The sequence below is a fragment of the Rattus norvegicus genome, chromosome X (genome assembly GCF_036323735.1).
Source record: "Rattus norvegicus strain BN/NHsdMcwi chromosome X, GRCr8, whole genome shotgun sequence".
Lineage (NCBI taxonomy): Eukaryota > Metazoa > Chordata > Mammalia > Rodentia > Muridae > Rattus > Rattus norvegicus.
The window spans coordinates 42,385,517-42,457,605 of NC_086039.1; the positions used below are offsets into that span (position 1 = coordinate 42,385,517).

The window sequence follows — 72,089 nt, forward strand, 5'->3', positions numbered from 1 at the left end:
ATAATGGGATCCATAAACCAAAACAAACTGCTTTTGTCCCAGTGATGAAGAAACTAATACAACTTCTAAGCACAACTTATGAAGTTTATTAACTGTTTTAAGATCACTTTCCACTTATCTTCATCTCATGCACAATTTTTCTCATTTTTGCCATTGTTCAGCACTATTGTTGCTTATACTGTGCTTCTGCTTCTTTCTTCTTCTTCTTCTTCTTCTTCTTCTTCTTCTTCTTCTTCTTCTTCTTCTTCTTCTTCTTCTTCTTCTTCTTCTTCTTCTTCCTTCTCCTTCTCCTTCTCCTTCTCCTTCTCCTTCTCCTTCTCCTTCTCCTTCTCCTTCTCCTTCTCCTTCTCCTTCTCCTTCTCCTTCTCCTTCTCCTTCTCCTTCTCCTCCTCCTCCTCCTCCTCCTCCTCCTCCTTCCCCTTCCCCTTCCCCTTCCCCTTCTCCTTCTCCTTCCTCTTCCTCTTCCTCTTGTTCTTCTTCCTCCTCCTTTCTCCTCATTTTTTTCTAGAAGTTTTAGCCATTAATATTCACATCACACATTACTGCTACTTACAGACCTAATAATACTAAAGAAGTTCTTTTGGTTTGGCAACATCTGCTTTCTGACTCCAAAATTATTTTCAATATATGTTAATTTTCTTTATCTTCCCATTATATCCCAGAAGAAAGTATTCATTACCGAGATAAAATGATGAGTCATGGTGGGGTTTTGGTGAGATAAGAATGCATGTGATGGGCATTCAGATAATCAGAAATAGTCATCTTTTTTCTCACGCCCCATTTTCTTGTTAAGTAAGTTAGAGTTATTATTACAGTACCTGACCTCATCTAATCTCATTTCATTCCCAGAGAGCAACATTCTTCTGGAGGACAAATAATTCCTGTTGAAGTAATAATACTGACCAAACAGTGAAGACCTGAAGAGGTTTGTTTCTATTATTTACCTAATGTCCACAGTGTTAGCAGTTTGAAAATCACTGTTGTATACACTATTCATGCTGTTCATTGGAATCTCATATCAACCTATGAAGTAGGTAATAGTGTTTAGGGAAACAGGCACTCAGGAATAAGTAGCTTACTTAAAGTCAGCTATTTAATTAGTGGAAGAGTTGGAAACTGCTGTTTTCCTACTTCTCAACACTTTCCAACAGACTGTAATGTTTCCCAAAGAAATGTTTGGAAACAATCCTTTGAAGATTAAACTATATATTATTCACATATATCACCTTGTATACCAAGTCCATATTGAACACAGGGATTCTTGTTCTCACCAGGATAGCGTTATACAAGATTTGTCTGGCATTTAATATAAACCATTTACAACATAAAACAAAAGAGACATCTAAATAGTTCCCAGTCAGAAACAACCAGGATACAGCCCACTTGACCCAAAGCCAATTTCAAGAGCCAATGTTTCCCAAGCCACAGAGAAGCATGCTAGAGTAACCATAATTATTTCATTGTGATAATGCTACCATTGCAGGTCTGCTAAGGTGCACATGAATGCACTTAATTGCTCAGCTGTGTATTTACTTGAGTGTAATCAACCACTTACTGGGAGTTTCTGTCTAACTAGTAGGATATTGGCACAAGAAAAGCTAAATAAATTAGAAAGGGTTCACTATTTTTAAAGCTGCCTTTGGAAACAAATTGTCTTCCATGTCAAGAGCCAAGGGGATTGAAAAAGAACAAGATTGGCAGTCATAACAAAATGCTCACTACTCATGAGCATTGCCCCAGTCTGTGTTAACACAGTGCATGGCCCAAAGCTGCTAACTTCTGGGAATGTGTTTCTGTCACTCTGAAGACATGGAAAATTTATTAAATATACATTATCCATGGAGTAAACAGCGTGAAATGAGTTGTGCTTGATGAGCAAAGAAAAGTAATGCCTACTATTTCAAGCATAAATATTACATGGGGAGGGTATAGCTAGATAAAGCATGAAAACAAACATTACAAAGTTTAGTATTCAGGGTAATTACCTCAATATTGCAGTGTTAATATTTTATCCACAGGGCTTCATATAGTTTGACCAAGTTCATGCCAAGGACTGAAGCAAGGAGAAAAACTAAGTCAATGTGTTAGTAGAGTGACAAGTTCATGTGTCCACTTAAAAAATATGCAAAAGGATAAATGTGACTTTTCCTCTTGACAAGAGACCTTACTGGGGAAAGACTGGAAGGAAATGTCACCCCAGGTAATAGCCACAGTTAAAGGAAAGGCTGGAAATGTGAAATGACTGAGGGATCTTCAAAGATTAAAGGACCCACTGCTGTGGTTTTATTCTTAGAGCTTAAGTGGCTCTTTAGTATTTTCAAGGCTCTATCAAATGCAACCTTTCTTTTCACCTATTGTCCCAGCCTCTAGTTCAACTCTATTATACACTACCTACAAGTCCAGAACTTTAATAGGTTGTTCACCACTGTTTTCATGCAATCTGCTTGCTGTATGAATACTTGTATTTAAAATTATAGCAGTATTTAATATTATGTTTGGTAAGGTAACTTATTAAAAGAAGATAATATTTCATGCCTCATTTCTTTTGAAATTTTTATAGCTTTCCCTTCAAATTCTTCTATTTACTTCCCCACATTCTCTTTGCATCATCAATCATATACACATACACATACACAAATACTTTGCTCTTATCAATACCAGTGCCTCAAATACTATTATGTGAAGAGAAAAGGAAAGAACAAGAAGCATACATAAGTGCACATCTCCTTTGGGTAATGATGTTCCAATATTCTTTGGGAATTCCTTACATTGTACCTTCATAAAGATACCTTAGGACCATTACAATGTCTTCACACAAAAGTATCCATTTTCTATGCACCTTGACAAGTTATGAGTCTATGTGGTAATACTGGAAATATAAGTTTTACTGTTGTAGGTTGAGAGAAACATCAATTGATGCGTATAACAATAATTAGGACTTGATTCAATTCTATGCCCACTTAGCAAAATAATGGTGGTACATTTTCTCCTATGACCTTCCTATTCAGAGATTCTTAGCCTGACAATTGTGCCAATCTTGTGGAGCAGGACCTAAACCAAGTAGAAAGTGGTTCATTTTCCAATGTCTATACTGCAAGTGTACCAATGAGCATGTCTTGCCAGGTTAGACATTGTTATAGCTGACAGGGTTCATATATAGACAAGACTGTTATTTGTTTTTCCTCTGTGGTTATGTATAGAATACTTTCCAACACTATGAAGGTTAGCTAGTACGGAAGAAGCTTCCAGGTCAAAATCAGCTTGATTTCCTCATGTTTTATGACTCTATATGTGCTGTCTTTGGTAGATAAAAATTAACAGAGACCTACAACTTGTCCAGGTGCAGAGAATGAAGGTCTGTGGAATTATCATTCCTAAATGGGATGCATATATCATACCCCCATCTTACAAGACTCAGGAATCATTGCAAAGTGGGTAAAAAGAGTAGAATACAAGAAAAAAAGTGTCTTCTAGACACAAGGGAGTAGCTGTATATATGAACTCATAAAAATTCTAACAGTCAAGCCAGTCCGAATCCCACCATGGAAATGGAAGGTGTGCCCACCTCTAGCCTTGGAGGAATAGGTAGATAATAGCAGCTAGGAGAGGAGTCAATATTCTTTACAATTGTGTCCCTTGATAGGTTAACCATGCTACATGGAAGGCAGCACAAACAAGAATATATGAACACCATAAAAATCATATGAAATTCTTAAAGAACTAATAAAAATTAAGGTTGTAAAATATTACACGCAAAGAAGAATTTTAGATTGTAAAAGAAAAATATTAGTGAAATAATCCCAGTTGAAATCAAAGGTAGTGTTTCATATGGGCAAGGGCCTTTGCTCACTACACATAGGTATAGTACAAGAGTTCTATAAGTTAAATTGCTAAATTTAAAAATAGTGACTCTAAGCTGATAGAAAGAAAATGATAAAAAAGAAAAAAAAACATAAAGAGAGCTACCACTGATGAAGAATAATGAAAAATACTGATTCTGAAGCCAGATTTCTCTCTCTCTCTCTCTCTCTCTCTCTCTCTCTCTCTCTCTCTCTGTGTGTGTGTGTGTGTGTGTGTGTGTGTGTGTGTCTCAGAAGTACGTTGATAATAATATGTTCTCATATATATACATTTTATGAAATGAGTCAATGTATGCCAGGCATTTTTAATGATACAGGGCCCATATCAAGCATTATTGAAAATTCAGGTAATATTATTAGGAAAAAGTTAATAGCTACATTTCCCCCCAGAAGTTTCTAAATTCTTCCTTATTGATACACCCAATTAACAAATGACATTTCAGGAAGTAATAAAATTTCCTATGTTCACATAGCTAGTACTAAGGATTATATTCTGAATGATATGTCAATATTACATTTAAAGGAACTTTAGTACATTGATATTTCCCTGAATGATCTAAAATTTAAATAAACTTTATAGGTTTATAGCATGCTTCAATTTAGATAGTGAGTTCTTGAGAAAAGTGACATGTTTTGATTTTGAATTACTTACACTTCAAAACAAACTATTTTTAAGAAATCAAATGATTAATGAATTTTTTCATAAGATTATGCTATTAAAATTTGAAGGAAGCAACTTCTCATCAGACTTTGTGGAAATAACATTTATTGTATACTACTGGAAAGTAAGTTTTTCCTGGTTATTTCTACTTTGAAACATGACAAGAGAATGTTTACTTTACTTAGAGAGAACCCAGTAAATCACAGTACTTTTACTAAGAACAATGATTTAGGAATAACAGGACATAGTCTTAGCTACTTGGGAAGCTGAAGCAGCAGAACTGAAAGCTGAAGACCAGCCTAGGCAACTTAGTGAGACTCTTCCTAAATATAAAAAATGTAGAATTAGACCTAGAGATATAGCTGAGAGGTAGAAAGCAGGCTTTGGAAGGAGCCTGCCAAGAGGAATGCTAGATGGGATAGGTTAGGTTAAAGTAATATAAAGTAAAGTAATCTGTGAGCATGGGCACCCAGTGAACAGGAACAGGAAATCATGGGTATGTGTGTGAGGGTGGTGGTGGTGGCAATCTCTTACTGGTGAGTTGGCTCAGTGGAAAAAGGTACTTGCTGCTAAGATTGATGACCTGTGTTAGATCCTTAGGACCCAGATGGTAGAAGGAGAGAAGTGATTTCTCCAAGTAGTCTCTGGCCCTTTGCAGATACCATGTCACAGCTATCATAAATATCTATGTACATACATTACAAGGCTGAGAAAATAAGAGATCTAGTTAGGAGATCAGTTGTAAAGGATGTGTGCTGGGCTAGTTTTTGTCATATTAAATATGATAATATCTTAAGTATCAAAATTTACTCCTAATTATGATGTCTTAATTCTAGTTTTTCAAAAATGGTGTTTATTTTTTCACTCTTATTATATTTCACTTCTTACCAATTCTATCTCAAAATTCTTCCATGCCTTCCAACTACTCCATGTCAAATTCATGGCCTCTTTCATTATTATTGTTATACATCTCTATAAACAAACAAATACAACTCGATGATTCTGCTTATATTGCTTATATGTTCCTCCCCTTTTGGGCTGTCTAGTTTGTATTAGATAGTCAATTGGGGCTCCTCTCTGGGGAAGACTAATTTCTCTTCTCTCAGATGTCATTACTTGTATGAAGTGCTTCACCTAGAACTGGGACCCTGTGAGATTTCTCATTTACACCCAACATTGCTTTTATTTGGCTACCTCTTTTTCATGGGGGTTTGTATCTCAGGGTCTAATTGAAATTACTGGATAGCCATGTCTTGATACATTAAACCAGAGATTGTTAACAGAAAAGAGCAAGCTATCTAATGACTTTTCCAGTGTAATTTTATTTGGTAAAAGACTAGCTATAGGAATGGGAGAGATTGTTTTGTCAGCAGTTGCTTTCCTTCAAAGCTTGAGGACTGGAGGTCAGTCCACGGAAACCAGATGAAAGAGGAAAGTGTGGTGAGGTTCTTGCAATTGTAGTACTAAAGAGGGAAAAGATGGCAGATTCCTGGATCTCATTGGCCAGCGTACCTATCCTAATCATAGATCTTTGGGACAGTGAAAGTTCCTGTGTCCTCAAATAAGGTAAATTGCTTCTGAGGAATTTTGTATAAATTGATCTCTTCCTAGCACACACATGTGGACACACACGTATGTATACATGTTAACAAATTAATATGTACTTATATGTACACAGAGACATGTTTCTAGAAGGGTATGCACTAAAAGGTTAGTGGTGGGATAAGCTGTATAATTTTATTACCTTCATTTACTCATGTTATGTTTTATACAATTTATAAGTTTCATTTTTATATTGATGAATTGTCATTTTTAAATTGATGTACCAGGTATAATTCACATGGCAATTTTGTACCTAAATATGCAATTTATTATTTTTTATTGGATATTTTAATTTACATTATAAATGTTATTCCCTTTTACGGTTTCCCCTGCATAAACCACTAACCCATCCCCCAACACCTTCTTCTATGAGGGTGTTCCCCCTCCCTAACAGCAGACCCTTTCCTGCATACCAGTCATGATATTCCCCTACACTGGGGAAGTCCAGCCATGGAAAACCAAGGGTTTCACCTCCCATTGGTGCCCAACACAGCCATCCTCTGCTTACATATGCAGCTGGAGGCATGGGTCTGTCCATGTGTACTCTTTGGGTACTGTTGTAGTCCCTGGGAGCTCTGGTTCATTGGTATTGTTGTAATTATGGGGTTGCAAGTCCCTTCAGCTACTTCAAATCTTTTCTATATCTCCTCCAATGGTGACCCTCTTCTCAGTTCAGTGGTTTGCTGCTAGCATTAAGTTCTGTATTTGTCATGCTCTGGTAGAGCATCTCAGGAGACAGGCTCATGTCAGCATGCACTTCTTGGCATAATCAATACTATCTAGGTTTGGTGGCTGTATTTATATGAGCTGGATCCCCAGGTGGGGCAGGATCTGAATGGCCATTACTTTAGGTTTTGCTCCATATTTGGTCTACATATATCCTCCTATGAATATTTTTGTTCCCCCTTTTAAGAAGGATTGAAGCATCAATACTTTTGTTGTCCTTATTGAACTTCATGTAGTATGTGGATTGTATTGAGGCAATTCCAGCTTTTGGGCTAATATCCACTTATCAGTGAGTGCATATAATGTGTGTTATTTTGTGATTGGGTTACCTCACTCAGGATGATATTTTCTAGTTGCCCATTATATTTCATGAAGTCATTCTTTTTAATAGCTGAGTAGTTCTCCATTGTGTAGATGCAACATATTTCCTACATCAGTTGAAGGGCATCTGCATTTTTCCAGCTTCTGGCTATTATAAATAATGCAGCTATGAACATAGTGGAGCATGTGTCCTGTTTATATGTTGGAGCATCTTTTGGGTATATGCCCAGGTGTGTATAGCTGGGTCCTCAGGTAGTACTATGTCCAATTTTCTGAGGAACCTCCAGACTGATTTCCAGAGTGGTTGTACCAGCTTGAAATCCCCAAAACAATTAATTCCTCTATCTCCACATCCTCTCCAGCATCTCTTCTCAACTGAGTTTTTGATCTTAGCCCTTCTGACTGGGATGAGGTCGAATCTCAGGATTGTTTTGATTTGCATTTCCCTGATGACTAAGGATGTTGAACATTTCTTTAGCTACTTCTCAGCCATTTGATATTTCTCAGCTGAGAATTCCTTGTTTAATTCTGTGCCCCATTTTTAATAGTTATTTGACTCTCTGGAGTCTAACTTCTTGAGTTATTTGTATATATTGGATATTTCTCCTCTATTAGATGTAGGATTGGTAAAGATCTTTTCCCAATCTATTAGTTGCCACTTTGTCCTAATGACAGTGTCCTTTGCCTTACAGAAGCTTTGCAATGGTATGAGGTCTCATGTGTCAATATTTGATCTTAGAGCATTAGCCATTGGTGTTCTTTCTGTTCAGGAAAATTTCCCCAGTGCTCACGTTTTTGAGGCTCTTGCCCAATTTTTTTTTCTATTAGTTTGAGTGTATCTGGTTTTATGTGGAGGTTCTTGATCCACATGGAATTGAGCTGTGAACAGGGTGATAAGAATGGATCAATATGTATTCTTCTATATGCTGACCTCCAGTTGAACAAGCACCATTTGTTGAATATGCTATATTTTTCCACTGGATAGTTTTAGCTCCTTTGTCCAAGATCAAGTGACCATAAGTGTGGTTTCCTTTCTGGGTCTTCAATTCTTCTACATTGATCTACCTGCCTATATCTGTCCTGACACCATGCAGTTTTTATCACTATTGCATAATAATACTGCTTGAGGTCAGGGATGGTGATTCGGCCAGAAGTTGTTTTATTGTTGAGGATACTTTTTGATAGCATGGTTTTTTGTTTTATTCTAGATGAATTTGCAAATTGCAGTTTTCAACTCTATGAAGAATTGAGTTGGAATTTTGATGGGGATTGCATTGAATCTGTAGTTTGCTTTTGGCAAAGTGGTTATTTTTACTATATTAATCCTGCCAACCCACGGGTGTGGGAGGTCTTTTCTTTCATCTTATGAGATCTTATTTAATTTCTTTCTTCAGAAATTTCAAGTTCTTTTCATACATATTTTTCACTTGCTTATTTAAAGTCACACCAAGGTATTTTACATTATTTGGGAATATTGTGAAGGGTGTCATTTCTCTAATTTCTTTCTCAGCCTGTTTATCCTTTGAGTATTGGAAGGCTACTGATTTGTTCGAGTTAGTTTTATAACAAGACATGTTGCCGAAGTGGTTTATAAGGCTTATTAGTTCTCTGGTGGAACTTTTGAGGGCACTTAAGTATACTATTATATCGCAAATAGTGATATTTTGACTTCTTCCTTTCCAATTTGTATCCCTTTGAGCTACATTCATTGTCTGATTGCTCTGGCTGGGACTTGGAGTACTATATTGAGTAAGTAGGGAGAGAGTGGGCAGCCTTGTCTAGTCCCTGATTTTAGTGGGATTGCTTCAAGTTTCTCTACATTTAGTTTGATGTTAGCTACAGATTGGACGTATATTACTTTTTAAAAATTTTTTATTAGATATATTTCTTTTTTCATCTTTAATAAAATGGGTATTTCTTATTTACATTTCAAATGTTATTCCCTTTCCCGGTTTCCGGGCAAACATTCCCCTAATCCCTCCCCCTCCCCTTCCTTATGGGTGTTCCCCTCCCTACACTCCCCCCATTGCCGCCTTCCCCCCAACAATCACGTTCACTGGGGATTCAGTCTTAGCTGGACCAAGGGCTTCCCCTTCCACTGGTGATCTTACTAGGATATTCATTGCTACCTATGAGGTTGGAGCCCAGGGTCAGTCCAAGTATAGTCTTTGTGTAGTGGCTTAGTCCCTGGAAGCTCTGGTTGGTTGGCATTGTTGTTCATATGGGGTCTCAAGCCCCTTCAGCTCTTTCAGTCCTTTCTCTGATTCCTTCAACAGGGGTCCCGTTCTCAGTTCAGTGGTTTGCTGCTGGCATTTGCCTATGTATTTGCCATATACTGGCTGTGTCTCTCAGGAGAGATCTTTACTTACATTTTAAATGGAATTCCCTTTCCCAGTTTCTTGTCCATTAGCACGGATTCCCACCCCCTAAATCATACGGGGGTTCCCACCATCTATGTCACTTACCACCACCCCCTCCTGACATTCCCCTGCACTGGAGGCCCAACCTTGGCAGGACCAAGGTCTTCTCCTTCTACTGGTGCCCCAACAAGGCTATTCTCTGCAACATATGCAGTTGGAGCCCTGGATCAGTCCATGTATAGACTTTCAGTAGTGGTTCAGTCCCTGGAAGTTCTGGTTGCTTATCATTGTTGTTCTTACGGGGTGGCAAGCTCCTTTACCTCTTTCAATCCTTCCTCTAATTCCCCTAAACAGGGTCCTATTCTCATGACCTCTGTATTGGACATGCTCTGGATGTGTCTCTCAGGAGAGATCCAGTGCCTTTCAGCCTGCATATTTTAATATATATATATGTGCCATATGTGGGGAAGGCCCTGAAAGGCTGTTAATTCAGTCACTGCTCTAAACTTTTCTTTCATATCTCCTCAAATGGATTTTTTCCCTTTCAAAAGGAGTGGGAACATCCGCATTTTGGTGAGCTTTGTTCTTGAGCTTCCTGTGGTCTGTGGAATGCATCTTGGGTAATTTGAACTTTTAGGCTAATATCCACTTATCAATGAGTGCATACCTAGTGTATTTTCTGTGATTGGGTTACCTCACTCAGGATGATATTGTCTAGTTCATTCCATTTGCCTATGAATTTCATGAAGTCATTGTTTTTGATAGCTGAGTAGTACTCCATTGTGTAGATGTCTGTAGCAGCAGGGAGAGTGAATGCAGGCATATACTCTAGAAGTTATTAAGGTTATTGAAAAATCTGTGGCTCTGGGTAGAGAGCTTAACAGATGGATATTTTTTGGACTAAAGTCTTGAGTTTTAAGTTGCTTGTTGGTTTTACAATTGATAGGTGTTTAAGTTTGATTTAAGGAGAGTAAAGAGATTACCCAAATCACATGGTGATTTTCATCTATAGTTCGGAACTTAGGGAAAAATTGGTCACTAACTCCAAGTACAGAGTTGTGATAAATGTCTGAAACACCAGGGAGAGTGAATGCAGACATATATTATAGAAGTTATTAAGGTTAAATAAAAAGTTGTGGCTCTGGGTAGAGAGCTTAACAGATTGAGATATTTTCGGCTAACGTCCTGGTTTGATATGCTGCTTATTGTTATTGGAAATGATAGAAAGTATTTGGTTTGTTTTATGAATTACCCTGCTAAAGGCCATATGTTTCGTTGATGCTGGCTAGCGAGGGTTTGTGGTTATTTTTGACATTTACCACAATAGGAAGCTCGGATTCTCTTAACGTGGGCTCCACGGGAATTTTGGGTTAATTTCCTGATATCACAGAGTACAAAAGCCTATTAGGCTCATTGTTTAGCTTACTTCCTTCTTAAAAAATTGTTTAGTCTTCATGATGGGTGTGATTTTGAGTTTTATGGTTATATTATTACTCTGGGAGAGAGTGTAAGATACAAGCTTTTCTGGTTTCAGACTAAGGAACACAGTATTTTGGGAGAAAGATTTTGTCTTTGTGTTTTTAAAAAGTATGATTAGGCTCTGGAAACCTCACAGAGTCATACTGATCAAATTTGATAGAGGTAGACCGCCTGAAAAATTTATTCAGGAGAATCAAACAAAAAGATATCTTGATTCTAAGCTTTTGTCTTGAGTGTGCCTACTTGGAATCCTGGTCTCAAGGACTTTTAGCTGGGTCCAGTCAAGACACATTGGCTACAGCATTTGCTTCATTCTTCCTACCCCCAACCCCCAAGGATATCTCAATGCCCATGTACAGCTTAAAGAAGTTATAGAAGAGTTGTCGTCCCAATTCCCTGGACTTTGGGGGGCTAAAAGTGGTTATTCTAAAGTTGTCATTATGAGGAATTTAGAAATGGTTATAATTTAACAGGGAGGAATTAGCTAGATTGAGTTATACAGTCGTAATCTCATTTGTTAACTAAGCTAAAATCATATCTTTGCTTTGATATAGAATTTATTTGTTAAAAGAATTTAAAAGTAGAAGGTTTAGAGCCAGTCCTTTTATTGATGTCATTACAAACTTCTGAGTAGATTACACATGTGAGTTAAGGAACAAATAGCAAACATATTGTGAGAGTACTTTCAAGATATTATTAAGATATAAAGACAATAGACCAGATTGTCTTATATAGGTAGATGGTTTTCAAAAACATCAGAAATCCACAAAATTTGAGATTTAAAGTTATTTATCTTTTGTTGAGGCATTTCTGCTCCTAACAGTTCCCCTTTGGCAGATTTAACAAAGAATTTGAACATCTCTACCTCCAGGTGAGGCAATACTTTGTGGCTAGGCAGCTACTGGACAAAACTGCCTGTTTCATCTGCAGACTAATAATGTCCAGAAAAGGACGAATTATGCAGAATAGTTGACTGATAAACCCTGTCAAGACAGGGTGATCAGCCCTTCAAAATCTGCATTTCAAGAGTCTGCCAGTTGATTTTGGACCAGAAGGCTGAAGACTTGGGCTCACATGTTGCTAACAGGAGACTACGCTAATGGATATTTGTCTCTACAACCTCTCAGTTCTAGAAGCCATGTTAGGCTTCCTATGTGTATAGATATTTGGTCATTCTCACATTTCTGACGGGGTGGAAGATTGATTATAGTCTCATAGCTTATCAGGCTGTATAACTCTGAAAATACATATTTTATTGGATATACATCAGATAGTATACAAGCTAGCCAAGATATAATATAGATTTTAAGCCTTTCTTAAACTGGAATGGATAACTAAATGTTCTGTTTAACTGAAATAGTGATGGACTGGGTGTTGAGAATATCATATGCTTTATAAATTGTTCAATGGTAATAATTGTACTCAATTTATATATAAGTGAAAAGGCTTTTTAACTGGACTAGATGGGGGAAATGTTGTAGTTTTCCCTGAAGTTATCTGTATTTTGATGCTAATTCCACTGCCCCAAGGACAGCTGCTTAGTCACATACTCAGGAATCAGGTGACTTCACCAGAACCTCCCCATTGAATTTGTAAAGTACAGGTGAAGGGCAGGTACAGGATAGAAGGAGGCCTGTCATTGGAAGAGAAGGAAGGATGGGTGGGAGAGAAGTTTGAAGGAAGAGGAGTAGACTAGAACAGAAAGAGGGGAGACAAAAGAGAGGAGAGGGTGAGAAGCCATGGCAGGTGATGTTAAGATTCTGCTCTGGGTATTTACAGGGTGTTATTAATGTTCCTAAGGGATGGATGGTTCCGGGCTTTGTATGTTTAAGTGGGTAATTATATCTTACCATTTAGGTCAAAAAAAAAAAAAAAACAAAACAAAAAAAGAAGTAGATTTTCTTCTAGAATGGCAACTCCAGCTTGTTTCTTTAGACCATTTGCTTGGAAAGTTGTTTTCTAGACATTTACTGTGAGTTAGTATCTGTGTTTGTCTCTGAGGTATGTTTCCTGCATGCAGCAAAATGCTGGGTCCTCTTTACATATCCAGTCTGTTAGTCTATGTCTTTTTGTTGGGAAATTGAGTCCATTAATGTTGAGAGATATTAAGGTATAATGATTGTTTCTTCCTGTTGTTTTTATGTTTAGAGGTGCAATTATGTTTGTGTGTCTCTCTTCCTTTGGTGTCATTGCAAGGAGATTACTTTCTTGCTTTTTCTACGGGGTAGTTTCCCTCCTTGTGTTGGAGTTTTCCATTTATTATTCTTTCTAGGGCTGGGTTTGTAGAAAGATATTATGTAAATTTGGTTTTCTCATGGAATATCTTTGTTTCTCCATCTCTGTTAATTGAGAGTTTTGCTGGATATAGTAGCCTGGGTGGGCATTTGTGTTCTTTTAGGTCTGTATAACATCTGTCCAAGATCTTCTGGCTTTCATAGTCTCTGGTGAGATGTCTGGTGTAATTCTGATAAGTCTGCCTTTATATGTCACTTGACCTTTTCTTCTTACTGCTTTTAATATTATTTCTTTGTTTTGTGCATTTGGTGTTTTGACTAATATGTGACAGGAGGAATTTCTTTTCTGGTCCAATTTAGTTGGAGTTCTGTAGGCTTCTTCTATGTTTATGGGCATCTCTTTCTTTAGGTTAGGGAAGTTTTTTTTCTATAATTTTGTTGATGATATTTACTGGCCTTTTAAGTTGGGAGTCTTTACTCTCTTCTATATCTATTATCCTTAGGTTTCAACTTCTCATTGTGTCCTGGATTTCCTGGATGTTTTGAGTAGGAGTTTTTTGTCTTTTACATTTTCTTTAACAGTTTTGTCAATGTTTTCTATGGTATCTTCTGTCCCTGAGATTCTCTCTTTTATCTTTTGTATTTTGTTGGTGATGCTTGCATCTTTGTCTCCTGATCTCTTCACTAGGTTTTCTATGTCCTGAGTTGTCTCCCCTTGTGCTTTATTTATTGTTTCTATTTCCATCTTTAAATCCTAGATGGTTTTGTTCAATTCCTTCACCTTTTGGTTGTATGTTTATGTAATTCTTTAATGGATTTTTGTGTTTCCTCTTTAAGGGCTTCTACTTGTTTATTTGTGTTGTTCTGTATTTCTTTAAGGGAATTATTTATGTCCTTTTAAAAGTCCTCCATCATCATCAAAAATGTGATTTTAAATCTAAATCTTTCTTTTCCAGTGTGTTGGATATCCAGTATTTGCTTTGGTGGGAGAACTGGGCTCTGATGATCTCAAGTAGTCTTGGTTTCTTCTGCTTATTTCTTGTTCTTGCCTCTCACCATCAGTTTTTCTCTGGTGTTTGCTTTTCTTGCTGTTTCTAACAATGGCTTGACCCTCCTGTAGGCCTGTGTGTCAACACTCCTGTAGACAAGTTTTGCTGTTTTTTTTTTTTTCAGCTGTTTCTGTGAACTGTGTGCTCTGCTCTCAGGTGTGTAGGCACTCTGGCTCTTACAATCATTCATCCCCATCTTTGTAGTGTTCCCAGAGCTCTGGCTAATGTTTGGTTGTGGGTCTCTGCATCTGATCTCATCCTGCTAGAGAAAGAGGACTCTATCATTGTGATTGGCCTAGGCACCCATCTGTGAGAATATTATTAGGAATCATTTCACTGGGATTTTGTTGACTTTTAAAATTTTTTCACCAGGCATGGTCGATTCTACTCTTTTATTTTTTAAGAGTCGTTTGTGATAGAACAGTTAACATGGGGATGGAGAGATGGCTCAGGGGTTAAGAGTACTGGTTGCTCATCCAGAAGTCCTGAGCTTATTTCCCTGCACCTACATAGCAGTTCATAACTCTATGTAACTCAAGTTCCAGGGGATCTAACACTATCATACAGACATATTTGCAGGGAAAACACTAATACATATAAAATTAAAAACAAATACATTATTTTCAAAAGACCACTTAACATATGATTTATTTTTTAATGTTAAAGGAACTTCTGTCACAGAGTTGTAGGGATAATCTCCTGTGTACTGTGTAGAAGCATCACCTGTTAATAAAAATCTAATGGCCAAAAAAACTGACCCAGAATGAGATGGTAATACTCCCAGTTGGGAAAGAGTAAGGCAGAGGAGGATTTTGATGACCAGAACATGGAGGAAACAGACTTAAGAAGCTGAGGAGAGAAAACCAGTCACAAAGCTGAATTCAGATCAGAATAAACTGGATATTAGGTTGAGTTAGTTAGGAAAACAGCCTAGGTTATAGACTAGGCATTTTATTAATTATAGTAAGCCTCTGAGTTGTTATTCAAGAAATGGGGTGTGGGTGAAAATCCCCATGTTTATAAATTGCACCTAACATATGGGTGCTTAGAATCCAGGCTTAGAGCCTGAGAAGCCACAGGGAAAGACAGTTTAGCATATTACCCTGGCAGCAGGCAGGCTGCTCTGTGAGTGGAGCAGCTAAAGTCCAGCTGGCCCCAAGAGCCATTAAACTTTTAAGGCAGGCAATGCAGGCCTCTTTTGCCCCTCACCTCCTACAATGCAGCATGTCCTGCTGTTAAGGAGAGCAGAAACCTATGAGCAATGTAGTATAGTGAACTAGAACCTCAGTTCATGGCTCCAGAAACAAGCACTTCCCAACTGAGACCCATGGGAAAAATAGAAGCTCAGTCCAGGCCCACTGCATCTCCAGCCCAGTGCCAGTGAGTGGCACCAGCCCAGCAGAACTTGGCAGGACACATGGATGCCTAAAGCTCCAGAGAATGGAAGGGTTGGAGAGATTTGGCCATGGACAGCCAAATGCCAAAACAGTGAAACAGCCTATTAGACTGTGCTGAGGGGGCTTAGCCAGCTGCCAAAGCCAGATGCTAGATAAACTGAAAAAGATACACCCAAGACAATATACAGAAGAAATCTAAACCCAGACAGAAGCCTCTGACCAGGTAAGTGTCTTTGAAATCATGCTAAATGCTAAATGATGAAATTCAATACAGAAAGTCAAAGAGAGAATGTGTCTGATGGAAGGAAAGCTATTTAAAAATGGAAAGAAACACAATAGCAATACATCTGGATCCCACATGATTTGTTTCATTTAGCAGCACACAAAAATCATTTCTTTTAGTAATGATTACAATTTTATAAATCCTTTTAAAGAGAGATCAGAAGAAGGCAGACTTAGGTAAGGAAGGGACTGAAAAAAATCCTTTCTAAGTTACAAACAAAAGAACAAAATTTAGACAATCATTTGAATCATGAAGTATTTTTAGGTGAGTCCAATCTAATGCCTAAATAAACACTACCAATAAACAAGACTCTCCAAAGGCAGTGTTAATCTGTTATAAAACTTAAAATGATTTACCAAATGTTGCTAAGGGTCTTAGGTCGAGATGAGAGAAATCTATAGCCTTATCAAGAATTCACCCATAAGGAAGGGGAGGGGGGAGGGGGATGTTTGCCCTGAAACCGGGAAAGGGAATAACACTCGAAATGTATATAAGAAATACTCAAGTTAATTAAAAAAAAAAAAAGAATTCAGCTGGCAACCTGTAGAGACATGTCACAGCCTCCTGGGTTCCCTGCAGTGTTTCACCCCCTTGTCAGACCCTTCTGGGTCCCTTGCAGGGTTTGACTCCTGCTGAGCCCCGCTGATGCTTGAGGAAGTCTTTGTCCTTAAAACAGGAACAGCCTGGCCAGGTAGTGACACACCTGGGTGATGGTCAATTCATTCCTGCCTTTTGTCCTCCCAGACTTTTGTTTTTGAGATTTAGGCTGATCTTCCTGGATTTCTCCCCAGTAAATTTGGGGCACATATTCGGTCTTTTGTTACCAAAGCCTTAAGCTAAGGAATCCCACTGTGCTTCCCAGAATTTTCCACCTGGTCAACTTGGGATATATATTCGATAAATAAAGCTGCATAATGGACATTCTTTCTTAACAGGAATAACTTGCACGTGTATGTTATTTAATCCCGAAGGTTTACACCCGGTTCTAGGTGCCGTGTTGGTGTGGGCATCAACAAATGGAGGTCCCACTGCAATTGGGAAAGAGGTCTCCTGACAGGATGTCCCAGGAAGCCGGCCGGCGAAGAAGCAGGGATGTACTGGGGTAAGATAGGCTAGAAAAGGCATCAGTTATTTGGGCTAGTGTGAGTAAAACTTGTAATAAAAAAGAGACAAAATAATGGTAAAGTGTTTTTACATATGCGTTCTTGTAGAGTTATGTTTTAGTCTTTGTACCCTGACTAGAGATAGTTTACACCCTAGACATGAGAGAGAATGGGTTTGGGAAAAACAGTCCTCCCGGACACTCCACGGATGCTTTGGAGATAGAGAAACAAAATGAGGTTAAGCTTTTTTTCTGAGCTCTCTTAAGGACAGAAGGAAGGCAAGAGACGTCCTACCTCTCTGCTGGCTACTATTGGAGAAATGATATCTGGTTCCCTTTGGTGGGACACCATTTAGTTTTTTCCCTCTATGTCTATTGTCTGTCCTTAGTGCACCAAGCTGTCCATGTCTGTCAGTTTATGTCTGTGTTTTTTGTTTCTTGTTGTTTAAATGTTTTATGTTTCCTGTTCAAAAAAAATGGTAAAAACTTGATCTGCCAGTCGTTCACACCTTGATTTGGATTAAACTCATTTCAATAAAGGAACAAATAAACAAAAAACAGTTTCAATCGGCCTTTAGAGCCCTGTACCTGTAGCTAGGAACCTAGGTCACAGGAGAGTATCTTAAAGGTGCCAGCAGCACCTCAGCTTCTATAGTAAGGGAGCTGATGGCTATTTCTCTTAGAAAAATACCTGACTGTTTTTTGGACTTAGCAGGTGACAAGGTGCTTCTCTTAAAATTACACCTAGAAAACGTAAAAATGGTGATTAGTCTAAATATTAAAGATATGTGTAGCCGCTTCATTTTTGTTTCTAATTGGTTTTAAATATATAAAATGTATACGTGTCTTGGTTATAGACTACTGGTTTTTAAGTTATTGGATATGGTTAAAAAACTGTAACATTTGTAACAGAAAGTTGTCTTAACACTGGTAATTTGGAAGCAGTCATTCTAGACAACATGTGGCATGATCCAACCCAGGGAAACAGGCCTAAATTGGGATAATATTTTTATGGATTTCTTATCCTAGAAAGTAGGCTTCTAAAAGAATTTAGGGCAATATCTCTTTGTTGAGATATTGGAGACCGTACCATTGTGCATTCATACGTAGGAATTGGCAGTCAAACTTTTTAGCATGAAGGATAGACTCGGTGTTTTGGAGAGACTGGATTTTGGAGACTAGATTGTTTGTTGGAGGTCGAGTTTTGCTTTCCAAAGTTGTGGTTGTGCTCTGGTGTTACAAGAAGAACTTAAAGATTGGGGTTAAGGATTGCCAGCGTTACATTGGCTAACTCATACTTATTTGTAATTAAGAAAAAATCAAACAGATAGAGATTGTTTTGGAACTTGTGAAAGCGTTACAGCCTGTTTGCTTACTCCAACTGCCATTTCAGGATAGATTTAGAGGATTGTTTTTATGCTGTTTCTTTACATCCTGGTGATTGGGAAAGGTTTTCATTTTGCGAGGTTGCTTATAATTTAGAGAAGTCATGAAGTGTTATCTTTGAAAAGTTTTACAAAAGAACAGCTAATAGTCCTACATTATGTAATTTTGTTGCTGCTTCAATTTAAGAAGTTAGCAGTTTGAATCTTTCAGTGTATATGGAAATTTTTACTACAAACCTTTACTCTCACAATGAGCTTTAATATTTTGGGAGTAGCTGTTGCTCCAGAAAAGATTCAATATTTCTTTTTAATATTTGAAACTAATTTTAAGCTTCTAAGGATATGTTAATTGGCTAAGTACCTCACCTTACCCAAGGACTTAAGCCTTTGTTTGATATCCTCATTGGAGATAAAGCTTTTGTTGTGTTAGTTCAGAATTGTAGACTAGAGTCCTGGAAGTATTTTAAAAAGAAACCTGGTGAAACATACCTTATTCCAAACAGCAATTAAATTGGTTATTACAAAATACTGATATTTGGCCTATTACATATACAAATTTTTCAGGCAATATTGATAATTTTACTCTATGCATGCTTTTGTATTTCCTGTAAATTTGTGCATGCAGCCTATAGAAAATGTGCTTATTGTATTTTTAAATGTTGAAAAATCAAGCTTTCAATTAATATACTGATAGCCAATGTGTGGCTTGTGGTTTGCAATTGATTAAAAAATTTTCCTTTTTTTAGATACTGCTAACCCTCATATTTTATAATTACTTATGCTTTATCAGAGGCAAGTTTTCTACATGAAATCAGTGAGCGATGATTTCAATGTGAATGTCTGACAACTCGCTCTCCTTTCAGTGCTCTGGTTCAGACAACTAAACAAAACCATGGACTCATACATAGCTCTTTGGAAATGGTAATGGAGTTGACAGCACACCCTCACTAAAAGAGGGAGACTCCATCTGCTTAATCTCAACTCCCAGCCTTGCCCTGCCATCTCAGGGATTTCTAAGTAAGGCTAAATCTAGACAGTATTTGCAGGATTTGACATTTCTAATTAATGCTTAATGTTTGGCATATAAAGCTCATGAAGGGCTGGAGAGATGGCTCAGTAGTCAAGAGAGCACTAACTCTTCTTCCAGAAAATGTGCTATTCCTTTATAGGCCATTTAAGAACTCAAACTGGATTGTCTGGTCCCCCTAGCAAGGGCAAGGCAACAATAAATTTATTAGTAGGCAGATTATAGGCCTTACATAGGAACAATTAGTCAATCTCATTCTTTATATCACCAGAATAATGCTGAAGACAATAATTTGGTATGCAAGTCAAATTATAAATACAAGTCCTCAGTGTCCTCAATTTCTTCCTTTATCACATAATAAGTGTTAATCCTCGAGGTCTTATACCTTTTAAAACAGGTGTTATAAAACTTTAAAACAGTACAATGAATAAAAAAGGGGGAGTTATATTCCCATATGCTATACAATTATTTAAATAATGCTCTTTTTATTTTCAATTTTAAAATTTGGATGCCAGGGAACTGTCTGAGTGTTTATGTCACCCTACGACTAGGCATACTTCTGCCTAGGTGAAATGGAAGGCTCCACATGTTGGCATGACCCTCTTTATGTATTTTATATGGGGAAGAGGGCATGTTTGTGTTTTCCTACAGGATGTTGCAGGAGTGTGCCAGCTGCCAGAGTGGCTGGTGAGACATGCTGATGCTGGGAGCATGAAGATTGAACTCTCATGGTTCGGGTTCCTGGAGTCATTCCTGTGCCCTTGGATGAAGATGAAGGATTTCCCCCTCACCTTGTGCCAGTGGGAAGATTTTGGCATTGCTGCAATCATTGTTACTGCCACTGTGTGTCCACAGTCTGCGCTCCAACCCTTTGTGCACTGCTACATTCCGGGGGAGAAGACCGGACTCCAGCCGTTACCCCTGCTCCTCCTCATTCCCCTTGCGGCTGTCGCTGCTGTGACTGGTGTTGCCATTTTGCAGTCTGTGGCTTCACAGAAATGCCATCTACCTGAGGCTGCTGAGGACCAGGGAACTTTTCCCTGGTTGTGCAGATCTTAGGCATAGTTCCATTGCCTGCTGGTTGTTTGGGAGAAGGTTGGCTGATCCTGAACTGTCATGGGAAAGACTTTGCCATCTTCACTGCCAGTGTAGCAGCCATTGCTGCTGCAGCCATTCTGTCTGCAGTGTCTGGAATTGCCCTCCCCCAATCTATTGTTAGGCAAGCACAGTGGGTAAACATTCTGGAGTAGTTGCTGACAATTGGGAATTCTAAATTTTAATAGAGGAACAGCTTGACAATGACCCTTGGTGTTATGGCCTTCCTTGTTTTGGCCCTAGGGCGCAGCACTAGTCAGCTTTGTGTTTCTCTTCACATGCGCAAACAGCACTCCCAGTCCTGTGCAGCAACTAAGCAGGTGTTGTTCTCCTTGGTAGGAGACAAACCCTCTGCCCAAATTGGAATCAGCCTTCACGAGAAGCAGTTAGCCAAGGATGGGTAAATCTTTGGGAACCAAGCCTTGCCTAAGACAGGAGATTCTGAGACTGACAGAATTTTCCAGAGACAGGAAAGAAATTTGATATCCCAAAGTGACCTAAGACAGATGCTCCTTAAAAATTAATATAGGGAGGCTTGCTTAATAAAAAAATAAAATAAGGGGACTTGTCACAGCCTCCTGGGTCCCCTGCAGTGTTTCACCCCCTTGTCAGACCCTTTTGAGTGCCTTGCAGGGTATGACTCCTGCTGAGCCCGCTGATGCATGAAGAAGCCTTTTGCTCCTAACACAGAAACAGCCCAGCCAGGTAGTGACACACCTGGGCCATGGTCAATTCATTCCTGCCTTTTGTCTTCCGAGTCTTTTGTTTTTGCGATTTAGGCTGGTCTTCCTGGATTTCTCCCCAGTAAATTTGGGGCACATATTTGGTCTTTTGTTACCAAAGCCTTAAGCCGGGGTTTCCCACTGTGCTTCCCAGAATTTTCCACCTGGTCAACTTGGGATATATATTTGGTAAATAAAGCTACAGAATGGACAATCTTTCTTAACACGAATAATACATGTGTGTATGTTTTTTAATCCCGCAGGCTTATGCATGGCTCTCAGTGCCGTGTCGGTGTGGACATCAACAGAGACACAAGTTTTCAGAAGAGTTAAGAAAGCAAACATTACCTATGACTTACAATTACCATATATAAAACAGATACTTAATAATTGGTCCACATAAACTTTTTATAATTCCAGAATATTACAGAAATTTGATGACATTCAACTTAAAGCCAGGCAATTAATTACAATGGCTAACATCGTAGAAAGATAAGGTTTCAACCATGGAGCAAAAATATAGGACTAAAGGCATGGATATTGTCAAGGATCAATTAATGGGTTAAGGTCCACATTCTAAGTTAAGAGTACAGATTATCCATGATGATAACATCCTAGAACAATACTGTACAATATCCTTAAATGCTTAAGACAACAAGGATGAGATGAGTCATTTAAAAATATAACCATGATTCAAATGAATCTTTCAATGACATTTTTACAAAGATTGGATATAGCCCTAAATATCAGATGCAAGTGCTACAGATATTTTAATGGAAGCTTTAGGTTTGAAAATTCCAATGCAGAATGCAAAAAGGCTATGAGATCTTTAAGGTCCAAGTTTGTACACTTTTGTGAAAGGATCAAAACTATTATGGCTACAGATTTTGATGCTTACTATTCAGTTGTGGTCAGACCAACAATTCCAGAAAATATGAAAACACAAAATGCTCATTGCTTTAGGTATGAATGATCATGTCATCCCTAAGAGCTGTAGACAAACATTTTTGAGGATAAATTCTTCTGTAATAATAATCCATGGAGAAACATAAGGCTCATGAGTGTAAGCCATCCAAAGTTATTTGAGGCATTTGCTTAATGTCAAAAAAGTGACAAAGGGCCTTTATTCACAGCCAAAACAAAAAAAATTGAGACATTTACTTCCTGTCCACCCAGGAAGAATATTGTTTTAGATGTATTTATTTTATTTATATGACTATACTATAGCTGTCTTCCAATATACCAAAAGGCAACAAGTTCTGGAAATGGAACTCAGGACCCCTGGAAAAGAAAATAGTGCTCTTACCTTTTGAGCTATCCCTCAAGACCAACGGAAGACTATATTTAAAAATAACTAGGAAAAAATAAGTTCTGATAGGACAAACAGAATTGTTTAAAACTTAAATAAACTATTTAATAGAGATAGAGCAATTCCTGTGTCTAGAACAAGAGATTTTAAGATACCAAGAAGCAGATATTTTGATAAACTACTATAAATAATAAGAAACCAAAGTTAAAATTACAGTTACATAGAGTTGAGATTGAACCAATATGGATACAGGAGCAGAGGTAAATATAATATCACAAGATTCCTGGAATACAGCTAGGCCACTTCAAAGGGTAACTACATAGCTTCTAGGAACTGGGACACTGTTTCAGGTAAACAAAATCTAAAATGGATTAAATGTATAAAACCAGAATGTCAAATAGAAAAATTAAGGTCATAAGTGGGTAATATAGTCATAAATCTATGGGTAACAAGTCTACTACAACAGTGGAAAGCACTGATTAGAATTATTCATGCTTTAAAGACAGATTACAAAGAGGAAAATTTGCTAATAACAAAACAAAAAATGTGTTCAAAGGCAGTTATAGACTGTCCAAGCTGTCTATATACAGAAGAGGCTGGTCCTTCAATTTTATATGGGAGAGATGGTAATCTTAGATCACAAGCTGCCCTGCCACAAAAGTAGCAAACTGACAAACCCATTTGGATAGAACAATAGCCTATGATAAAAGAAAAATTGCAAGCTTTAGCACAACTAGAACAAGAATAGCTGTAGGTTCAACATATAGAAGAGTCTACCATCCTTTGAGATTCTTATATATTTGTCATTAAAATGAAATCTGGAAAATGGAGGATGCTAAGTTGATTCTGAAAGGAAAAATGAGAGTTCATTAATTAACAGAAATAGATAAAGCAGAATTTGTGAAACCTTTTACTAAAGCTGAAACAGTCTCATTGTGGGACAAAGAGGAAGAGTGGCTAAGATCTTTAAGTAATATTTGGGAGAAATTACCAATAAATACCCCTAAGGGAAATGACTTTAGTTTATATAAAGAACTAATTGTATTCTCCCTCACATTGTAATGTTGACACCAATTTCTGGGGACCCTACATTCTAGAGTGATGGAAATAAAGCAAGAAAGGCAGGTTGTAAATCCAAAAAAAGTAATTACATTTGTCTCAAAGCCGTTATTATTCAGTGAAAACAATCAAACAAACAAAAACAGAATTGTATGCCATTCTAATGGTATTATACTGTTTTCCTGAATCTCTTAATATAGTTACTGAATCCCAATATGCAGAAAGACTTGCTTTTCATATAACAACTGCTGAACTTATTCAGGATGATTCAGCATAAACTTCACCATTTATTCTACTTAAGTAATCAGAAATAGAAATTGTCCATTGTATATAACACATATTAAATCCCATGTCGATATACTAGGCCCTCTGACACATTTAATGATGAAATTGCTCAGCTATCAGTGGGAAATATGCTCAAAGCTTCAGAATTTCATAAAAGACACTATGTTCACAACCAATGTTTAAGAAAAGATTTTTGTATCACTTAACAGCAAGCCAAATAAATTATAAGCATATGTCATAACTCTTCTGTGTATAAACAAACTCTATTACTACCTGCTAGAGTAACCCAAAATGTACCTAATGAAATGAAATTTGGCAAAGGAATGTGTTTCATGTTGTGCAGTTTGGAAAAATAGATGTATATGTTCCATACCTTAGATGTGTATTTAGGATTTCCATGGGCAACTGCTTTAAGTTCTGAAAGCACTGATTCTGTAATTACACAACTGTTAGAAGCCATGGCTATTAGGAGGATACCTGTACAAATTAAGACTGACATTGATACAGGACGTGTCTATAGTAAAGCATTTTTGTATAGTAAAATATAAAGTTGTGGTGAGACATTTGATTATGAGGGAAAAAACTTTTGAATTAGAACAATCTATGCATTTTAAAGATGTCCTAATTTCAGAATGGAAGGCAGGAACTGTGTTGCATTGGGGAAGAGGTTTGGTTTTTCTTTCAACAGAAGAAAAACTATGGATTCCATTCAAATTGATAATGATTAGATTTGATGAGGTGAAATCTAATGAATACCTACCCTGTGTATATAAAGGAAGAAAGCAAGATGAATGGCAAAACAGGCTAAGTATATGCTGCTCCCTTTTCATGGGAACAACTCTGAAACTGTCTGAGATGTAAATGTCTCTAGCCAGGACTTCAGCTAAGTGTAGCCAATAAATCTTGCTGGCTATAATGTCCGTAGAACTTATCATGCCATCTTTTCATATATAAGGGGTGAAGATTTATATTACATTTTGATTACATAGTCCAAACTAATTTATAAAGAAAGACAGATATCTTTCCTGCTCAAAGAACAGAGAATTATCTATTAGCTGAACTGTGCACAGTATATTTCATACATGTGGTGGTGTAGAAATTTATATTACCTTTGAAAAGTATAAATGTTCACAGATAAAAAAAACATCAGGCACCAATGAAGTCAAAGCAGCCCTAACAAGATTCACCCTCAAAGATACTAAGAACAATGCTGAAATGCTGAGTCATATTTATTCTAGAATCCTATCGATCTAATCTTAAACTGCCTCAATAGCTATTTCATCAAATCTTGCTTCCAGAACATCTTAAAAATGGCTGACCCCATATGTTCCAGCCACTCTGACTATTCCAGTCAGGACTTAGGTTAAACTCTGTACATTTATATCACAGAGACTGGATAGCAAATGGTTTGGCTAGCTTTCCTAAGACTGTCCAATATCCCAATTTTCTTAGGTTCCCCCCAAAGAGATGTCATCACCAAACAGTAGGATACAATTTTAGAATGACAACTTTTCCTGAGAGAAGGGGTGGGTGATTTTTGGTCTTACAGTGGTTTATGAATGTTTGTCATCATTGAGAAAGGTGGGTCAGAAGTTATAAATGGCCTTGTCGAGGGAGGAAATAAAGTAAGGGAGCTCATATTCAGAAATCTCTTTGCTTTTTCTTTTCCTTTATCCTTCCTTCTTTATTATCTAATGTTTGGGTGAAAATGTCAGGGAACAGGCACAGGATCAAAGGAATAAGGGGGAAATAGAGAAATGATAGTGAAAACGTTAGGTTATTTAATCTAATTTTAGACTAGAGAGCATTAACATGGCAAATATTTTACATTTGCTATGTACTTTGTATATTGATATATATTGAGGACTATGTGTTGCTATAACATACTATGCATATATGTTTTAAATCTTATATAAGGAATTGCACATGTGCAGCTTATTTATTAAAAGTAGTAAGGGAAAAAGTTCAAGTAAACTATAAAGGCAGGCTTATCAGAATTATACCAAACTTCTCAACAGAGACTATGAAATCTAGAAGATACTGAACAGATGTCATATAGACCCTAAGAGAACACAAATATCAGCCTTCACTACTATGTCCAGCAAAACTCTCAATTACCATAGATGTAGAAACCAAGATATTCTATGACAAAACCAAATTTATACAGTATCTTTCCACAAATCCAGTCCAATAAAGGATAATAGCAGGAAAACTCCAACAAAAGGAGGAAAACTACACCAAAGAAAAAGCAAGAAAGCAATCTAACTTCAACTAAGCCAAAAGAAGATAGCCACACAAACATACTTCCAAATCTAACAACAAAAATAATATGAAATAACAACCATTTATCCCCAATATTTCTCAATATCAATGGACTCAATTACCCAATAAAAAGACATAGACTAACAGACTGGATAAATAAAGAGGACCCAGCATTTTGCTGCATAAAGGAAACACACTTCAGTGACAAAGACAGATACTACCCCAGAGTAAAAGGCTAGAAAACAATGATCCAAGCAAATGGTCCCAAGAAAAATATCAAATAAAATTGACTTTCAACCAAAACTTATCAAAAAAGGTAAAGAAGGACGCTTCATATTCATCAAAGGAAAATCCACAAAGACGAACTCTCAATTCTGAATAATAGAATTGAAGACGCAGAAACGTCACTTGATCTTTGACAAAGGAGCTAAAATCATACAGTGGATAAAGGACAGCATTTAAAACAAAGGATGCTGGTTCAACTGGAGGTCAGCATGTAGAAACATGCAAATTGATTTATTCTTCTTTCCTTGTACAAATCTCAAGTCCAAATGGATCAAGAACCTCCACATAAAACAAGATACACTGAAACTAATAGAAGAGAAAGTGAGTGAGAGCCTCGAAGACATTGGCACAGGGAAAATTTCCTAAACTGAACACTTATGGCTTATGCTCTAAGATCAAGAATTGACAAATGAGCCCTCATAAAATAGTAAAGCTTAAAAAACATTGCAAAGCTTTTGTAAGACAAGGACACTGTCATTAGTACAAAATGGCAACCAACAGATTGGGAAAATATTTTAACCAATCCTACATCTCATAGAGGGCTAATAATCCAAAACATAAAAAGAACTCAAGAAGTTAGAGGTAGAGAAAGGACCGAAAGAGCTGAAGAGGTTTTCAGCCCCATAAGAACAACAACAAGCTCAACCAACTAGACCCTTCAGAGATCCCAGGGACTAAACCATCATCCCAAGAGTACACAGTGATGGATCTATGGCTTCAGCTGCATATGTAGTAGAGGATTGCCTTGTTGGGCATCAGTTGGGTGAAATGCCCTTGGTCCTATCAAGGCTTGATATTTCAGTGTAGGGACATGTCAGGGGTGGGAGGTAGGAGTGAGTAGGTGCGTTGGTGGAGGAGCACCATCATAACGCAGGGGGAGGCAAGTTGTAATCGTGGTTTTCTTGTGGGGAACTGGGAAAGGGGATAACACTTGAAATGTAAATAAAAAATATCCAATAAAAGAAAAAATGCATTGTGAAGTTCCATTTGTTTTGAGAGCTGTTATAAACTATTTAGGATAATTAAGAAATATGAATTCATAGTTATTCAATCAAACTTATGGTAATGCTTTGTAATCATTTAGTTAATCACATAAATTAGCTTATTTAGTCCCCATATATGTTCTCAAAGTTAATCTGATAATAAGTATCTAGAAATAAGCAACATTTAACTCTTCAGCTATGGTATAGTCTTAAAAAAACCGTAAAAACCTACAGAATTTGCAATTTAAACATGTTTTGTTTTTACAAGACCTTTTGACTGTGAGACATGTCAGCTCCTGGCAGCACCCCCACACTACTTCAAACATTATGATGAGCATCAAAGCACCTCCACATGGAATTTGTTCCAAATGTGAGAAGCAAGCCACTGGGCAAGAAACTTCTCTTTTCTCAATTCTAGACAGAATGCTGTCCAGGTTCTAACAAACAAGCATAGGAAAGTCAAATGCTGAGTTTTGCTATGTCATCGTAGGCAGTCCTTCATAATTCCTGCTTCACAAAATGTCTGTCCAGACATATTGGACCAGAAGCCTGAAGAAGAAGTACAATTGTTTAAGAAGTGTCTTGGGAGATTGTCTAGGTAGCCAGAAAGTTAAAGTTTTAGAAGCTGCTTGCTCTGTACTTCCTATTTATTTTAGTAATGCTTATCTTTCACAATTAAGCTTAAATTGTTTAGGATATAATAAAATGTTTAAGGTCTAAGAGGTTGTTTATAGATTAATAAATGTAAACTTATAATAGAAAGTCATTTAGGTATTAAGTTTGGACCTTCCAAGATAGGATAGAAAATAGAGCACTTTTCTCCAGATTTACCAAGTGCTTGTAGACTTAACTTTGTGAATATAATTTTTACCATAGTTTTTATAATTGTTGTCATTGTGTATTGTTTGTTGATATTAGAGGCACAGCTGTTTATTGGACTAAAAGGGGGAGATATATGGGTAATCTCCCATGTACTGTAAATAAATAAATAAATAAGACAAGGTATACTCTGTTCATTGGTGGGAGGAGCTTTGAGCATTTGGCTTTATGGAAGCCAAGTGGAAGCATCACCTGTTGATAAAAATCTAGTGTCCAATAAGCTGAGGCAGGATGAGAAGTTCAGACCTCCTGTTGGGAAAGAGGCAGGCAGGAGTAGGACTTCGGCAATTGGGACTGAGGAGAGGAAGGTGAACTCAGGTAAGAATAATCAGGATATTAATTAAGAATTAAGGAATAAGCGTAGCTTATGGTTTAGTCATTTATTCATAATATCAAGCCCTTGTGTTGTTTTTCAGGAACTATGGTGCAAGTGGAAAATCCATGATTATACAGAGTGGCTGAAATTGTAGTTGATATGACATAGATACATGGAGAAGCTTATATAGGAAATAGGTACTTCTAGAAGAAGAGAGAAAATAATCTATGTAAATGAGGTCATTTTTAAAGACAAGAAATAAACAGCTAGAAAAAAGAAGTGAGAAAATTATCACTGTAATCCCTTCTGTGGCTTTGAAAGATGATCTGTAGGCATACAATATATTGCATAATATATACATATTATCCCCACTAAAGTTTTGGTAAAGATTCCAAAAAAAAAGGGCCTGGGGATGACCACAGTTGATACAGTGCTTATCTGACAGGCACAAAGCCCTGTGTTCAATTTCTGAGCACAGCATAAAGCATGTGTGATTAATATTGCCAACTTGATAAAATCTAGAGCTTGTCTAAAAGTCAAGCATCTCTGAATGTTTATGAGAGGTTATATAGTTGAGGTGGGAATGTTTATGCCAACTGTATGCAGCACCATTCGACAGGTTGGAGCATGCATTACATTAAATCAAGAAATGATTTGGATAGAAGCCTTGTCACTCTCCTGATTGGGTGGATTGTAGCCAAATACTCAAAGCTCCTCCCACCAATAAATGGACTCTACTTTGTCTTACTTTTTTTCTTTTTGCTGTGGAAAAGACACCATGTCCAAGGCAATTTATAAAAGAAAGCAACTAGTTGCAGCATGCTTACAGTTTTTAAGTTATGGAAGATGAGTCCACAACCATCTTGTTAAGGAGCATGACAGCAGTCCTCTCAGCATGGTGCTGGAGCAATAGTTGAGAGCTTACATTTTTATCCAAACGCAGTAGGAAGAGTGGGGAGGCAGCTGGTATTAATCTTTTGAAACCTCAAAGCCTATTTCAGAGTGATACACCCCTCAACAAGGCTGTATCTCCTATTTACCCTCCAATAGTTCTGCCTGCTGCTAAGAATTCAAATAGATGGCCCTCTTGGACCATTATCATTCAAACTATCACAACCTTTTATTGTGGTCCAAAATAAACCCTTGCTTAAGTTGACAAAACATTACAAATACAATACCGTATTCTTTACTACTGACGAGGGATTAAAGGCCATTTAAAACTGTTTCTGCAAAGAATTTCCATAAAGAAAGATGAATATTAAATTTGTGTTTCCTTTTTCAAAGTGGTTTTCTACTTTCATCAGTTACGTCTTTAGTAACAATTTTAGGTTCCTCAACTTTGAGTATGTCAACAACTATTGTGATTCACTTGTGTTTCTATATCAATTGTTTTAAATCTTGGCAGTCTTTGCTGTCTCCCAGACAGCTCTTAGCTTCTTTCACTATGCACACATAAACAGGGGCAACTTCTGCATTAGTTAGGGTTTCATTGCTGTGAGAGACATGACCATGGTAAATCCTATAAAGGAAGACATTTAATTGGAGACGGCTTACAATTTAAGAGATTATTTAGTCTATTATCATCATGGTGGGAAGCTTGGCAGAATGCAGGCAGGCATGGTGCTGGAGAAGAAACTGAGAGTAGTATATTTTGATCCATAGGCAGCAGCAGGAGACTGTGAACTATACTGGCATAATTTGAGCATATATGACCTCAAAGCCTGCCTCTACAGTTACAGTCTCTATAGCCAAGCATTCAAACTCGTGAATAAGGGAGCCACTCCTATTCAAACTGCCATAACTATCATGATTGTATTTGGGACATTGGGTGTCCCTTTTGTCTGGCAGTAGAGCTGCCTATTGAAGGATGGCATTGGATTGATAATATATCATTTTGCTGTTTCCCCCTGTATTCCAAGTTCAGTTCCTAAAAGGAAGTAGCTTTGGAAACACCTACATCATCGTATCCAAACACTGACCTTCATTCAGTCATCTGTAAATGGACAAATGTATGGAGAAAAAAAAAGTAGATTAGTTGTTGAAGTGAATAGTGCTAGAAAAAAAATAGAAAATGGAGAGTGTGTGTTAATGTGTACAGTGTTTCTTTTCAAGCTATGAAAATGTTATAAAATTAGATTATGCCAGTGACTGCATAACTATAATCTTACTATTAACAACTTGTCCACTTTGAAGAGGTGAATTATGGTACTGGGCACCTGCCTGGGGCAGTGAGGGCATAAAGAACAGACACACAGACATATGTACATAAAAAACTGAGGTCAGGGTTTATATACATTCTGATAGAAGAGCATCAACTCTGCAACCACTCTGAACCTGGACACATTAATTATATAAAGCACAGGGAGGCAGTCAACTAGTCTTCATAGGAGATTTCTGTGGAGAACAGTCTTATGTTGCAAACATCCAAGAGTAAGTTGCAGTTGCTAGCTTTTGAGCACATTGGTCAATGCTTCATAATCCTCATAGTAACACATAGTGTCAAAATTTACAGTTAGATCAGAGGAAGGCATTGCTTTCCTTCTGAGCCTCACCCTGAGGTAAGGTTTTGCTAATTTTCCTGACCAAGCACTGGTCTTGGACATGGCCAAAGCCATGTCAAACAATATAATTTAATTGAGAACTAAATTTGCTTCTCACATATTTACACTAAGCCTTCCCACTTCCCCACAGTATGCAATATAAAATATTCTTCAAAAGATCTGCAAAACACATTTGTGGCATTATTTTTTATAAAAGTCAACTTAACATTATTTCAAATCACCACACTTATTATTTATGTTTTTGTGTTTGGTAACACAGATTAAACTCAGCACCTCACACATGGTAAGTACAGGGTCTGCTGCTGTCCTGCGAATCCAGTCTACTTGATTACCTCTGGATGCTGTTGCACATTTGAATAATACATACTTGGAATCACCTAATGGTCATTATGATATCTGCTTCTAAAATTCTTAATATTAGGCTAGCACAAGAATTAGATCTCAAGAGTCTCCAAAGGCATTTCCAAAGTAAATACATGTTTGTAGATTGCCCACTGTTGTCTTTGTAAAATAGAAAAAAGTAAAAAAAAAATGAGCTCTTATACTGACTCTACCATTCTAAAAATCTGTAACACTTGCCAAGTATTTTCACTACCTTAAAGTAAGTGTCAACCTGTTTCAGTTTTGTGATTTTATGTGCATGGTCAAATGTATGGTAATAACTGGGAACTAGATTAACTATACAATATCAGTACTAAATTCTTGATATGTAATACATTTTTTTGAAAAGTTTAGTCCCTTCCTTCGAGTTTTAAACATCATTACATTTAGTAGGTAAAAATAACAAACAAAAACAAAATAGAACAAAACTACCTAAACCATGATTAAATGGAAAAAAATTGGAAAGGTTTGGGCTATATTTTTAAATTATGTATATTTCCTTTGTTTTAGACATGGATATTTTGGCACTTTCTAGGAATTCATTCTTCTATCTTTTACCTCATAGTATAGACTTTTAATAACCAAGCTTCTCTTTTTATACCTTGTCTCTAAAAGACACAAAGCAGCTGTCAGCTCTATGGTACTTATTTGTGATGACCAACATTGTTGTTTATGATCACAGGCAGCTGAAGGACAATTCTATGCAATCCATGGGAGATATCAGTTCTGACATAAATGCCCTCAATATGTCCCAAGCTTGTGTTGGAACGTGATAACTTTGCAGGTACAGTCAGTTATCAAGGCAGAACCTTTACAATCAGAAGTAGTGCCTATATTTTTTAATCCTGTTCAGGGACCCTGAGATGAAGATTTGAAACACAGCCATAGGAAAGGAGGGATAAACAAAAGCTTTTTTAAAATATTTCAACAGGAGTGTTCAGTATTTTTAGTGGTTTCTATTGCTCAAAAATAAGACTCAATTATTTCCATGCCAGAGCTTTAAACATTTAAAGCAAAATTACAGTGAACATGAGATTGAATTAATGAAGTTGAGAAAATTAAATAATTCAATAACTGTCAAAGAATGGAGCACTACTGTAGGCTATCTTGTTCACTTCATAGTCACATGCTCTTCTTCCATTTGTTTACACTATTGATTTCCAAATTTAAAAAATATGCCTTGTAGGTTCTTAAGTAAACTTTGGTTTGTGAGTCTTTAAAATGATTAGAAAATTCTCCATATTTTTCCCCCTCCTGTCAATAATTTCTCTCTGAAAAATAGTCTTATTGCCCACCAGTCTGGTACGATACTGGTTAGACTGGCAAAATAAATATCCAGGTATAATAAATAAAAGCACATATACAAAGAATCATGAATTTGGAGTATATGGAGAAAAACAAACATCCATGTGTTTTAATTAAAAAAAAAACAGAATAAAGAGATTCAATATAGTTGTACTCAAAGGAAAATTAATACACTGGTTCAGTTTATTTAAATTATATCTTATTCTTTCTTTTGTTATATAAGTATACTATGTCCAATAAATGTGTGCATATTGAAGTAAATACTATTACCTAGGCAAATCAGCACACTTTATAGAATTAACTCTTTTCTTCTCTTTCTTGTTTTTGTAGCAAGAATATTTAAAAACTATTATCTGGGTACATTTGCAGTATACTACACATTATTATTAAAGAATATCATCATCCAGTGTGTATATTAGTCCTCTATACATGAGCATTTACAACAATGTAGATTTGTGTACTTTGACCTATAGCTTTCCATTCTCTATGTACAGATGTCTTACACTGCACCTTATAACTACAAGTCCTCTTATTTGGTTCCTATTTTGCTAGATTGAGGTCACATAGTATCTGCCTATCTTTCTGGTTTATTTCACTTAGTATGGTATGTTGCAAATGTCAGGGCCTCCTTGTTGCATTTGCATGCTCACCTTAGCAAAATATGACTTCAAGGGATGATGATTTAATTTCCTTTCATTATCTACTTGGCAGACAGATTTTTGACTTAGTAAAGGAACTCAGTTTTTAAATCTACTTATAAACCTTTATTTGCTTTCCATAAACTATATGCCAATGTGCACACCCACCAACAGTATATAACAATTCCACTCATTCCTAATTTTACAAACTTAAGTCATTCTTCTGTAGTTTGGTTATTGTTTTTTGTTTCTTTTTATAACAGTTTTCTAACAGGCATAATTTATCATGATGATGATTTAATTTGGATCTCCTTGATTAATGATGTTGATTAACTTTCATATACTTTTAAGGCTATTTTATACATTGGGAAGATAGGTATTCAGGATTTTGTCTATTTTAAATTGTGATTTTATTATTTTGCTACTGAGTTTGTGAGCTTCTTGTATAATTTAGATATTAACATTTTTACCAATAAAGTTTTATTTAAAAACAGTTATAGTCTTTTATTTATTAGTAACTATGACTGTTTATATGCTATGAAGACAGGGTTGGACAGTTATGACACATGACATGGCCTGCCAAGCCCAGAGTATTTACTCTCAGGTATCTTTTTAGAGCATGGGAGCTGACACCTAGCTGAGTAACAAATGCTTCTTGCATAATTTTCAGAGGGATCCAAAGAGCTAGAGTCATAGAAAATATGTGAACAGAAACCCAGTGTGGTGGAAAAAGGAAGGTTTAAGAGTTTGTAGCTAGCATGAGCTAGCTGTATGAAAACTGATCAGAAAAATGTAGGAATAAATGACACATGGCTTAAGGCTTTTATGACATTCAGGACTGGTTAAAGAAAGAAATTAATACAAAACAATAGGCAGTATCTCTAGGCAATAAATTCGATGAACTGTACTGTTACAGAGAAAACTAAGAACCAGTCCAATATATATAATCAAGTGAACATTCCTTGTGTGGGCAACAGCATACCTCCTGTTGACAGAATTATAAGTGACTGACAGACTGTATCTATCATGTTGATATACAGGCCTCTTTTTCTAAAAATAATGTCCATGAGAGATGAAGAGGGAGAGGCTAGGGACTGTGAGGCATTGTCTAGGGGCCCGGTGCCCAGGACTCAGAACTTCAGGGGGATGACAGGCCAGTACTTCAGCTGCTTTCTGTCACAGTGCTCGTCAATGCTCGGCAACAGCAGACTCCATGGCCAGGATCATGGGAGCACTGTTTCCATATAAGCACTTCATCTCTGCTTGGCGCCACTGCCAGGGATTCTCCGATGGGGGCTCCACTGTCCTGTGGTAGTTGAAGTACAGGCCATGGTCCACATTCACATAGTCCTTTAGGTGCTCCTCCTCTAGCTCAGGCTGTCGCCTTGGCTCTTCTCTGTGCCTCTCAGTCTGTGCAAAGCACTGGTGGAGCCCTGCAGTGATTTCCATATTGCTCAGGTCACACTCCACTTTATCATCTGAATCCAACTCCAGATCTTCATCTTCACACAGTGCTCTATTTTCTCCTGTGAATGCCTGGGTTCTATTGCTGTTATACAGAGACTGCCCAGGGCTTTTGAGATGGGAAACACTGCAGAGAGACTGCTGTCCCATTATGTCTTCACCTTGAGAATTCCACAAATGCCCAGCCTCATAAGCAAGAGAGTTCTAGGGAAGAACTCTAGGAGAGAAGAACTCTATGAGGGAAGAACCATGAGGAAGTGAAATAGGAAATCTGAGAAATTTCTGTAGTAATTCTGGTGGCTTTACATCCAAAGCATTGCATGATGATAATGTTGCCAGTATGTACTGGTTGAGAATACCAAGATGCTCTCCATTTTGATGCCATTGCTACTATCTCTGATTACAAAAGTCCATGTGGGAACTTGTGGACATGCAGCTTGCAGATCATGGGCAGTGAGGAAGAATAATTTTAGTTCTCATGGCAGGGAGGAGGAAGGAGCAGGAGGGGGGATATTAACCTCTTTTAAGAGACATGAACTGAAAATACTTTCTTCAAATTACAGTGTAACTAGTAAAATGTCATGCCAACAGAAGTGAAATATATCTCATATATAGAACCTTTTGGGGCAGAGCGTGGATCGCTATTTTAGTTTTCTTTCCCTTTAAATTATAGAAGCAAACACCGACGCCCCCATAAAATTAAGTCAGCAACAAAAGATAAGCGGTTTACCCCTATACAAACATGTTTAATAGATAAGGAAGATAAGCAAGAAATAAGCACTGTTATTTGTAGTTACAGATATTAGGAGATTATTTCTTGCTAAATGGTAACCTAGTTTGTTAAATAAACATACCATTCTGTCATTGAAAATTTTAAGCAATGTAGTATGAAAGGCAAATATACACACAGGTCTCAATAAGCAGTTGATAAAAATACTCAAAGGTACCAATTAAAGCAATACAGGGATATAGATAATCTTACTGAAGTAATAAGGTTTAGGGGGTGCTAAGTACATAAATTATTTAGATGTATTCAATTCAGGAAAAGTTAGTTTAACACATTATGGAAATAAACCTAAATGAAAATTCTGAAAAAGACGCTAAATGATGTGATGGAGAGGCTGTTCCCAGGGGGTAATATTTTACAGGAGACATAACAGCAAGAATTTTCAAAATCTTTTTTCAAGGCCCCTGTGTTGATATACTTCCTCTTTCAGTCTCATCCATTGATGTCCCTCAAATAATGGCCACATCTGCCTACCTGACTCACTGTCATTGTATTTCATACTAATTGTTATCTTATATGAAAATAGAACTTGTGATCATTGAAGGAAACTGTTTATGCAGGTCATAATATTGTATAGTTTTAGGCATCCTGTAAAGAACAGAATGGAACAACTTAGATCAGTAATTCTTGACCTGTGAGTACTACTCTTCTAGGGTTTGCATATCAGATATCTTGCATACCAGACAGCAAAAATATAATGATGAAGGAGCAACAAAATAATTTTATGACTAGGGGTCACCACATGAACAATTGTAATAAAGGGTTGCAGGATTAGGAAGGTTTAGAACCAATGGGTTACATTATTCTCCTTAGTAAAGAAAAGAAGCACCAGACACTTCACTTTGGTGATGTGGCTTCTGCACTAATGCTGGAAGCTTTTCTTCCTATGGTGCACTACCTTGTTGCCTATTATTTTTTGTTCCAGAAGCTTTTATTTTATTATTTTCCTTCAACCCTTATTTTCTCACCTTCAATTTCACTAATGAAACTGAAAGCAAAGGGATACATATTTACTAGGCAGTTTCTCTGAGGTTCTCTGAGCCTAAATTATGATATGAAAACATAATTTCTAACTTTGCAAATGATGCTAAATTGAGAGACTAAAACCAAATAAGGAGTAATTAGATGGTACAGTCAGATAGAAAAAGATTTACAATCTTATGTTTTTGGACTAATAGATGGCAAATGCAGGTCTGCACAGATAAATGGAAGATAATTAGCTCCTGCGAAGTATCAGAAATTGGGAATCTGCTAAATAAGAGAAAGATAACAAAAATGCCATGATCACAGAGAAACACAGCCCAGTACAGGGTCAAGGGTGATGACAGTCTTGAGATGATTGTATCATGGGAAAGCTCCAGAGATCTAGTACATTCTTCAGCTTCCTTTTTATCATATAGAAGCACTCTATTGTTGAAAATATATTTCTTTAACACTTTACACAAAGCTTCATTCTGGTGCTGTCTTTGCATTGCTTAGCAGAAGCATGACTTCTGAGATGAAATGTTTGATCACAGGAACTTTTGCCTGCTGATACATTATGGCACCAGATTCTTCATTCTTGTATAAGAACAGCTTTCAAGGATTAAGACTAAAATACTGCCCTGGTGACTGCTAATGCAGAAGACAGGGTATTCACAATATTTACAATAAATTAAACCTTGTTTTCTAAATTCATCATCCTCAATGGCTACTGACCTCATTGCAGAGTGCTTCATTCTTCCTTATACTCAAGCTTGTATTCTGTAATTGAGAAAGAATAGCAGCTATCATTATATCCAATCTATTGACAAGTTCTTTAGCTTTATTTAGTCAATCATCAACATGATTTAGTCATCTACAAAATTTACTCTTACAAACAGCATTGTTGAGTTACTCCCTAACCCCTCACACACAGACACAGCACTTCATATTTTAGATAAGCTTAGGAGTTTGTGTGGGCCTATAGTTGTCCTTGGCCTTGAAACACATGTGCTAGAGAATCTATGATTCAAGATCAACCAATTGGAACCAAAATGAATAGCAAAAATATGTATTCTTCTCTAGGGTCATAGGCCATAGAGTTGCCCACATACCAAATTGCCCTCATGCTGTCTGTGGCCTTAGAAATTACTTGCCTATCACTTCTATATCACTTACATTTTTTGTTTCCATAACATAATATGGTATTTGCCTCTTTTTTTGAATTTTTTTCTTTAATTGGATAGATTTTTTATTTACCTTTCAAATGTTATTCCCTTTCCTGACTTCCCTGAAACAAGCCCCTTATCCTATCCCCTCCCCTTCTGCTATAAGGGTGTTCCCCTCCCCACAACTGCCCCTTCCTACCACCTGTCATTCCTCTACACTGGGGATCAAACCTTGGCAGGACCAAGGGCTTCCCTTCTATTGGTGCCCATCAAGGCCATCCTCTGCTACATATACAGCTGGAGCTATGGGTCAGTCAATGTATAGTCTTTGTGTTGTGGTTTAATTCCTGGGAGCTCTGGTTGATTGGCATTATTGTTCCTATGGAGGGCAAGGCCCTTTAGCTTTTTTTTTCAAACCTTTCTCTAATTCCTCAAATGGGGGTCCTGTTCTCAGTTCACTAGTTTGCTGCTAGCATTTGCCTCTGTATTTGACATTCTCTGGCTGAGCCTCTCAGGAGATTTATATCTGGTTCCTGTCATCATGCACTTATTAGATTCATCAATTATATTTATTTATGTCTGGCAGGCTCTGAATTGTCTATTACTTCAGTCACTGCACCAAACTTTACCTCCATATCCCCTCCTCTGAATATGTTTGTTCCACCTTTTAAGAAGGAGTAAAGCATTCTCATTTTGGTCATCCTTCTTCATGAGCTTTGTGAGGTATATGGATTGTATATTGAGTAATTTGAGCTTTTGGGCTAATATTCACTTATCAGTGAGTATATAGCATATGTGTATTTCTGTGATTGAATTACCCCACTCAGGATGATATTTTCTAGTTCAATACATTTGTTTATGAATTTCATGAAATCATTGATTTTGATAGCTGAGTAGTATTCCTTTGTGTAGATGTACCACATTTTCTGTATCCATTCCTCTGTTGAAGGACATCTGGGTTCTTTCAAGCTTCTGGCTACTATAAATAAGACTGCTATGAACATAGCAGAGCATATGTCTTGGTTGTATATTGGAGCATCTTTTGTGTATACGCCCAGGAGAAGTATAGCTGGGTCCTCAGGTAGGGCAATGTTCAATTTTGTGAGAAAACACCAGAATGATTTCCACAGTGGTTGTACCCACTTGAAAATCCCAACAACAATGGAAGATTGTTCCTCTTTTTCCACATCATCACCAATATCTGTTGTCACTTGAGTTTTTTATCTTAGGCATTCTGACAGTGTGAGGTGGAATCTCAGGGTTTGTTTAGTTTGCATTTCCCTGATGACTAAGGATGTTGAAAATTACCTTAGGTACGTCTCAGCTATTTGATCTTTCTCAGCTGAGAATTCTTGGTTTAGCTATGTACCTGTACCCCATTTTAGTAGGATTATTTGGCTCTCTCTAGTATAACTTCTTGAGTTGTTTGTATATTTTGGATATTAGCCCCCTACGAGATGTAGGATTGGTAAAGATCTTTGCCCAGTTTGTTGGTTGCAATTTTGTCTCAGTGATAGTGTCCTTTGCCTTACATAAGTTTTGTAGTTTTATGAGGTCCCATTTGTTGATTCTTGTTCTTAGAGCATAAGGTATTTCTATTTTGTCGAGGAAATTTTCCTCAGTGCCCATGTGATTGAGACTCTTCTCAAGTTTTTCTTCTATTAGTTTGAGTGCATCTGGTTTGATGTGGAGATCCTTGATCCACTTGGATGTAAGCTTTGTACTGGGCAATAAGAATGGATCGATTTGCATTCTTCTACATGTTGACCTTCTGTTGAACCAGCACCGTTTGTTGAAGATGCTATCTTTTTTCCATTAGAAGGTTTTCCCTCCTTTGACAAAGATCAAGTGACCATAGGTGAGTAGGTTCATTTCTGGGTCTTCAATTCTATTTCCCTGATCTACCTGCCAGTCTCTGTACAAATACCATATAGTTTTTATCACTATTGCTCTGTAATAATGCTTGAGCTCAGGGATAGTGAATCCCCAAGAAGTTCTTTTATTACTAAGGATAGTTTTCACTATCCTGGGTTTTTTATTATTCCAAATGAATTTGCAAATTGCTCTTTCTAACTCTATGAAGAATTGATTTTGAATTTTGATGAGGATTTCATTGAATCTGTAAATTGCTTTTGGCAAAATGACCAATTTTCTTATATTAATCCTGCCAGTCCATGATCATGGGAGGTCTTTCCATCTTTTGAGATCTTTAAATTCTTTCTTCAGAGACTTGAAGTTCTTGTCATACAGATATTTCACTTGCTTAGTTAGAGTCACACAGAGGTATTTTATATTATTTGGGAGTACTATAAAGGGTATCATTTCCCTAGTATCTTTCTCAGCCTCTTTATCCTTTGAGTAGAGGAAGGTTTCTGATTTGTTGAGTTAATTTTATACCCAGCCACTTTGCTGAAGTTGTTTATCAGGCTTGTAGTTCTCTGGTGGAACTTTTGGGGTCACTTAAGTATACTATCTTATCATCTACAAATAGTGATATTTTGACTTCTTTCCTTCCAATTTGTATCCCTTTGACCTCCTTTCATTTTCCAACAGCTCTGGCTAGGACTTCATGAACTATATTGAATAACTAGGGAGAGAGTGAGCTGCCTTGTCTGGTCCCTGATTTTAGTGGGATTGCTTCAAGTTTCTATCCATTTAGTTTGATATTGGCTACTGGCTTGCTTTGACTATGTTTGTGTGTGGGCCTTGAATTCCTGATCTTTCCAAGACTTTTATCATGAAGGGGTATTTAATTTTGTCAAATGCTTTCTCAGCATCTAATGAAATGATCTTGTATTTTTTTTCTTTGAGTTTGTTTATTCAGTGGATTACGTTGATGGATTTCCCTATATTGTACCATCTCTGCATCCGTGGGATCAAGTCTACATGATCATGATGGATGACCATTTTGATATGTTCTTGGATTCTGTTTGCAAGAATTTATTGAGTAATTTTGTTTCAATATTCATAAGGGAAATTGGTCTGAAGTACTCTTTCATTGTTGGGTCTTTGTGTGGTTTAGGTATAAGTGTAATTGTGGCTTCAGAGAAGGAATTTGGTAATGCTCCGTCTGTTTCTATTTTATGGAATAGTTTGTAGAGTACTGATATGAGGTCTTTTATGAAGTTCTGATAGCATTCTGCACAAAACTCATCTTTTCCTGGGATCTTTTTGGTTGGAAAAATTTTAAAAACTGCTTCTATTTCTTTAGGAGTTGTGGGGTTGTTTAGATGGTTTATCTGTTCGGGATTTAACTGTCAAACCTGTTATTTTTCTAGAAAATTGTCCATTTCCTTCAGATTTTCCAGTTTTGTTGAATACAGGCTTTTGTAGTAGGGTCTTATGATTTTTTTGAAGTTTTTACTTTCATTTTCATTAAATTCTAAGAAGTGTTTAATTTCTTCCTTTATTTTTTCCTTTATTTCTTCCTTGACCAAGTTATCATTGAGTAAATTGTTGTTCAACTTTCATGAATACATGGGCTTTCTGTCATTTTTCTTGTTATTGAAGACCAGCCTTAGTCCATGGTGATCTGATAAGATGCATGGGAAGATTTCTATCTTCCTCTATCTGTTGGGGCCTGTTTTGTGGCCGAGTATATGGTTAATTTTTGAGAAGGTACCATGTGGTGCTGAGAAGATGGTATATCTTTTTTAGGATGAAATGAAAAGTTTTATAGAAATATATTAAATACATTTGGTTCACAACTTCTCTTAGTTTTTCTATGTCTCTATTTAATTTGTTTCCATAGTATGTCCATTAATAAGAGTGGGGTGTTGAAATCTCCTACTATTATTGTGTGAGGTACAATTTGTGATTTGAGCTTTTGTAAGGTTTCTTTTCTGAATGTGGGTACCCTTGAAATTGGTAAATAGATATTTAGGATTGAGAGTTCATGTTGGTGGATTTTTCCTTTGAGGAATAAGAAGTGTCCTACTTTTTATTTTTTGATGTCTTTTGGTTGAAAGTTGATTTTATTTGATATTAGAGTGGCTTCTCCAGCTTGTTTCTTGGGACCATTTGTTTGGAAAGTTGTTTTCTAGCCTTTCCTCTGAGGTAGTATATGTCTTTATCTTGGAGGTGTATTCTCTGTATGCAGCAAAATTCTCATTCCTCTTTACATATTCAGTCTGTTAGTCTATGACTTTTATTGGGGAATTGAGTCCATTGATGTTGAGATATTAAGAAATAGTGATTGTTGCTTCCTGTTATTTTTGTTGTTAGAGGTGAAATTATGTTTGTGTGTCTCTCTTATTATGGTTTCCTTGCAAAGAGATTAATTTCTTACTTTTTCTAGGGTGCAGTTTCCATCCTTGTATTGGAGTTTTCTGGCTCTTATCTTTTGTAGGCCTAGTTTGTAGAAAGATATTGTGTAAATTTGGTTTTGTCATGTAATATCTTGGTTTCTCCATCTATGTTAATTGAGAGTTTTGCTGGATATAGTAGCTTGGGGTGCCATTTTTGTTCTCCTAGGGTCTGTATGACATCTGCCCAGGATCTTCTGGCTTTCATAGTCTCTGATGAGAAGTCTGAGTTAATTTTGACATGTCTGCTTTTATGTTACTTGATCTTTATCCCTTACTGCTTGGCATATTCTTTCTTTGTTTTCTGCATTTGATGTTTTGACTTTTATGTAACAAGAGGATTCTATTTTCTGGTCCAATCTATTTGGAGTTGTGTATGCTTCTTGGATGTTTATGGACTTCTCTTTCATTAGGTTAGGGAAGTTTTCTTCTATAATTTTGTTGAAGATATTTACTGGCCCTTTAATTTGGGAATCTTCCCTCTCTTCTATACCTGTTATCCTTAGGTTTGATCTTCTCATTGTGTCCTGGATTTCCTGGATGTTTGGGGCTAGGAACTTTTTGCATTTTGCATTATCTTTGACAGTTGTTTTGATGTTTTCTATGGTATCTTCTGCCACTGAGATTCTGTCTTCTATCCCTTGAATTTTGTTGCTGATGTTTGCATCGGTGACTCCTGATCTTTTTTATACGTTTTCTGTCTCCAGCATTGTCTCCCTTTTTTCTTTCTTTATTGTTTCTATTTCCAATTTTACATCCTAGACATTTTTTCTTCAATTCCTTCCCCAGTTTGGTTGTGTTTCTTCTTTAAGGGGTTCTACTTGTTTATTTGCATTGTCTTGTATTTCTTTGTGGGAATCACTCATGGTCTTCTTAAAGTCCTCCATCAGCATCATTATAGAATAAGATTTTAAACATAAATATTGTTTTCCCGTGTCTTTGGATATCCAGTATTTGATTTGGTGGGACACCTGGTCTCTGATGATGTAGTCTTGTTTTCTGCTTCTCAAGTTCCTTTGCTTCCTTTTTGCCATCAGGTGGTCTCTGGTGTTAGCTTGTCTTCCTGTCTCTGACAGTGGCTTGACCCTCCTCTAGGTCTGTGTATCAGCACTCCCGTAGACCTGTTTTCTTTCAGTTGTATCTGGGATCAGAAAGCTCTTCTCTCAGGTGTGTAGGTGCTCCTGGCAACTGGCTTTTAGCTCTAGGTGCAGGCAGAAACCAGAAGGTTCATGTCACTGACTGCTCCTTGGTCCCTGTTCCCAGAGGCACAGAAGGTACTAGGCAATTTCCTCTTTGGTCAGGAATGTGGACAGAAAGTAATTTTCTCCTCTGAGTTCTCAGGAGTGTCTGCATTTCTGAGGGTCCAGCTCTCTCGCTCATGGTATCTGGGTGTAGGCAGAAACCAGCAGGTTCCTGCCACTGATTGCTCCTATATTCCTGTATCCAGAGGTGCTATGAAGTTTCCTTTTTGGCCTGGAAGGTGAGCAGATGTGGACTGGAGTAGCAGTCAGTCCTTCAGTCTCTAAATTGTCTGTACTTCTGGGAGTTTAGCTCTCTTCCGAAGGGATTTGGGTACAGGGAGGCTGTGGGATCCTTTCAGTTCAGTTCTGGGCCAGTACTTATTTCATTTCTTCCTTCAAACTTTTGTAATAGAAATCTTTATCTTCACCAGTTTCTCTTTCTACAATTTCATTTTACACAATGAATGTATTATATTCAATCCAATTAGTACAGTCATACAATATTGAAGCCCAGTTGTAATTGTTTGTGATCCATGAATTGTTACTGTTCTTCCATCCATAATTTCTTGTTCCTCTAAACTTCTATAAAATAAAAGCTTACAATTCATAGGCCAGTATTATATGTAAAATACATACATTATATAACTGTGATAAAATAAAACCTTAGAGTTAAGAAAATGATAATAGCATTATTTATTTCTGTCTGCTAAATATAGAAATGAGTACTTACTCTAGGAAGAAAACTGCTTTTCATATCTAATTCAATACAAGAAAAATTTATGTAAAAGAAATTGAATTCCATTTATTTTTCACCACATTGTATTACATATACCACTAAAACAATAGCGTATCTTTAGTATGCACATTCTCAATCATATGCAATCATAAAGAGCAAATGAATATTTTCTTTTTAATGAGATAATTTTCATTATGAAATAACTCTTTTCAATGACTCATTCTGTGCATATCAACTTCCTGGTATGGTTCTTCAAGGTCAGGTTACTACTGTAATCAACCATGTGGCCCAGCATTAAAACATAAAAGACGTTTTAACCCACAATTAATTTATATATAGAGAGAGAAGAGGAAAAGAAATCCAGGTCAAAGGTATAATAATATTTGTAAATAAAAACATAAAAGAAAATTTCACTTAGCAAATGAGTACTTTTATATCAAGATATAAGAAGTATATAGAACATCAAATAGATAGAACAAGAAAAGAAATTTCAAGGACACATATTAAAACACTAAGTGTACAGAAACAACAAAAAAAAGGTTGCAAAAAAAAAGGTCTAGCTTCATATATAGGCAGCCCTATTAAAATAACCCTCAGACTCAGGTGAAGACTCTGGAAGGCAGAAAGGCCAAGGCAGATATTCTAAAAACACTCTGACTATATTACCCAGCAAAACTATCAATAGTAATTGACAGAATAAGAAAAACATTACATGTTGAATACAAATTTAAATCTATGAATCAATTTCTTAAAAAGCCAGGAGAATGTAAACTTCAATCTGAAGAGGTTAACTATAACTAGAAATAAAGAATAAATGATTTTAGAACAAATCAAATGAAATGGAAAAATCTACACCATAACAACAAAGAAGCAAGAATGAATAAACACTGCTCATTGGTAACAGGATCTATATTTCTGCTGCAACCAAGAAACATATCCTAGCAACAAGATGAGATATTGTTTCACAGTAAAAGGATGAAAAGGGGTATACTTAGCAAATGGACCCAAGGAACAAACAAGTGTAGCCCATCTAATATCAAATAAAATAGATGCCAACCAAAAACTAATCAAAAGAAAATCAAGGATACTTCAAAGTCAATATAGCAAAAATCTAACAGGAAGGTCTTGTATTTCTCAGTATTTATACACAAAACGAGAGAAGTGAAGTTCATAAAAAAGACACTACTATGCAAAATCATATATTGACCATTACCTAGCAATAGCCGATGACTTTTCTTGGTAGTAGTCAGGTCATGCCTTCAAAAACTAAACAGAAGTTGTGTAATTAAATAATATGATAAATCAAATGGACAAACTATAAAGAAATATAATTTCTTCTCAGGTTCCCATAAACTTTCTCAAAAATTGGACATATACTTGCAAATAAGGCAAGTTTAAACAGAGATAAAAAAGTTGATATAACACCTTGAATCTTATCTGAATACCATGGATTAAGGACAGATGTCAACAATAAAAATTATTCAAATTCATAGAAACTCAACAACTTGGAAATGAATATAAAGGACATCAAGATTGAAATTAAGAGGGGTTGGGGATTAACTCAGTGGTAGAGCGCTTGCCAAGCAAGCACAAGGCCCTGGGTTCAGTCCCCAGCTCTGAAAAAAGGAAAAAAAAGATTGAAATTAAGAAGGAAGTAAAAAACAAAAAAAATTTAGAGTGAAAATGTAAAAATAACATACCAAAACCTATGGCACACAATGAAGACTGATCATAACAATAAATACCTACATTAAAAAAAGTTGGAAAGAGATCTCATATTAGCAACTTGGGGGCACAAATGAAAGATAAAGAATAAAAGAAGAAATAACACACCAAAAAGTAAATGGCAAGAAATAATGCAATCCCTATCAAAATTACAACATAATTCTTCACACACATGGAAAGAACAAGTCTGAGTTTCATATGGAAAAACAGAACAAAACAAAAAAAAATAAAAACCAAGAAATTTGGTTAACCCAGGATAATCAAAAAATTCTCAAAAATAAAAGAACTTCCAGGATAATTACCATTACTGGCCGCAAGCTTTACTACAAAACAATAGTGAAAAAAACATCATGGAATTGGTACAGAGACAGTCAGATTGATCAGTGGAATAGAATTGAAGACCCAGAAATAAACCCACACAACTATGGCCACTTGATCTTTTATAAGGAAACCAAAACCATCCAGTGGAAAAAGGATGGAATTTTCAACCAATGGTGCTGCTCTAACTGATGTTCTGTATGTAGAATAATAATAGTAGATCCCTGTGGTTTTTTAGAAGTTGCATGATATCTGACCAGGCCCTTCTATCTTTTGCCGTCTCTGTTGAAATGTTGATTGTTCTGATAGGTCTGCCTTGTACGCTACCACTGATTTTTTTCATTAATCATTTTATTTGTTTATACTTCAAATTATATCCCCCTTCCCAGTTACCCATCCACCATACCCACATCCTATCTCCCCACTCCCCCTTCTCCTATGAGAGTGCTCTCATATCCAATCACCTCAATGCTTTAGCATCCCCCTTCACTGGGGCATTAAGCCTTCCTCCCTTCCCATTGATGTCAGATATGACCATCCTCTACTACATATGTATCTGGAGTCCTGGCTCCCCCCATGTATGTTTTTTGGTTGGCGGTTTAGTCCCTGGGATTGCTGGGTGGTCCAGTTAGTTGATATTGTTCTAATTTTGGGGTTGGAATTCCCTTCAGCTCCTTCAGACCTTCCCCTAGCTCTTCCATTTTTCCATTGCAATCCAAGGTCTCAGTCTGATGGTTGGCTATAAGTATCTGCCTCTATATTAGTCAGGTTCTGGTAGACCCTCTAAGGGAACAGCCTTATCAGTCTCCTGTCAGCAAGCACTTCTTGGCAACAGCAATTGTGTTTGGTGTCTATAGATGTGCTGGAACCCTAGGTAAGGCAGTCTCAGGATATTACGTGTTTTTTTCCCTTGCTTCTTTTAATATTCTTTCTTTTTGTAGATTATGTGTTCTTAGATTTGGTTTGCAAGAATTTTATTGAGTATTTTTGTGTCAATATTCATAAGGGAAATTGGTCTGAAGTTCTCTTTTTGGGGGGTCTTTGTGTGGTTTAGGTATAAGCATAATGGTGGCTTCATATAAGGAATGGACTGGTATTACTTCTGTTTCTATTGTGTGGAATATTTTTGACAGTATTGGTATTATGTCTTCTATGAAGATTTTGTTTGGATTTTTGGTTTTTTGTTTTGGTTTTTGCTTTTTTGTTGGAAGACTTTTAATAACTGATTCTATTTCTTTAGGAGTTATGGGATTGTTTAGATGGTTTATCTGATTCTACTGTAAATTTGGTACATGTCTAGAAAATTGTCTAGAAAATTGTCGAGGTCTCCTGCGGTCCAGACACTGCCTGGACCTGAAGGGACCAATCAACAGCTCTCTGCACCCAAATCCCGTGGGAGGAAAAGCTAAACCTTCAGAGGGGCAGACAGGATTGGGAGGTCAGAAGAGACTACACTCTGCCCACTTTTCTGGCTCCAGAGGAAAATACCTAACGCCATCTGGGATCCCAGGGCACAGGGGCTCTGGTAAAAGGCAGTGCAGGCCATCCTTGTTGCAGCCCTTACAGAGAGCTCAAAAGCAGCACCCCCACAAGCAACTTGAGCTACGGGACCACAGGTAAGACCAACTTTTCTGCTCCAAGTGACCTGCCTGGTGGACTCAGGACACAGGCCCACAGAAACAGCTGAAGACCAGTAGGCAGGAAAGACTACAAGCCTGAAAGCAGAGCACTCTGTTCCCACAACTGGCTGAAAGAAAACAGGAAAAGAGGTCTACAACACTCTTGACACACAGGCCTATAGGATGGTCTAGCCACTGTCAGAAATAGCAAAGCAAGGTAACACCAGAGACAACCTGATGGCTACAGGCAAGCGCAGGAACCCAAGCAACAGAAACCAAGACTGACTACATGGCATCATCGGAACCCAATTCTCCCACCAAAGCAAACACTGAATATCCAAACATACCAGAAAAGCAAGATCTAGATTTAAAAACACATTTTATCATGATGCTGGAGGACTTCAAGAAAGACATGAAGAACTCCCTTAGAGAAACACCGGAAAACGTAAATAAACAAATAGAAGCCTATAGAGAGGAATCACAAAAATCCCTGAAAGAATTCCAGGAAAACACAATCAAACAGGTGAAGGTATTAAAAATGGAAATAGAAGCAATAAAGAAAGCACAAAGGGAGACAACCCTGGGTATAGAAAACCAAAGGAAGAGAGAAGGAGCTGTAGATACAAGCATCACCAACAGAATACAAGAGATAGAAGACAGAATCTCAGGAGGAGAAGGTTTCATAGAAATCATCAATACAACTGTTAAAGATAATGGAAAATGGAAAAAGCTACTGGCCTAAAACATACAAGAAATCTAGGACACAGTGAGAAAATCAAACCTAAGGATAATAGGTATAGAAGAGAGAAAATATTCCCAACTCAAAGGACCAGTAAATATCTTCAACAAAATCATTGAAGACAACTTTGCTAACCTAAAGAAAGAGATGCCCATAAATATACAAGAGGCCTAAAGAATTCGAAACAGATTGGACCAGAAAAGAAACTCCTCCCTTCACATAATAGTCAAAACACAAAATGCACAAAACAAAGCAAGAATATTAAAAGCAGTAAGGGAAAAAGGTCAAGTAACATATAAAGTCTGACCTATCAGAATTACACCAGACTTCTCACCAGAGACCATGAAAGCCAAAAGATCCTGGACACATGTCATACAGACCATAAGAAAACATAAATGTCAGCCCAGGTTACTATATCCAGCAAAACTCTCAATTAACATAGAAGGAGAAACCCAGATATTCCACGACAAAATCAAATGACACAATATCTTTCTACAAATCCAGACTTACAAAGGATAATAAATGATAAAGCCCAACACAAGGAGGCAAGCTATACCCTAGAAAAAGAAAGAAACTAATCATTTTGCAACAAAACAAAGAGAAGACAAGCTCACTAACATAACCACACCTCCAAATACAAAGGTAACAGGAAACAACAATCACTATTCCTTAATATCTCTCAACATCAAAGGACTCAATTCCCCAATAAATAGACACAGATTAACAAACTAGATACATAATGAGGACCCCGCATTTTGCTGCCTATAGGAAACACACTTCAGGGACAAAGACAGCCAGTATCTCACAGTAGAAGGTTGGAAAACAACTTTCCAAGCAAATGGTCTGAAGAATAAAGTGGAAGTATCCATTATAATATCGAATAAAATCGATTTTCAACTGAAACTCATCAAAAATGATAAGAAAGGACACTCCATATTCATAAAATGAAAAATCCACCAAGATGACCTCTCAATCCTAAATATCTATGCTCCATATACAAGTGCTCCTACATACATTAAAGGTACCTTACTAAAGCTCAAAGCACATATTGCACCTCACACAATAATAGCAGGAGATTTCAACACCCTATTCTCGTCAATGGATAGATTATGGAAACAGAAATTAAGCAGAGGCAGAGACAGACTAACAGAAGTTATGAACCAAATGGACTTAACAGGTATTTATAGAACATTCTATCCTAAAACAAAAGGATATAACTTCTTCTCCCCACCCCATGGTACTTTCTCAAAAATTGACCATATAATCGGGCATAAAACAGGTCTCAACAGATACAGAAAGATAGAAATAATCCCATGCATCCTATAAGACCACGATGGACTAAAGCTGGTCTTCAATAACAATAAGGAAAGAATTCCCACACATACATAGAAGTTGAACAATGCTCTACTCAATCGAAACCTGGTCAGGGAAGAAATAAAGAAAGAAATTAAAGACTTAGAATTTAATGAAAATGAAGGTATAACATACCTAAATTTATGAGACACAATGAAAGCTGTGCTAAGAGGAAAACTCATAGCTCTGAGTGCTTGCAGAAAGGAAGAGCAGAGAGCATATATTAGCAGCTTGACAGAACACCAAAAATCTCTAGAAGAAAAAGAAACAAATACGCCCAGGAGGAACAGAAGGCAGGAAATAATCAAACTCACAGCTAAAATCAAACAAGTAGAAACAAAAAGTACTATACAAAGAATCAAAAGAACCAAAAGTTGGTTATTTGAGAAAATCAGCAAGATAGATAAACCCTTAGCCAGACTTACCAGAGGACACAGAGAGTGTGTCCACATTAACAAAATCAGAAATGAAAAGGGAGACATAAAACAGAATCAGAGGAAATTAAAAAAATCATCAGATCCAACTACAAAAGTCTATATTCAACAAAACTTGAAAATCTGGAGGAAATGGACAATTTCCTAGACAGATACCAGGTACCAAAGTTAAATCAGGAACAGATAAACCATTTAAACAACCCCATCACTACTAAAGAGAGAAAAGTAGTCATTAAAATATCCCAACCAAAAAGAGTCCAGGTCCAAATGGGTTCAGTGCAGCATTCTATCAGTCATTCATAGAAGACCTTACACCAATACTATCCAAATTCTTTCACAAAATTGAAAAAGGCAGAGTGGTAGCAAACACCTTCTATGAAGCCACAATTACTCTTATACCTAAGCCACACAAAGACCCAACAAAGAAAGAGAACTTCAGACCAATTTCCCTTAAGTATACTGACACAAAAATACTCAATAAAATCCTTGCAAACTGAATCCAAGAACACATCAAGACAATCATCCATCATGATCAAGTAGGCTTCACCCAAGTATGCAGGGATTGTTTAATATAGGGACAACCATCAACATAATCCACTATATAAACAAACTGAAAGATAAAAACCACATGATCATTTCATTAGATGCTGAGAAAGCATTTGAGAAAATTCGACACCCCTTAAAAAAAAAGTCTTGGAAAGAACAGTAATTCAAGGCCCATACCTAAGCATACTACAAGCCATATACAGCAAACCAGTAGCTAACATTAAACTAAATGGAGAGAAACTTAAAGCAATCCCACTAAAATCAGGGACTAGATAAGGCTGCCCACTCTCTCCCTACCTACTCAATATAGTTCTCAAAATCCTAGCTAGAGCAATTAAAGAACAAAAGGAGATAAAAGGGATACAGATTGGAAAGGAAGAAGTCAAAATATCACTATTTGCAGATGATGTGATAGTATGTTTAAGTGATCCCAAAAGTTCCACCAGAGAACTACTAAAGCTGATAAACACCTTCAGCAATGTGGCTGTGTACAAAATTAACTCAAATAAATCAGTAGCCTTACTCTACCCAAAAGAGAAACAAGCTGAGAAAGAAATTAGGGAAATGACACCCTCAAAATAGTCCCAAATAATATAAAATACCTTGCTGTGACTTTAACCAAACAAGTGAAAGATCTGTATGATAAGAACTTCAAGTCTCTGAAGAAAGAAATTGAAGAAGATCTCAGAAGATGGAAAGATCTCCCATGCTCATGGATTGGCAGAATTAATATAGTAAAAATGGCCATTTTGCCAAAAGCAATCTACAGATTCATTGCAATCCCCACTAAAATTCAAATGCAATTCTTCATAGAGTTAGACAGAACAATTTGCAAATTCATCTGGAATAAAAAAAAAAAAACCCAGTATAGCTAAAACTATCCTCAACAATAAAAGGAGTTCCGGGGAATCACTATCCCTGAACTCAAGCAGTATTACAGAGCAATAGTCATAAATACTGTAAAGTATTGGTAAAGAGACAGACAGATAGACCAGTGGAATACAACTGAAGACCCAGAATTGAACCCACACACCTATGGTGAATTGATCTTTGCCAAAGGAGCCAAAACCATCCAATGGAAAAAAGATAGCCTTTTCAGCAAATGGTGCTGTTTCAACTGGAGGTCGGCATGTAGAAGAATGCAGAGTGATCCATTCTTATCACCCTGTAAAAAGCTTAAGTCCAAGTGGGTTAATGATCTCCACATCAAACCAGATACACTCAAGCTAATAGAAGAAAAAGTGGGGAAGAATCTCAAGTACATGGGCACTGGAGAAAATTTCCTGAACAAAATACCAATGCCTTAAGGTCAATAATCAGCAAGTCGGATTTCATAAAACTACAACGCATCTGTAAGGCAAAGGATACTGTTGTTAGGACAAAACCGCAACCAACAAATTGGGAAAAGATCTACAACTGACAGAGGGCTTATATCCCAAATATACAAGGAACTGAAGAAGTTAGACTGCAGGGAGACAAGTAATCCTATTAAAAATGGGGTTAAGAGCTGAATAAAGAGTTCACACCTGAGGAATGTCAAATGGTTGGGATGCACCTAAAGAAATGTTCAACATCTTTATTCATAAGGGAAATGCCAATCAAAACAACCCTGAGATTTCACCTCACACCAGTGAGAATGGCTAAAATCAAAATCTCTGGCAACAGCAGATGCTGATGAGGATGTGGAGAAAGAAGAACACTCCTCTATTGTTGGTGGGATTGCAGACTGGTACAACCATTCTGGAGATCAGTCTGGAGGTTCCTCAGAAAATTTGACATTCCACTACCTGAAGACCCAGCTATACCACTCTTGGGCATATACCCAAAAGATGCTCCAACAGATAACAAAGATACATGCTCCACTATGTTCATAGCAGCCTTATTTATAATAGCCAGAAGCTAGAAAGAACCCAGATGCTCTTCAACATAGGAATGGATACAGAAAATGTGGTACATCTACACAATGGAATATTACTCAGCCTTCAAGAACAATGACTTTATGAAATTCATAGGCAAATGAATGGAACTGGAAAATATCATCCTGATGAGGTAACACAGCCACAGAAAAACACACATGGTATGTGCTCATTGGTAAGTGGATATTAGCCCAAATGTTCTAATTACCCTAGATGCACAGAACACATGAAACTCAAGAAAAATGACCAAAATAAGGATGTTTCCCTCCTTCTTTAAAAGGGTAACAAATATACCCTTAGGAAGGGATAGGGAGGCAAAGTTTATAACAGAGACTGTAGGAACACCCAGTCAGAGCCTGTCCCACATGTGGCCCATACATATATTGCCACCAAACTAGATAAGGTTGATGAAGCAAAGAAGTGCAGGTTGACGGGAACTGGATGTAGATCTCTCCTGAGAGACACAGCGAGAATACGACAAATACATAGGTGAAGGACAGCAGCAAACCACTGAACTGGGAATGGGACCCCCATTGAAGGAATCAGAGAAAGGACTGAAAGAGCTGAAGGAGCTCGAGACCCCATATGAACAACAATAACAACCAACCAGATCTTCCAGGGCCTAAGCCACTACCCAAAGACTATACATGGACTAATGCTGGGCTCCAACTGCATAGGTAGCAATGAATAGCCTTGTAAGGGCATTGGTGGAAGGGGAAGCCCTTGGTCCTGACAAGACTGGATCCCCAGTGAATATGCCGAGGAATGGTATTACTGTGTCTTGGGGTAGAAGTATTCTCAGTTTTCTGAGAAACTACCAAATTGATTTCCAAAGTGGTTGTATAAATTTGTACTCCCACCAGCAACAAAGAAGTGTTCTCCTTGCTCTACATCCTAGCCAGCATGTTCTGCCACCTGAGTTTTTGATCTTAGGCATTCTGACTTGTGTGAGGTGGAATCTTATAGTTGTCTTGACTTGCATTTCCTTGGTGACTGAATATGTTATTATATTGTCTGTGAAGTACCTATTTTGTTACATCAGTTTCCTTTTGGTTTTTTTTCACTTATATTTTGCATATTTTGGACACTAATCCTTTATAAGCCTCATCACTTGCTTCTATTATTTAGTGGCTTGATTTTGCCCATTTCAATTATAAGAGTGATTCTTAATTATAAATCTGGCATTTTATTTTATTCTCAGATCTACTTTTGCCTTAGAAACCCCCCTCACCCAATAAAAGGCACAAGGGGTCGTCTATATTTTCTTCAGAACTAGTAACATTTACTGGAAAGTATTCTGTGTATAAGCAAGATAATTTTCTATATATACTATTTTATACAATCAATTTTCCTTACCTACAAGCTCTGCATCTGCAGTCAAGCAAATGCACATCGAAAATATTCAGGTAGAAATGTGCTTATACTGAAAATAGAGATGATTTTCCTTGCCATTCTTAAAACAATAGAGAATAACAATTATTTACATTGTATTTACACTTCCTTGCGTGGTCTAAATAATCTAAACGTTGTTCAAATTATTCAGGGATATATACAACATGCAAACACTGTTCTGTTCTACTTGATAGAACACATTTGAGCAGCCACCCATTTTGTATCAAAAGTTGGCTTTTTTTCTTTTGTTTTTCTTCAAGACAGGATCTCACTACTTAGATCTGTTTGGCCTTGAAATTGCTATGTAGTCCAGGATGGCCACAAATTCAGAGTATCATCTATATCTGTTTCCCAGTGGCTGAGATTAAAGCCCACCCTAGTATTGATTAATATACTTCCACATTTCTTGGGTCTCTTTATTAATCAATAGCAAGTGTTTCTTACATTTACTATGGGCAAACAAAAAATTGTACATATGAACGTAATGACGTCTATTGCCTTAGCACATATATATTCAATTTAATTCATTCTCCCACCACCAAAATATCCACAATAGACTTTGATAACTGGAATGGAATACTCTCCTTTTGTAAGATTAAAAAATACATGAAGGTTAAAATTTAAAACATTTTATTGAAATATAATGTCTTGTTTAACAGATTTTATATACCAGAGGGTAGAATTATAGATTATGCAATATTTTTATTTGTTTCTCTTTGATCACCATTATATTGAAGATATTTATACCCTCTTTAATATATCTAGGTAATTTATTTTTATATCCTTCATAATTGTATGGTTCTCTATTTTATGAAAAGAAACATCTTCATTTGGTTTCCAAATTATTATTTGGATTGTCTCCAGGTTTACATTGGTTGTTGTTTCTTTACATTTATTACTTAAATAAAATTTTTGACCTAGGAAACAAGAAATGTCTTTTAACGTGTTTTCTCTGGGAATGTAATGGTTGAGTGTTCCAATGTTAGTGCTTTTTGCCTTATCATTATGAAATAATTTGTATATCCATGGAAACTCAATTATGTTACATTTCTGGTGAATTGAGTAATTTCAAATTAATATAGTGAGTTTTTTAATCTCTACTATACCTTTTTCTTTAAAGTTCAGGTCAATTATTATTATAATTATACCCTTAAATTTTTCTCTATTTCATTTAGTTTTCTTTCTTTTACATACACATCATGGTTTCCCCCAACCACTTTAACATATCCATTGATGTTGTCTTATTAAGTGCTACTTTGTGAAATCATATTGGTGATATTTTATGGGTATAACTACTGAGAGTATAAAGAGACAGAGGGTTTAACTACTGACAGTACAAGGAGACAAAGGAGAAACAATCTTTTAACAAAATCCACATTGCAATTTTATTGCTTGTGGTTTTTCTCCAGTGGTCTCCATCTGTTGCAATGAGAATTTTCCTCAACTTTGTAAGTGAGGGCTACAATTGTCTGTAGATATAATGTCAAATATTTATGAATTATTGTTAGAGATTTAGGCTGGTTTAATAAACTAGTAGCTGAAAATTCTCTCATAATAACCATAATTTCACTAAAACTGATTAATATGGCATATAAAGACCCTAGAACACATTTGTTCTTATTTCTTTTCTTTTTTCTTTTTCTACTCTTTTCTTTTTGATATACATTCTGAACCAAAACATCTCGAGGAAGAAAAGGCTTTATTTTATTTTGCATTTCCATGTCATAGGCCAGCACTAAGTGTAGTCAGGGAAGGAGCTCAAACAGAAATTTAAATATAAACAATGAAGGGATATTTATTGCTAGCTTGTATCAATGTCCACCTAGGTTTCTTTTTTATCCTAGGCTCACCTGCCTACAAATGGTGCTGCAAACAGTGGACTAGGCCCTCCCACATCAATTACAAACTAAGGCAATATCTCCCAAACATTCTTATAGACCAACCTGATTGACACAAATTTTTGTTTAAGATTCTCCTTCCATATAACTCTAGGTTGTGATAAGTTGACAGCATAACTGGCTCAATATTGGATGTGAATTCTTTGTAAGATTAAATGGCATTCTCATTATTGGCAGACATTCATATTAATGTTTCCTATATTTATATTTGACTTTCCTTTGTATTTGTCCAGACAGTCCTTTTGTAACAATTTTATGTACTCCCTCAGATCTCCTTTTAGAAAGACCTTCTGATGAAAGTTATTTTGCATAAATATCTTATAATTTCTGTTGTTCTTTCAATACCTACCTTAATTTTACTTTCCCAAAAAATGTTATTTGAATATATAATTTAGATTGTTATTTTACACTCTTTTTTTCCTGATTTTCCTATTTGTTAACCTGTTGTTAATCTGACTTGCCTTTCCTGGCAAACTTTACTATTTGGGAGGTTCATTTAATGTATTCTGAAGGTTCTTTACAGTGTGCCTCTGCATGACTATTTTTTAGTTTACCATGTTTTGAATCTGTTGTGCTTTCTGTTTCTGTTTGTTCCCATTTTTTGTTTACTTTCTTCAGTTCACATCCTAGTGAGCATATCAGAATGAATAGAGAAAATGTAAGAAATAAAAATTGGTGATTGAGCTGTAGTTTTATTCATTTTCGTTGCTGAATAGCATATTTGTTATTTATTTATTGTTATATTTTATTCTTTTAATCACAATTTTTACTTCTTCAATTTCTGACCTTGTCTGTAAAAATGTTCAGTATATTTTAATGGCTTCTTTCTTGGAATTGCTTCTTTTCTTTTTTAAACATTGCCTTTCAAATGTAACATGTATTGCATGTCTTAAATGTGTATATATGTAATTTTGAGATTCTTTTTTTTTATTAACTTGAGTATTTCTTATTTACATTTCGAATGTTATTCCCTTTCCCGGTCTCCGGGTAAACGTCCCCCTAACCCCTCCCCCTCCCCCTCTATATGGGTGTTCCCCTCCCCATCCTCCCCCCATTACCGCCCTTCCCCCAACAATTACGTTCACTCGGGGTTCAGTCTTCGCTGGACTAAGGGCTTCCCCTTCCACTGGTGCTCTTACTAGGCCACTCATTGCTACCTATGAGGTCAGAGTCCAGGGTCAGTCCATGTATAGTCTTTAGGTAGTGGCTTAGTCCCTGGAAGCTCTGGTTGGTTGGCATTGTTGTAAATATGGGGTCTCGAACCCCTTCAAGCTCTTTCAGTCCTTTCTCTGATTCCTTCAAAGGGGGTCCTGTTCTCAGTTCAGTGGTTTGCTCCTAGCATTCGCCTATGTATTTGCTGTATTCTGGCTGTGTCTCTCAGGAGAGATCTCCATCCGGTTCCTGTTGGCCTGCACTTCTTTGCTTCATCCATCTTGTCTAATTGGGTGGCTGTATATGTATGGGCCATATGTGGGACAGGTGCTGAATGGGTGTTCCTTCTGCCTCTGTTTTAATCTTTGCCTCCCTATTCCCTGCCAAGGGTATTCTTGTTCCTCTTCTAAAGAAGGAGTGAAGCATTCACATTTTGGTCATCCTTCTTGAGTTTGATGTATTCTGTGCATCTAGAGTAATTCAAACATTTGGGCTAATAGCCACTTATCAATGAGTGCATACCATGTGTGTTTTTCTGTGATTGGGTTACCTCACTCAGGATGATATTTTCCAGATCCATCCATTTGCCTATGAATTTCATAAAGTCATTGTTTTTGATAGCTGAGTAGTATACCATTGTGTACATGTACCACATATTCTGTATCCATTCCTCTGTTGAAGGGCATCAGGGTTCTTTCCAGCTTCTTGCTATTATAAATAAGGCTGCTATGAACATAGTGGAGCACGTGTCTTTTTTTTTTCCCAGAGCTGGGGACCGAACCCAGGGCCTTGCGCTTCCTAGGCAAGCGCTCTACCACTGAGCTAAATCCCCAACCACGTGTCTTTTTTATATGTTGGGGCATCTTTTGGGTATATGCCTAAGAGAGGTATAGCTGGGTCCTCAGGTAGTACAATGTCCAATTTTCTGAGGAACCTCCAGACTCTTTCCAGAATGGTTGCACCAGTCTGCAATCCCACCAGCAATGGAGGAGTGTTCCTCTTTCTCCACATCCTCGCCAGCATCTGCAGTACCTGGAGTTTTTGATTTTAGCCATTCTCACTGGTGTGAGGTGAAATCTAAGGGTTGTTTGGATTTGCATTTCCCTTATGACTAAATATGTTGAACATTTCTTTAGGTGTTTCTCAGCCATTCAGCATTCCTCAGCTGTGAATTCTTTATTTAGCTCTGAACTCCACTTTTTAATAGGGTTATTTGACTCCCTGCGGTCTAACTACTTGGGTTCTTTGTATATTTTCGATATCAGCCCTCTTCTGTTGTAGGAATGGTAAAGATCTTTTCCCAATCTGTTGGTTGCCATTTTGTCCTAACCACAGTGTCCTTTGCCTTACAGAAGGTTTGCAGTTTTATGAGATCCCATTTGTCGATTCTTGATCTTAGAGCATAAGCCATTGGTGTTTTGTTCAGGAAATTTTCTCCAGTTCCCATGTGTTCAAGTTGCTTCCCCACTTTTTCTTCTATTAGTTTGAGTGTATCTGGTTTGATGTGGAGGTCCTTGATCCACTTGGACTTAAGCTTTGTACAGGGTGATAAGGATGGATCGATCTGCAATCCTCTACAAGTTGACCTCCAGTTGAACCAGCACCATTTGCCGAAAATGCTATCTTTTTTCCATTGGATGTTTTGGCTCCTTTGTCAAAAATCAAGTGACCATAGGTGTGTGGGTTCATTTCTGGGTCTTCAATTGTATTCCATTGGTCTATCTGTCTGTCTCTGTATCAATACCATGCAGTTTTATCACTATTGCTCTGTAATACTGCTTGAGTTCAGGGATAGTGATTCCCCTGGAAGTCCTTTATTGTTGAGGATAGTTTTATCTATCCTGTGTTTTTTGTTATTCCAGATGAATTTGTAAATTGTTCTGTCCAACTCTTTGAAGAATTGGATTGGTACGTTGATGGGGATTGCATTGAATCTGTAGATCGCTTTTGGTAAAATGGCCATTTTTACTATATTAATCCTGCCAATTCATGAGCAAGGGAGATCTTTCCATCTTTTTCAATTTCTTTCTTCAGAGGCTTGAAGTTCTTATTGTAGAGATCTTTTACTTGCTTGGTTAAAGTCACACCGAGGTACTTTATATTATTTGGGACTATTATGAAGGATGTTGTTTCCCTAATTTCTTTCTCGGCTTGTTTCTCTTTTGTATAGAGGAAGGCTACTTACTGATTTATTTGAGATAATTTTATACCCAGCCACTTTGCTGAAGTTGTTTATCAGCTTTAGTAGTTCTCTGGTGGAACTTTTGGGATCACTTAAATATACTATCATATCATCTGCAAATAGTGACATTTTTACTTCTTCTTTTCCTATCTGTATCCCCTTGATCTCCTTTTTTTTCTGATTGCTTTGGCTATAACTTCAAGAACTATATTGAGTAAGTAGGGAGAGAGTGGGCAGCATTGTCTAGTCCCTAATTTTAGTGGGATTGTTTCAAGTTTTTCTCTATTTAGTTTAATGTTAGCGACTGGTTTGCTATGTATGGCTTTTACTATGTTTAGATATGGGCCTTGAAATCCTATTATTTCCAGGACTTTTATCATGAAGGGGTGTTGAATTTTGTCAAATGCTTTCTCAGCATCTAATGAAATGATCATGTGGTTTTATTCTTTCAGTTTGTTTATATAATGGATCACGTTGATGGTTTTCCTTATATTAAACCATCCCTGCATGCCTGGAATGAAGCCTACTTGATCATGGTGGATGATTGTTTTGATGTGTACTTGGATTCGGTTTGCCAGAATTTTATTGAGTATTTTTGCGTCGATATTCATAAGGGAAATTGGTCTGAAGTTCTCTTTCTTTGTTGGGTCTTTGTGTGGTTTAGGTACAAGAGCAATTGTGGCTTCATAGAAGGAATTCGGTAGTACTCCATCTGTTTCAATTTTGTGGAATAGTTTGGATAGTATTGGTATGAGGTCTTCTATGAAGGTCTGATAGAATACTGTGCTAAACCTGTCTGGACCTGGGCTCTTTTTGGTTGGGAGACCTTTAATGAGGGCTTCTATTTTGCTAGGAGCTATGGGGTTGTTTAAATGGTTATCTGTTCCTGATTTAGCTTCGGTACCTGGTATCTGTGTAGGAAATTGTCCATTTCCTCCAGATTTTCCTGTTTTATTGAATATAGGTTTTTTAGTAGGATCTGATGATTTTTTAATTTCCTCTGTTTCTGTAGTTATGTCTCCCTTTTCATTTCTGATTTTGTTAACTTGGACACACTCTCTGTGTCCTCTTGTTAGTCTGGCTAAGAGTTTATCTATCTTGCTGATTTTCTCAAAGAACCAACTTTTGGTTCTGTTGATTCTTTCTATGGTTCTTTTTCTTTCTACTTGGTTCATTTCAGGTCTGAGTTTGATTATTTCCTGCCTTCTACTCCTCTTGGGTGTATTTGCTTCTTTTTGTTCTAGAGCTTTTAGGTGTGCTGTCAAGCTATTGACATATGCTCTTCTCCTGTTTCTTTCTGCAGGCACTCAGAGCTATGAGTTTTCCTCTTCGCATAGCTTTCATTGTGTCCCAAAGTTTGGGTATGTTGTACCTTCATTTTCATTAAATTTGAAGAAGTCTTTAATTTCTTTCTTTATTTCTTCCTTGACCAGTTTATCGTAGAGTAGAGCATTGTTCAGCTTCCCACCTATATGTGGGCGTTCTTCCCTTATTATTATTGAAGACCAGCTTTAGGCTGTTGTGGTCTGATAGGACGCATGGGATTATTTCTATCTTTCTATATCTGTTGAGGCCTGGTTTTGACCAATTATATGGTCAATTTTGGAGAAAGTACCATGAGGTGCTGAGAAGAATGTATATCCTTTTGCTTTAGGATAGAATGTTCTATAAATATCTGTTAAGTCCATTTGGTTCATGACTTCTCTTAGTCTGTCTATGTCTCTGTTTAATTTCTGTTTCCATGATCTGTCCATTGATGAGAGTGGGGTGTTGAAATCTCCTACTATTATTGTGTGAGGAGCAATGTGTGTTTTGAGTTTAGTAAGGTTTCTTTTATGTATGTAGGTGCCCTTGTATTTGGAGCAGAGATATTTAGGATTGAGAGTTCATCTTGGTGGATTTTTCCTTTAATGAATATGAAGTGTCCTTCCTTATCTTTTTTGATGACTTTTAGTTGAAAATTGATTTTATTCGATATTACAATGGCTACTGCAGCTTGCTTATTCCGACCATTTGCTTGGAAAGTTGTTTTCCAGCCTTTTACTCTGAGGTAGTGTCTGTCTTTGTCTCTGAGGTGTGTTTCCTGTAGGCAGCAGAATTCAGGGTCCTCATTGGGTATCCAGTTTGTTAATCTATGTCTTTTTATTGGGGAGTTGAGACCATTGATGTTGAGAGATATTAAGGAATAGTGTTTATTGCTTCCTGTTACACTCATATTTTGATGTGAGGCTATGTTTGTGTGCTTTTCTTCTCCTTGTTTTGTTGCTAAGACGTTTAGTTTCTTGCTTTTTCTAGGGTGTAGCTTGCCTCCTTATGTTGGGCTTTACCATTTATTATCCTTTGTAGCGCTGGATTTGTAGAAAGATATTGTGTAAATTTGGTTTTGTCGTGGAATATCTTGGTTTCTCCATCTATGTTAATTGAGAGTTTTGCAGGATACAGTAACCTGGGCTGGCATTTGTGTTCCCTTAGGGTCTGTATGACATCTGCCCGGGATCTTCTGGCTTTCAGAGTCTTTGGCGAGAAGTCTGGTGTGATTCTGATAGGTCTGCCTTTATATGTTACTTGACTTTTTTCCCTTACTGTTTTTAATATTCTTTCTTTATTTTGTCCATTTGGTGTTTTGAATATTATGTGATGGGATGAGTTTCTTTTCTGGTCCTATCTATTTGGAGTTCTGTAGGCTTCTTGTATGCTTATGGGCATCTCTTTCTTTAGGTTAGGGAAGTTTTCTTCTATGACTTTTTTGAAGATATTTAGAGAAACGCAGGAAGATATAAATAAACAAGTAGAAGCCTATAGAGAGGAATCACACATATCCCTGAAAGAATTCTAGGAAAACATAAATAAACAAGTAGAAGCCTATAGAGAGGAATCACAAAAATCCCTGAAAGAATTCCAGGAAAACACAATCAAACAATTGAAGGAATTAAAAATGGAAATAGAAGCAATCAAGAAAGAACACAGGGAAACAACCCTGGATATAGAAAACCAGAGGATGAGACAAGGAACCGTAGGTACAAGCATCACCAACAGGATACAAGAGATAGAAGAGAGAATCTCAGGAGCCAAGATTCCATAGAAATCATCAACACAACTGTCAAAGATAAGGTAAAACGGAAAAAGCTACTGGTTCAAAACATACAGGAAATCCAGGACTCAATGAGACGATCAAACCTAAGGATAATAGGTATAGAAGAGAGTGAAGACCCCCAGCTCAAAGGACCAGTGATTTTGAGAATCTTAATGTGTGGATTTTTTTCTCTTTAGCATTTCTCTCTTCTCTCTTTTCCTCTCCATCTCCCTCTCCCCCTCGCTCTCCCTCTCATGTTCAATAAATGGGATTCAATCCAGGGCAAGTGAATTATGTCATCAAGTCATAACCCGACTCCCTTTGGAATTATTTGGTTATGAGAGGCCACATAAAAGGATAGAATGTCACCCCATAGATTAAGTTTTGAGTAACATGTACTAATTTTATCTAGTAATGGAATTCAATGTGATATTTCAATGTCAAAGAAAATTTAATTCTGTTTCTGATAATTGCTTATAGTCACCTTAAACTAGATTCACTTTTCCTTTCCTTTAATGTCCAAGATTAGTTCAGATTCACGTTTACTTTGTTTGACTTGGTTCTGAAGCAAAACTGATAGTGTCCAAAGAATGCTAGTTGGGTGATTCAATTCACCCATTTAAAAACTTTGTCCACTCCAAATCTTTATCTTACATCTCTTTTAGTAACTCTAAAGTCTTATGTCACCTAATCTCAAGAATAGTATTATATTCTCAACTGATCCACTGATGCAATGAGCATTTAGTATGCATAATGCCATGCTGAATACTCTACAGACAAGTTCTACATTGAGATATTTCCTTCATTTGTAATGCAATGCTATGCTCTTTGGGCTACTTTCAGAAGAATGGCTCTTCTATTAAGAGTAAACACATCCTTCCCCACACCTGGTCCTGAACCTCCCATCGCCCTCCCATCTCCCTTCCTTGCAGTTCCTTCCCTCAATCTGCTTCTTATGACTATTTTATTTTCCCTTCCAAGTGAGATTTAAGCTTCCTTGTTTGGGCCTTCTTTCTTGTTTAGCTTCTCTGGGTCTGTGGAGTGTGGCATGGTACCTGTAATTTATGGTTAATATCCACTTATAAGTGAGTACTGAGTACATACTATGTATGTCATTTTGGGACTGGGTTACCTTACTCAGGGTGGAATTCTCAAGTTCCATCCATTTGCCTGCAAAATTCTTGATGTCTTTGTTTTTAATAGTGGAATAGTATTCCATTGGAAAGATGTAGCACACTTTTTTAATCCACTCTTTAGTTAAGGGACAACTAGGTTGTTTTCAGTTTCAGGCTATTACAAATAAAGCTGTTCTGAACATAGTTGAATAAGTGTCTTTGTGGGATGTTGAAACATCTTTTGGGTATATGGCCAGGAGTGGTATACCTGGGTCTTGATGTGCAGCTTGACCTTCATCTGTGTCTAAAACAAATATAATGGGGCTATCCCAAAAGCTGTTGCCTATATGTGAGATATGTTCCACTTGCTGGGCTGCCTTGTCTGGCCTCAGTGGGAGAGGAAGCACTTAGCCTCAGAGAGATTTGAAATGCCATGGTATGGGGATTCCCAGGCAGGCCTTACTCTCTCAGAGGAGAACAGGGGAAGGACTAGTAGAAGGGGTGACCAGGAGGGGGCAGTGAGTTGGATGTAATGTGAACAAGTGAAAAAAAAATAAATTAAGTTTAAAAAGAAATAACATAAAAAAGTAAAAAACTACTTGGTTTTTAAAATATTAAACACCTGAGAATCATGGATCATTTTAGTTGTTTCTATAGTTAGATCATGATTTACTAAACACTTTTATGATAGGCTTTAGACCATATAGGTCTGACTATGTGAAGTCCAGCATAGCTATGAATATAGTGCAACATAAAATCATAAAAATTTTAAAACATTGAGTTGTTTTGACATTTAATTATATAGGTCTCAATTGAAAATTTATAGATGATATCATGTCACAGTGTCAAAAATTGTATCTATATATAAGATTTTGAAATGATTTTTCTAGTATGTTAGTATGATTCTGTCAATCATCCTTTGACCCTAATATGGTAACTACTTGTTAAATGTTCTACAGGGTCAGTTTCTCTCATTTCTAGTCTGCTGTCTGGATAATATATTTCCACAATTGAAGGTTTAGATGCTAGCCATATTAATGATTATCCAGAGACTGTTTCACTTTGGGAGGATATGCAGTTTTCTAGATTCCATGTGTTATTCCTTTCTGGTATACCTAGTTTTTATGTTTTGCTTTGCTTTTGCTTTTGTTTTTGTTTTTGTTTTTTTCAAGTATGGTTTCAAGTAACTTCCTAAAAACAAAACAAAACAAAACAATGTGAATGAAGAAATTAGTGAAACTTTATGTTTAAATTCTGACAATTTGGACATCACATTTGAGTGATTTTTTTTCAGTATAGAAATAGAGATTTTTAGCCTTGAATACTACTTTATATGCTTCTGGGATATATTAAATGTTGTTCACAAATCTAAACACTTTTAAAATATTTTTATTCCCTTTGGGTAAATGTGTTAAATTATTTTATATTGGATTATCTGCATTCTCCATTTTCTTATTCCTTTTATTTTCTTTATTAATTGGTTATTTTATTTATTTACATTTCAAATTTTATCCCGCTTCCCATCTTACCTGCACAAGCCCCCCCCCACTACTTCATTCCATCACTGCTCACATTTATCTCTATAAGAGTGTTCCTCTACCCACTAACCCACTCCTACCTCACCGATCTAGCATCCTCCTATGCTCTAGTATCCCCCTACACTAGGGCATCAATCCCTCACAAGACCAAGAACCTTCCCTCCCACTGATGCCAGATGAGACCATCCTCTGCTACACATGCACCTGGAGCCCTGGGTCCCCCAATGTGTACTCTTTGGTTGGTGGTTTAGTCCCCGGAAGCTCTGCAGGGGAGGTCTGGTTGGTTGATATGGTTGTTCTACTTATGGGGTTGAAATCCCCTTCAACTCCTTCAGTCCTTCCCCTAACTCTTTCCTTGGGGTCTCCAGATTCAATCCAATGGTTGGCTGTGAGTATCTGCATCTATTGTAGTTAGATGCTGGCAGAGTCTCTCATAGGACAGCCATATTAGGTTTACATTTTGGAGCACTTCTTGGCATCAACAATACTGTCAATACTGTCTGTGTTTGGTGTCTGCAGATGGGATGGAACCCAAAGTGGGGCAGTCTTTGGATGGCCTTTCCTTCAGTCTGCTCCAATTTTTATCCCTGCATTTCTTTTAGACAGGGAAAATTCTGGGTTAAACATTTAGAGATGATCCCATCCTTCAACTGAGGGCCATGGCTATCTACTGGAGGTGGTCTCGTCAGGTTCCATCTCTCCTCCCTGCATTTCTTTTAGACAGGGAAAATTCTGGGTTAAACATTTAGAGATGATCCCATCCTTCAACTGAGGGCCATGGCTATCTACTGGAGGTGGTCCCTTCAGGTTCTATCCCCATTGGATATTTCAGCTATTATCATTCCAATTGGGTCCTGGAAGCCTCTTGCTTCCCTGGCATCTGGGACTTTCTAGTGTTTCTCCAATTCCCCACCCTCCACTGCTACATATTTCTATTAATTCTCCTGACTTTCTGGACTTCTTTCCTGTCTTTTCCCATACCTGATCCTGCCCTGCCTTTTCCTCCCCACTTCTCCCTTCTAGGTCCCTCTATCCCTTTACCTCCCTTCATTATTGTCTTCCCCCTTCCAAGTAAGACCGAGGCATCTAAACTTTGGTCTTCCTTCTTGTTAAGCTTCATATGATCTATGATGTATCATCGGTATTCTGAGACTTTTGGCTAACATTCACTTATCAGTGAGTATATATATATATATATATATATATATATATATATGTATATATGTGTGTGTGTGTGTGTGTGTGTGTGTGTGTGTATGTGTGTGTGTGTGTGTCCAATTAGGGTCTGGGATATCTCACTCAGGATATTTTCTAGCTCCATCCATTTGCCTACAACATTAGTGAAGTCATCACTTTAAATACCTGAATAATATCCATTATGTAAATGTACCACATTTTCTATTTCTATTCTTCTGTTGAGGAACATCTGGGTTGTTTCCAGCTTCTGGCTATTATAAATAAGGCTGCTATGAACATAGCATGTGTCCTTGTCATATATTAGAGCATATTTTGGGTATATACCCAGCAGTGATATAGCTAGATATTCACTTAGAACTATTTACAATTTTCTGAGAAACTACTGAATTGATTTCCAAAGGGATTACACCAGCTTGCAATCCCACCAGCAATAAAGGAATATTTCTCCTTCTCTAAATCCTCACCAGCATCTGCTGTTATCTGAGTTTTTGATCTTAGCCATTCTCACAGGGTTGTTTTGGTTTGCATTTCCCTAATGGCTAAGGATGTTGAACATTTCTTTAGGTGTTTCTTGGCCATTTGATATTCCTCAGCTGAGAATTCTTTGTTTAGCTCTGTACACCATTTTAATAGGGTTATTTCGTTCAGAACATCAATGACTTATGCTCTAAGATCAGTAATCAACACATGGGACCTCATAAAATTGCAAAGGTTCTGTAAGGCAAAGGACACTGTCAATAGGACAAAACGGTAGCCACAGATTGGGAAAGGATCTTTACCAATCCTACATCTGATAGAGGGCTAATATCCAATATATATAAAGATCTAAAGAAGTTAGATTCCAGACAACCAAATAATATTTAGCCATTTAAAAGTCTCCTGGGACTGCTGTAACTACATTGAAAGGAGTAAGAGAAAAATTTGTTGGAGTCAAATGCAGACATGAATAGATAGATAATGAATGAAGAGTCTTAACAGGCAATTCTAAGAACTTTTAGTCTGAGAAAAGTGATAAGTCATTGGATAGAATTTTGGAGTTCCATGATATGGCTTAGGTTTTAAAAGATTAGAAATGAAATGAGCTATGCAAGGCCAATGTGCATTCTCTAGACTATCACTTAAATTTACATAACCTTTTCCCTTAAATATTAAGCTGTTCTATTATATCCCAGTGCCTTATGCAAATGAGTATATTGCAAGCCAACAATTAGAAACAACAATACCTGAAAGGAAAACTTTTAAAAAATCTATTGCTAAAATAGTGACTTGTGCATGCTCAAGACAACTGTAAAATGCTGACACCATATACAAAGTTTGACTTTCATGATGTTTTGCATTCCAAGGAGATACAAAAATTAATGACCAATGGATACAGAATGGCTGGAATTTGGCTCCACTGCTAGCCTTTTCCAATAAACCCCATCTTATTTTAAACAGGATTCTTCAGAGTATGATTAGCCACAATTTTAATTGGGTGTGACAACTGACAAGAGAATTAAATTGATGAAAATTAAAACTTTAACAATAACATTAAATGGACTTTAACATCTTTTGTACCTTTGACAGTACATTTATACCACTTTCAACAAACCACTTAAATAAAGCATCTTTGTTAAACCAACAGCTAATTAAATTCAGGCTTTATATGAAAAATAATACAATTCTTAGTACCAGTTATAGACACTGTGAACTATGAATACAACTCTGTATATCTTTAGTGAAACTGCCCAATAAATATTAAAATATAAATCAGTATTAGTAAATAAAGATAATTTAAAATGTGCCAAGAAAGGAAGATAGAGACAGCAAGATCAGTCAACTATTATGACAATTCTGTCCTAGGTAATTTTTATGGGACTTGGGATAGAATATAGATCTTGATGTGTTCCAGGAAGGAGCTCTAATACCTCAGCTTTTGTCCTAGATTCTTTCAATGATTTTGTTCCACAGTAGCTTTTTATAACATGTATATATCCACATAATCTGTAGACACAAAAACGTAGCTTCTATGTCTTTTATGTTTAATTCTAGTGAATTTATTTTAGTATATATCCGTGCTTTTTTTTGTAAACATACAGCATTAGTCATATTGTTGACTGGTGTTTAATACACTAATCAGTTCAAGTTAGCATAAGTCATAAATGATCTTTAAACTTCTCATGTAATTTCCCTTGCCATTTTCAGATAAAAATGTGATTGTTAAGCTAGGAATATGGCTCAGTTGCTAAGGTGTTTGCCTTGCAATCATGAGAATCTTATTTTAATTTCATTACCCTGAAATAAAACATTAAAAAGTTGAGCAGGGTGTCATGTGCTTAAAATTTCAGTCTTAAGGCTTACTAACCAGCTAGCCTAGCCTTATCAGTGAAATTAATGCCACTGAGAGACCCTGCCTTAAAAAGCAAAATGGACAGCTTGTAAGAAACAAAATGCACAGCTACATACACATGTGGGTCCATATATAAACAAGTACCTCACATGTGCATACAAACTTATAAGCAAAAATAGAGAATATTTAAATTATTCAGTAATATTTTCAAGGTTTTTCATATATGCTTATCCTCTCTAATAATCAGTGCCTCTAATGTATAGTCAGTATACTCCTACATGCAACGAACTACAACAACAAGCCAATAGATATGTAGTTTTCCTCAATTTTGAAGATGCTTTCATAATTTCATTCCTGTATCTGCTGAATTTCTACCACATTTTCTCTATGTGTTTATGAAACCAAAATCATGCCTCAATGATAAAGCATTTTTTGCCTGAACTCATTATCTTCCTACATATCATCTTGTAGGACATACCAAATATATTATAATTTAAATTTATATTGTCTGTATATAATTCAAGTAGCACATGTGGGCACCATTTAATTTATTAATGGACTAAGTGTTTCTTGCAATATTTTATTTATTCCTTGATAATTTTATTCATGAATACAATGATTATTCAGTATTGAAAGAACAGTAAAGGTATCCTGAAGGCAAGACGTCAAACACTACGGAGTCCAACTTTCAAATGCAATAAACATTTAAAAACTTTTAAAAACAATGAGCCTACATTGATAGTTTCACCTGAAGTGACACAGCTCATAACAACCACCCAGGAAAAACGATTCTTTGTGGTATACAAAGGATAATAATATTGTGACCCAAAATAGTAAGGTTCCATCCTGAACTAGCATTAGAACTTTGTAATATTATCAAATGGCATTGTAGTAATGGATGATGCAAAATGGAGTGGATCATTGGGTCTTATACTACAGTTCTAGAGTGAAACTGAGATAAAGTGGCAATGTTGGAGTCTCCATAATGAAGTTGTAAGAGACAAGTGTTTAAAGTTATGAGGGTGAAGACTTAATTGCAATGAATGCTTTAGAATCTTAGAGGTTCAGGAATAAGGGATATGCGGTGGAAAGCCAAAGGCATGGTGTGTGGCTACCCCAAGGGAGAATCTCTGTGTGTTACAGGTGTCTGAGCTGCAAGATGTAACTATCTACGTTCCATGGAACATAGATTCCATCATAAACCCTAGATTTTACATATGGTGCTAAAAGATTTGACATTTGCCTTGATGACTTTCAGTCTTGCTTTTTGCTCATCATCCCATACTTTCTTTTTGGAATAAAATATTTATCTAATGGCATTGTATATTTGAAGTAGATATCTTTGTTTTGAATTTTGGAAGCTCTTAATTAAAAGAGTGCCTTGCTCAGATGAAACTTGGACTATAGAGTTTTAGAATGTTGAGATTATTAAAATTAGTGAGAACTTTGGATGTTGGACCAATGTATTTTGCAATATGAGATGCCCAGGAGTCTATGGTAATGCAGGGTATATTTACAGATTAAAAGTGATGTCGGGGGGATAGAAGGGGAGTGGTTGGGGAGGGGGACACCCTTATTTAAGAAGGGGAAGGGGTTGGGATAGGGAGCTTATGGCCAGGAAACTGGGAAAAGGAATAGCATTTGAAATGTAAATTTAAAAAAATATATCCAATAAAAAAGAAAGAAAAAATATCCGATAAAAAAAGTGATATCTTTGTCTGCCAAGGTTAGAAAGGTTGTCTATAATGCTAATACTAGATGATCTATTTGATGGGATTTAGAATGGCTATTCCAAAAATATTTGAGGGATTATCTAGATGATTTAGATTACTCTAAAGTGGGCAATACAGTTCTATGGGCAGGAGAATTTCAGACAGAATAAAAATGAAAACATAAGCTGAACACAAATATTCATTGCTCTCTTCTTCCTGACTGCAGAAATAACCAGCTATCTCCAGATTTTGCCTTCATACCTTCTGTTACCACGAGAGACTATATTACCTAGAACTATAGGCCAAAATAAAAATTCCTCCTTTAAGTTGCTTTTATTTTTGGTATTTTGTAATAGCAGAAGTAAAAAGTAACACAGATATATATATATATATATATATATATATATATATATATATATATATATATACAAACATAATTATTGTGTTTGGAACTACCCAAATATTTCATTAATTCATTTAATGAATATTTTATTAATATAATTTATGCAACATGAAAATAGAATGACAAAAGAAAAGTTGAATTTTGTTGTTGACATGGGAAGACAAAGACATCTGATGTTTGTAGAAACAGGGTACATAATTATAGTTTCAAATGCTTTTGTAGTGATTTTCTTCATCATGGTTCTTTGATTCTCTAGGTAATCAAGAACTCCTTCTATATTGTTATCCATGTAGTTTTGGAATCCACTTTCTCCCAAACAGAACAATAAAATGAGGAAGAACTATGAAAAGCTAAAATGTTACACAAAAAGCAATGTTTCTCTTTCTTCACTGTTTTAGTCCAGTGGTAACACCCTGGAAGATTGTCAACCTGTTAAAACATGAATCAATGTTGTAATTTAACTTTATTTCTGATTTTAAAATTCTGACTAAAACCATCATTCTAAAAAGTCAAACACAGTTTTTTTTATTAACTTGAGTATTTCTTATATACATTTCGAGTTTTAAGATGGAAGCACCAAGCCACTAATAGGAGATCTAGTTGATAATTGGCAATTATTTCTACTTTCAAGTTTCTTATTGACACCTTTGTTAAGAATTCTCAAACGTATCTTACATTTGGTAATATTCCCCAAAGTCCCTTATTCCTAGATAATGATATTTCCAGTCTTAAACCAGAAATAGCATCATTTCTTACCCTCTGCACTAGTCAGTTAGTCATTAAATCCTGTCAGTTTTCCAAGGAAAACGTCTTTTAAATAACCATTGTCTTCATTCTGATTCATCGAGACTGTGTAGTAACAGTATATTTTCTCTTTTGTTTATATTTCAGAAAGCTCTTCTTTTTGTAATAGCACATTTGATTATGTGGGCATGAGTTTGAATCCCAAGAACCCATATAAAAGTACCCTCTTCATGCTAAGATATACCCTGAGTTGAGCTTGTAGAAATCATGTGCAATCTCTCACAATCACTGTGAATATATACATTCATCTGCATTGTTGTGTCTATAAAACATTGTTTCCTTTTAGTCATCCATTACTTTGGATTCCTACAATCTTTCTGCCTTTCCATGATGATCCCTGAGTCTTGAATTAAGAAGTAGGATATATACATCCTGTTTATTGTTGAGAACCCCATACCTTATCATTCCCTGTACTTT

The 72,089-nt window shown here is 36.6% G+C and overlaps 1 pseudogene; it reads right to left on the reverse strand.

The window, feature by feature from the left end:
* Nucleotides 1–34,367: 34,367 nt before the first annotated feature.
* Gemin8-ps2 (gem (nuclear organelle) associated protein 8, pseudogene 2) lies at nucleotides 34,368–35,415 on the reverse strand (annotated as a pseudogene).
* Between the last annotated feature and the right edge of the window lie 36,674 nt (nucleotides 35,416–72,089).